At 37.4% G+C, this 72,089-nt stretch overlaps 1 protein-coding gene and 1 pseudogene across 2 annotated transcripts; one reads left to right on the top strand and one right to left on the bottom strand.

Moving 5' to 3' along the window:
* Positions 1-2,747: 2,747 nt before the first annotated feature.
* On the bottom strand, positions 2,748-27,146 carry LOC149161890 (transcription elongation factor TFIIS-like; annotated as a pseudogene).
* Positions 27,147-28,015: 869 nt separating this feature from the next.
* LOC149161891 (cinnamoyl-CoA reductase 1-like) lies at positions 28,016-31,684 on the top strand. 2 transcript variants are annotated; one of them, XM_089435579.1, is made up of 6 exons: positions 28,016-28,409; positions 28,513-28,670; positions 30,019-30,204; positions 30,304-30,466; positions 31,139-31,331; positions 31,441-31,684. In XM_089435579.1, the coding sequence occupies exons 1-6, from the start codon at positions 28,262-28,264 to the stop codon at positions 31,583-31,585; spliced, it is 993 nt and encodes a 330-aa protein (XP_089291705.1). In that variant the 5' UTR covers positions 28,016-28,261; the 3' UTR covers positions 31,586-31,684. The 2 variants fall into 2 exon arrangements, with proteins under 2 accessions (XP_089291705.1, XP_089291706.1); XM_089435580.1 differs by lacking the exon at positions 31,139-31,331 and having other exon boundaries at positions 31,441-31,678.
* Positions 31,685-72,089: the final 40,405 nt, after the last annotated feature.

The raw sequence follows: 72,089 nt of genomic DNA on the forward strand, positions 1-72,089 counted from the left end.
AAAAAATTAGCACTTATATTCCCATTTTGAATAAATCTTACTATCATAAACTTAGGAGAACAGCCACAAAAAATCCAAAAGGACTTAAGTTTTATGATAAGTTCGAACAAAATCGTTCTCTCAATAATAAAGCATCACATCGCAAAAAGTTAATGGATAACACCATATAAGCAAACTACTAAGATTTCGAAATCGCGATGTGAGATCGCACACTGAAGAAGCTCATCGCGTGTCGCAGTTTTCATATGCCTCAAGTATCACTTAAGGTAAAATACCTCAACCCGGCAATATGCGATAACACATCTCGCAAATCGCATCTCACATAAACATGTGGTGATAGATGATTGTTAAACACACCGGATTAGCGATATTGCAATCTACGATATTGCGAAGCAAATCGCAAAATCGCTTTATCACAGATCTGTAGGGCTCATCGTTCAAAAAGTTTTTTTCGTAATCCGATGCCAAGTTATGTACATTAATGTTAATTTAATGAGTTAGTTGATGATCATTAATGAGATAAGGTTTAGATTTGATCGAAAGGTCATTTCACATAGGGTGGTATATTTTATATGATTTCGGCATTAAAAGCTTTCCCATCACCTTATTTCTTATCATTACTCTTTCCTTATTTGTAAATTGCAGGAGCAGAAAGCAGAAAGGTATACGTAGCAGTGTTCAGAGTATAATGGGAAAGAAGGGAAAAGCTCTGATTTCTGAAGATAAATAAATGATGCCCTTATACACAAACACCACCGATAATAGAGATGTCGGCATAACTACTTGGGAAGGCATGTACAGTCTATTCGAAGAAGAAAATCCTAGAGTAATGGAGGTTAAAGAAACTGTAGACTCACACGGGTCATCTAAGGCGTCGATTACAGAACTTGCATGTTCATTCTTGCACCGGATAGTGGCGAGACCCAAGATTCTTCCATACACAGACATGGTCAAATGGGTACTGGATAGTTCTGACATAACGAACAGACAATTTAAGACTCAGAGCCAAGAACTCATTGGGTTGTTCGCTCCACAAAATTTAAGGTTTATATATCCTCTAACAAAAACACGCAAGAAGTGAAAACTATCACCAGGGAAGCCCGGATTGAGAAACAGAGGCAGTTTCCGATGTGCGATTAGCTAATTGCGCATCGCTGGGAAAAACCCCTTGAGAAGGAAAGCCTCTGATCACTCAGTTGCCTGTAAGCCTGGAAAATTGTAGGAAAAAGTGCTAAAGGCTAAAGGAAAAACCCGAGCTCTAAAAACCAGTGGTATTTATCAGGGATATCCTTAAGTGGTATGTAAATTTCTGATCATTTGATTTAGCATCTACAGACAAGCTGGAGACAAAAGGCTGAGGAAAGAGCAGAGTCCATCAAGAAGTTAACCAAGTTGAATTGGGATTCTTACTGGTAATACTTCGTTAAACCGCACAGTCAATGCATGACTCTCAAATGCCTTACTAACTCTACCGAGAAGATAGCGCCAACACTTGCCAATTCTATTTTCGCAGGGAAACTAAAATCGGAGGTCGGCCAACCAACTCTCCTCAAGCCGATGCTGAATGCTTGCGACCGTAGAGAACAGTTACATAGATAGTTAATTTCCAGATTCAAATTTAGTTTTAGTTTTGATTTATTTTTTCCTTAGATGAGGACGGTCATTTAAACCTCCTCCTATATTTTTGTAATAGACTGTTTTTAAGATTTAGCTAGTAGTATTTCAACCCCTCTCATGCATTTAGAGAAGGGTCCTGAAATTTGTCAAAAACGTTTCCTCAGAACATGCACTTCTACACCCTCGGAGGAGGTTTTCATGAATGAATGGAACAAGATTTATTGATATCTATGTTTAATGTCTGCTACTGAAATGCACTTTTGTACTCTTAGTAGATGTTGAATTAGGAAGAGATAAATCATTATTGCTAAAGATCATGAGTAGAACTTGTTATCAATGGTACTTTTATCTCTTAATGATTTCTGCTTATGTGTTAAGGTGATATTTATGTTCAGTTATTTAGATATGAATGCTTGAATGTTTGAGTTATCATTTGGAACTTATGTACAGTGATGACTATTCTATTTATGCTTAATGTATGAATGACTTATTATGCGATATGTTTCTCACAATTGTTTCGGCTAACTTTTTATACGAAACAGTTCATTTTTATTGAATTATTTTCTAATAGAAATTGAATGATCTTTATTACCAATTGCTATTAGGAATTATTTTAGATCACATAACTGAAAGGTTAAATCCCAGGTTAGTTTTAGAATTAGATATTTCTATTCATTAGAATACAATTGCATATTGTTAAATTAGATTTAGAATAAAAGCATTTTACTTAGGAATTATTAGAAAGGAAATATCAATTCTCATCACACACACACAAATTGGGAAACTAGTCCCATTATCCCAGTCGGACCCACCATCCCAAATGGAAAAGGCGCTGCTTTCAAGGTCCGGACCAGATGGGTATCCCCCTTGTTGTAGACTCGATTTTCGGGGCTTCAACACTTTCCTAAGAATCCGTTGTCTAACTTTAGAACATGATATGTAGTTAGTGAAAAGATCTTGACAAACCTACCCAATCATTTATACCTACTGTCAAGTAAATATGTAACAAATATGAATTTTCAATCAAGGGTGCCATTAAGAGTTTTAACCAACAAGGGGTAGGCAATGAATCTCTAGATCTCACTAACCTAATTTTTCTCTACCTACCAAGCTACCAGTCTGGCTTGAGATTAGCAGAACTTCCAATGGTTATTACAGTTTACACATGTGATAAATTTGGTCATAGGTTCATCTGCACTTCTTTTTTTCAACTGATAGTAAGTACACTTCCGTTCACCACATTTACCACACTTGAATTGGTCTATTGTAGCTTTAGTCTTTATCCCATGCTCACAGTAAAAAAGTTCCTTGTCTTTGATCTATTTGTTCTTGAGATTCCTTTGATCACTAGCCATTTATTCCACTATCATGAAAATAATTTTCTCTTGCTTAATTTCACCAAGAAGAACTCTCCTTCTCAAATCTGGATTGTTTACATCTTTCAAGTTGAACATGATGGACCTATATTTCAACTTTTGGGCTCTAGTAGACAGCCCTAACTTTTCAAACATCAGTGTCTCAACAGAAACTGCAACTCATACTAGATCACGTGCATTTACTCTCACCAAGTTGTTATTACACTTAATCATACTTGTCAACTTTGGAGGGCCATTTGAAGAGGACGATACCTTCTTATTGGTGATAGATTCTTCTTCTTCCTTGGGTTTCTTCTCAACCTTTACATACTCTTTCTTAACAGCATTGACCTCCACTTTAATAGTCTTGGATAGCTTATCTTCTGACTTTGTAGCTTTGTTTCCATTGTTAGCAAGATTTCTGTTGTCACAAACTTCTTCCAAGAATCAAGTAAGCCAGTGTCTAACAAAAATAATTTCTTGAGGATGCTTTGTGAGATGCAAGAGGTTTTTTCCAACCTGGTAATTGAAGTATCATAAGAAAATGAAGCTACTGGCACCCATAAGAAAACAATCCTATGAAAAAAGTTGCACACTCATGAACTAAACAGTTTACCTTGACTACTTTAAATCAGAGAAAAAGGTACCTTAAAAGGTTGATTAAACTTAGAGAGAGGAATTAAAAAAATCAGTGGACTTCAAAAGAGAATGAGACTAAACTTTCAAGATAGAGGTAAATTTTTAAGAGCACTATTCAAATATTAAGCAAAAGAGCAAAGAAAATGAAGGAAAAACTAAAATTATACAAATGATACCAATACGTTTCTTTCAGATATGTTCTCCACGCTACAAATCCTAATGAAGTACCCAGAGCAAAAGAAACTTTACATTATAGTTCACAACAACCATCTAGATAGGCATGTGCAGAATAGCCATATTCAAGAAGTAAATCTGGACTTACATTCTTCAATTTATGTCATAACATAAACGTATTACAGTGTAAGAAAAAGACTGAAAGAAAATGTCATGCACCACAAGTTAAATTTAAAATTCAAAACAATAAAAATGTGTGCCAACATAATACCTCTAAAAAAGCATGTTCTTGACTTGTACACCACAAAATGCAGCAATCAAATTAGATGTTTGCATAAGGGTACGAACAAAAAATCTAAAACTTACACATCGAAATTTGTTTATAACTTACAAGTTACAACTTTACTGATAACAGTCTCTACAATGTACCCACTACATGCACAAGATGATACCACTGTACTGGGGAATCTGATAACACAAATCTTAAATCATACATAAAATATTGTTAAAAATGTTGTAATGAGACATGATGAATATGGACTGGCTAGAACTAACCCTGGCAAAACAGAGCCAGAGAGGCCTTGTTATCACCTCAAAATTACAGAACTTCTAGTAAACACTAATAACACAATGAAAATGTTATCTAACTCTAGAATTAGTCATGGAAAAATGTTATGGGGATTACAAGCTCACCCTAGGATCATAGACAATGTTGTTAGTAGTAGCATATAGTCCATCATCATTAGGAAACTAAAGGCACTACTTGATGGGAAAACAATTCTTTTGACAGGATTGTATTCTCACCCACCGGGCATTTGTTTAAGGTGACTGGGATTTTTGCAAATAAGGGGGTTGATCTAGCTTCAAATTCATTGAAAGTAAAGACAACCTGATATGACTCCCCTCTTTATAAGCTTATATGGTAAGGCTTTGAAATCATTCAAATTGCAAAAAGTGGGTGTGTGGTTAGAGAGAGATCTCTTTGTCATTCATTTCCACCACTCAAATACTTTGCTGAGAGTAATGGTTGCAAAATAGGAGAGAACCCATTTGGTAATTATACCTGAGAAAGTCTTAGCTCTAAAAGAAAAGGTTTTTGTGCTAGAATATTGAATTTCAAACGCGAACATTAGGAGCATGAGTTTTAAGAAAACCTGTAAGTTCTGACTACAAACAAAAACTCAAAGATTGACTTGCATATTCAGGGTCTCAAGATTCAAAGGCATGAGTCTAAAGCTCATAACTTCGAAGAGAATAAAATATGAATGGGTATCAAAAGCCATAAAAGAGGAGGATGGATGTAGCACCTAGAAGATAACCAATTCAAGTAACCGGTTAATAAAGTTGATGATAATAATTTCTGCTGCCAATGCAGGTAGAGTGGAAGTACCGAAAACTGAAGATTAGATTCCTTCCATTTTTCCCCTGTATAACACCCACTTCATTATCAATATTCTCTGTAATTTTCCTTGATTTTCATGTATCAATTGGTGAATCTACAGTGGCAAGCCTAACAGAGAGTTTGAAAAATGGAATGACTTCAGCCCAAATACAAGAGCAATGTTGAATTGTCTCAGAGGGCTCATGCTCCAAATATTTCCAGAATGTATGCAAAAAGTAATGTCAGTCAAATAGAGAAATCTGAAAACCTGACAGTACAGTAGCCTCCACTAATGTGGAATAAAACCAGAAAAAACATGATCATAACATGGTCAAAATCCATACAAACAACAATACAGAAAAAGATTAACATAGACTCAAAGCCAATAGAAGGAACAAGAGAATCACTGCATCTATTAGATCTATTGCTCAGAAATACAAGGGGAAGCCCTCTATTTATAGCAACCTGGGAGGAGTCCAGCATTTAAGAAGGATACTTGGAAAGTATACAAGTATTTAATGATTTACCCAAGTTAACTTACAATTGTCTGTACACTAACAAACCCCTTAAGTGAAACTTAGGTGAGTATTAAAAGGGAGGCTAAATTCAAAAAATGGGTCTCGGCTACATGGCCATGATAGGTACTCATGTACAAAATGCTTATAACAGTTTTAAAAGAGAGGGAGGATCATTTTGCTGTGGACAGTAGAGCACTATATGTTGCAATTGAATACAATCAATGCATAATAGTCTTCAAATTTGAGGTTGACATATTCAATACCATTATCTCTCTAACTCTTTGCACACAATTGATAAACATTTCCAGATTGCTTCAAGAAAAGTGTCAAAAGCTTCACTTTTGTTCTTTAAAAAGTAGACCCAAGTTTGTTTGGAGTTGTCATCAATGGATGTAAGAAGATAATGGGCCCTTTGAAATGACAAGGTAGAAATAAGACCTGCAACATCATTGTGAACAAGTTGAAGACCTTTAGAGGCTCTCCAAGATTTGTCCTTAACAAAAGTACATTGAGGATGCTTGCCAAGAACATACCCAATACAAACACAATCAAAAAGAGAAATAAACATAATATTAGTGACCAAAGTTTACTTAGTTGATAATCATAGCAAGAGTTTAAGTGACCAAATGTCATGTCATAATTTAGTTAACTCATTTGAGTGACCAAGTAATAAATTGATAGGAGGCTCCACTACAAAATGAGAAAATAATTTCAAGTGTGCATGATGATCCACTTTCCCTATGCCAAATTTTTTTGAAGGGTCCTTAATTTCATGAAACAAAAATAAAGAGTAAACAAGATTGTTTTCCTTGAAACAAAATTTTTAATGTGATAAATTGAGAGAAAATCAGTTGAAAGATTAGAAACATATACAACATTGTTGATCTTGTCATCTACATCTCAATGGAACATTTCCCTTGAAGAGGTAAAGGTGAAAAGTTGCCCATAAAGATATGCTCTATATTGCATGAATTAATGGAAGAAAACAAATTTTTAGGTGCATCCATCTGATGGGTTGCTCCATAATCAATTATCCATTTAGGTAAGAAGAAACTTTCAATAACAGAGACCAGTTTAGAATTTCTTGTATAATTGCCAAAAGAAGATATATTGGCAATTAAATTGTGTTTCTTCATCTCTGAAGCGAAGGCAACCAATTTCTACAAACAAGATTTTGAATTACCTTTCCATAAAAATCACATTTAATAGGTCTATTCTTTCCTTTAAAAATTTTTTTGAGTGATGGATTTGAAAAGTTAACACTGTAAGTTGTCTCTCTTCACATTTCTTTTGAAATTTAATGTTAACTAGTTGATAAATTGCGTGTTGATTATAAATCGTTTGATTAATCTAATTAATTACGTATTGTTTTTTCAAGGCGGTTACAAACACTCCTTTGTACTTTGCATTTTTTTCCCTTAGATTCCTTTTGATGTTGTATCCTTGAATTTGAAGGTGATATAGCTATAAAAATTCCATAGCCAAGAGCACCCATTTCGATGAGTTTATCCTGCTCGCAAATAGTTGTTCAATAAAAGCATCAAAAGCAAGCAGACTCACAAAAGCTTGGCCCAAGGAATATTAAGTTCAATATAAATGTGGAAACAAACACTGAATAAAACTAGCCTAACTTAGAGAGCAATGAAAAAATTAGTTGTTCATCACTTTTCTCAATTTTACAATCTTTTAATTGAGGCTAGAGAGATAGAACTTGGAAATGAAATCTTAAGTAGTATCAAAATTACTAGGATTGAGAGTAATTAATTAATTTTCCAATTGATGACCACAAATTGCGTCCATTTTTCCATGATGCTTCTATCACTATGTTTGTCATTTAGAACCAAGATACAATACATTCATCTATTTGAAATCTGAGTGCCTTTAGAGCTAGAACTTTGTAGTAGTACTTGGAAAAGTATCGAACTTGAGGGCTTCCTCTAAAGACACGAAGAAAGAGGAGTGTTTATAGGGAAGTGCAGGACAGATGATACTTCCACACATTTTGAGGGCATGCCAATAGAAATTTTGTTGTTTTTGGATACACTAGTGTTGGTTAGTTTCAGAAAAGTTTTCTATCAAATATGTGGTTTTCATTAAGTAATGTTTCCAACCAAGAGGATAAATACTTGGCATGCCTAGGACATAGTGGTGTTATTTCTTGCAAGTATTTGTGATTTATAGTATCACCACTAATAGCTTCATTACGTAGTTGCTAGTTTAGTAATATATTAAAACAATGACTTGTTAAAGGAAAAAGATTTTGGTTCATTTGAATGCCATAAACTGGAAGGAAATTAGCTTTCAATTAGAAAAATGGAATATATTTTGAAAAATATGTTTTTTGATCAAATATTATATAGGCCCATTGCATGATCATTAAAAAAAATAGTCATGACAATAAGCAATGATTTTGGACACAATGAATTACGTAACTCTCCAGTTAAAAAACATGTTAGCATATTCAGTTTTGTCTGCATTAGAGAAAAATGAATGAGTAACATTAAGTTTTCTTTGAATATTTATAGAATCATTTCAGAGATTCTGAATGGAAATTGCATGTGCTAATCTTGCTCAATTAATTACAAGGAAAACAAGCTGCACACATAATTTGTTGGCTTCTGGGAATTGGATTCCTTTTCTCTCGGAACGGTACGCTGACAATTGAAGATTACTATGTTGAAGCTATATTCCTAGTTAGTATTGCAATTTACAAAGTTTTGTCTTATTATTTTGTAGTTTATTGTTGTAATCTTGTGTCAAGAATACTTTTCTCCACCCATTAGATTTCTACTAACTAGTTTTATTGTTGAAGTGTCACTACTTCTTAAAGATAACTAGAGGAAACAATACAACTACAAAAGTGAAGCATGAAATATTCTCAATAGAAATTGCTAGCTCCAATGTGTTTGATTATGTTGGATAAAATCAAAATTGGAATTTACCATAAGCATGGGAATTCAAAATATTGGGATAGAAATGTGTGCGTCTATTTGCATTTATTACTTTAGTGGAAGATAACATTTCATGAACAAATGTTGTACATTGAGAACATAGTAGGTACAAAATTTATTTTATGGTGACGTTTTATTTTCTTTGCTTATATAGGTCATATGGCCACATGTGGCCACTATTGCCCAACTAAAGAAAACTTATTCAAGTTTCTTGCTTTTATGGGTAAAAATGACATTAACAATATTGTTGATGTTGAGGTATATGTCGTATAAATCTTTTATAGTCTACTTTAGTTTATATTCCATTGTTCATCGACTTTCATGTCTTATACTTTGCATTGTATCTCTTTTTTCAGGAAAGGAACTTAGTATTGATCATAAGAAGCATGACTTGAAGAAAGAGGAGAACAATAACACTAGAGCGACAAAATGCAAATGAAAGAGAAAGAGAAGAGCATTGGTCTAGTGATACCCATAGAGCAAATATCCTGCATTAGACACACATAAAGGCTAATGGTCAAATCTTTAGAGTTGGTGAATTCACCTGCAATGCCTTGGCAACACAATGATAATGTTTTGAAGTGATGAAACAATAATTGATGTGTAAATTGCACTCCAACCAATATTAAGTTGGAAACTCAGATTGTAATACTTGACATTTTATATAATATAATCTATGTGGTTGGAATTATTTATAGTTGCACTTGATATTACATAGTATTGTAATTAACATATGTAACTTTGCATTTTCATATTATATGAACATGTACATTGTATGCCATTTTTTTTTTTTTATTTAGTTGCAAAATCATACTAATTAATTTATGTTGATTAATAATGAAAACATAAAATCAATCCAAAACGACTAAATTAGTAGTTTATTTTTATTAATGATAAACACATAAAATGATCCAGGTGGATATTGGTGGCCACCTACCAAGTCCACCTGGACCCCCACCATTGTCTTTCTCAGCATTTTCAGTTTCCTTAATTGTAGCACAACTTACTATTTTTAGCAGTTTTTCGGGTCCTGAACTTCCGGAGCCGTTTTGAGGCCCTAAACGACGTTTTTTGGGAAATCTACCCCAGCGATTTTTCTGATAAAAATCGTCTTTTTCGTCGTAGTCCTCGGAGAGATCTTTCCAACGGGCTATCATGCACGTCAAACGGAGATAGTATGACCAATTCGCGACCCCGGGAAGTTGATGTACCAACTTACCCAAAAACGGGGCCCACAATTTGGCGTTTCATCTTCTAGGGTTAGGTTTTGGAATGTGAAGGGTTTTCTATTGTTTCTCAACAATAAATAGGCCTCCGAGCCTCATTGTAAGACAGTTCAGAGGCATGTAGCCATCACATCTCTTCTCAGAGATAAGCTACCATCGCCCTAGCTAGTTTATTTCCATTTCCGTTGTAAGCATATTTGAGTATTTTCCATTAATGAAATGAAGTATTATTTCCGCTGCATCTTGGTGTATATGGTTATCTCTGTAATTTGTTGCGTTCCTATTTAAATCCGGATCAGTGGTATCAGAGCGGTCTGCTTTTTCTCTGTTTTTCTTTGCATGTCCCCAACAAGGTCGGGATATAAGGAGTTAGGGCTTGAACTGGTTGAACCTTTGCAAGACCAGCCTCGCAAATCCCGACGGCCTCCCATGGCGGACGAGAAGAAAGACGAGGGGGCAGGAGATCCCATCAAAATCTTGCTCGAAGAAGCCCTCGAGCGACAACGGAACGCGATGATGGACAGTTTTGCCCAGATCCTTCAGCGGCTACCGAGAAGCAACGCATCGGCTTCCAGCAGCTACTCTGGAAACGCCACACCCTTTAAGGTACAAGTTAATTTTGAAATTCCCATATTCGAAGGTCAGATAGACGCAGATGCCGTAGATAAATGGTTAAATCTGCTAGAGGGTTATTTTTCTGTTCATGAATTTTCGAGTCGGGAAAAGATTGTTTTTGCTCTCTCAAAGCAGCCCCCCACGTCAAGGACTGGTGGGAAACCTACTGCGAGCAGAAGGATGAAAGTACTGGCTCACTATTTTCAGCCGCACCCACCTGGGATTCGTTCCGAGATGCATCAAGGAGCAGTACTACCCTGTCGGGAGCTATGAGGATGAATACATAAAGTGGACCACGCTGCGGCAGGGAAGGGACCAAGACGTGCCGGAGTTCACCAATCTTTTCCATACCCTTCGCACAAAGTTGGGTATCAAGGATTCGGAGCAACATTTGATACTCAAATATCGTGGCTGCCTGCACAAGTACATCCAGGAAGAAATACAATTCCTAAACATCCCCTCGCTCGGCGCAGCATACCGGTATGCCGTCAAGGTCGAGCAGAAGTTTAAACAAAAGAAGCGAGACTTTGGATCTGCGAATCCAAAGCAGGGGAAAGGTGCCCCTAAACCACAGAACAAAGGACAAATCCAAGGCGGGACAGCCCAAGACAACCAGCCGAAGCTGCAAGCAAAGAACAGCGCCGCGAAGCCGAGAAAGGACACTGGAAAATGGTGCGAGTTCCATAAGAGCTCCACTCACAACACAAGTGAGTGTCGGGCCAAGCAGTCACTGGTGGCTGAGCTAAAGGTTTCAGAATCAGATGCATGTTCCGACTCAGAGTCAGAACCCGATAAGGGGTATGAAAAAGGGAAGCAGATCATTGATGCGGACCCCAGCGCCACTGTTGCTACCGCAAAGATCCAGAAAAATGAACCCGAAGATCCAGAGGAGGAGGAGCGTCTCTTCCACTCCCAGATGTGGGTAAAGGGCTCCCCGATACAGTTCATTGTTGATAGCGGGAGTCAAAAGAACCTCATTTCGGCAGAGGTCGTGAAGTGGTTGGGCTTACCGACCACATCACATCCACAACCATACACCATTGGGTGGCTTCACCAAGGACGAGATCTTCGCGTGAGCCAGCAGTGTCGCCTTCCATACAACATCAAGCCCTTCACGGATGAGGTATTGTGTGACATTGCTCCCCTTGAATTTGTGATGTATTACTAGGACAACCATACTTGTGGAAGCGACATGCTGTGTATGAATCGAGGCCCCGTGCAGTTATTATTACATTGGGAAATAAGTTGTTCAGGATACCAGAGGTAGCACCACCTGCCGCCCTCTCTTTGATTACTGCAAAACAATGCAGTAAGATCATTTCCAAAACCAGGAAATTTGTTTTCCTGATGATACGCCCTCAAGGAAAGAAGAAGACAGTGGCTGCGGCCTCCAAACGGGGCCCCTCTGCACGACAACTACAGATGGACAAGATTATGGAGGAGTACGAGGACATCTTCACCTCCCCGGCAGGGGTTCCTCTGCACTGTCAAGTCAAGCACTCCATCGATCTGACCCCAGGTGCACCGCTACCCAATGGACCAATTTATCGGCGCTCCGTTCTGGAGAACGATGAAATCAAGAGGCAGATTCAGGAGCTCCTGCAGAAAGGTCACATCCGTCCGAGTTCATCGCCCTGTGGGAGCCCGATCGTGTTGGTACAGAAGAAGGATGGGACGTGGAGACTCTGTATTGACTATCGGGCGCTGAACAAGATCACTGTCCGTAATAGGTACCCGATCCCACGGATTGATGACCTCCTAGACCAACTAAAGGGGGCCAAATATTTCAGCAAGATCGATCTGAAGTCAGGATATCACCAGGTACCAATTGAACCCTCAGATGTGTGGAAGACTGCCTTCAAATCCAAGGAGGGCCTCTTCGAATGGTTGGTCATGCCTTTCGGATTGACGAATGCTCCTGCAACCTTTATGAGGCTAATGGATGACATCTTGCGGCCATTCACCAACTCCTTTGTAGTAGTATACTTGGATGACATTCTGATCTTCAGCCAGAGTTGGGAAGAGCACCTCCACCACATCCGACAGGTTCTCCAAACACTGCGGCAACACAAGCTATGTGCCAATTTGGAGAAATGCACTTTTGGCATGACCGAGGTTCAGTATCTGGGATACATCATTGATGAACAGGGGGTGCATGTCGATCCAGCCAAGGTCCAAGTCATTCGGGATTGGCCCTCTCCAACCACTCTAACAGAGCTACGCATCTTTCTAGGTCTTGCCAACTTCTACCGCAGGTTTGTGTTGGGGTTTTCTCATATTTCTTGGCCCTTGAGTCAAGTCACCAAGGGCGGGGCGAAAGCAAAATTCTTTTGGTCTGAATCTCAACAGAAGGCATTCAGGGAGTTGAAGGATCGCCTCTGCACGGCACCAAAGCTCGCGTTACCAGATTTACAACAACCATTTGAGGTCGAGACAGATGCCTCTGACTATGCTATTGGGGCAGTCCTTACTCAACATGGACATCCAGTGGCATATCACAGTGAAACACTTTCAGACACAGTCCGGAAGTACCCCACTTATGATAAAGAGATGTATTCCATTGTACAGGCCTGCCGACAATGGAAGCATTACATTTTGGGGAAGGAAACGGTCATCCACACAGACCACCGACCTCTGCAGTTCATACAGACCCAAGGGAAATTGCAAAATGATCGCCATCAGAAGTGGTCTACATACCTGCAACAGTTTCACTTGAATATCAAGTACAAAAAGGGCAGCACCAATAATGTTGCAGATTGCCTCAGTCGACCACCGATCATGGCGCTAACCACCGTGCTCAACTCCTGCGGGCACGAGAATTCTGATTGGCCACTTCTCTACAAAAGCGACCCAGAATTCGGCCACACATACCAGACACTCTTGGAGGGTCGGCAGGTTGTATATTTTCACCTCCAGGATGCCCTATTATGCCACCTCGGTCACCTTTGTGTTCCTTCAAGCGAGCGTGCCAAGATGATTTGGGAAGCACACTACAGTCGGGCTGCTGGGCATTTCGGGGTCAAGAAAACAGTGGCAGTACTACAAAATTATTTCTATTGGCCGAATCTTCGACAGGATGTTGGGAAGTACATCCGATCATGTACTGCCTGTGCCATTGCCAAACCGACCATTAAGAAGCAAGGCCTCTATACCCCGTTGCCTACCCCTAGTCGACCTTGGGAATCCATCTCCATGGATTACATGTCAGGCCTTCCTTCCACTAAGCATGGAAATGACTGTGTTTTTGTGGTTGTCGACAGGTTCTCAAAGATGGCCATTATGATGGCCTGCAAGAAGAATATCACAGCAGAAGCCACTGCTAAACTCTTCTTTGAACGAGTGTGGGTGCACTTTGGGATCCCACAGTCTATCATCTCAGATCGGGACAGTCGGTTTCTCAGCACATTTTGGTCCAGTCTCTGGTCAATGATGGACACCAAACTCACGAAGTCCACAGCCTTCCATCCTCAAACTGATGGCCAGACAGAGGTTGTCAATAGGATGATTGTGCACATTCTGCGCATGTATAACTCAAAGCATCCACGCACATGGGACGAGAGCCTCCCCTATGTTCAGCATAGCTACAACCGAGCTCTTCACAGCTCCACTGGCCATAGCCCTTTTCAGGTGGGTTTGGGATTCCAGCCACTATGCCCCATTGATGTGGCCATGCCACTTGCAGCTACTCACATGAATTCAGCTCATGTCCAGTCCGAAACAGATAAGGCCACCAGCTTCATTGAGCGCATCCAACATATTCGCCAGCAGGTCCATGAAATTCTTGAGAAATCAAATGCCAAGTACAAGCAGCGACATGATCAACATCGGGTGCCACACAAGTTTCAGGTGGGCGACAAAGTCTGGTTGCATTTGCAAAAGGAACGCCTTACTGGAGCCTATCGGAAATTGAGACCACTCCGATATGGTCCTTACACCATTACTAAGGCTATGGGAGACAATGCATTTGAGCTCAGCATTCCCCCATTCCTTGGCCTGCACCCAGTGTTCAATGTGGACCGCCTTCGGCCATACTTTCCACCATTGCTAGACACATCCGACATTGCAGAACAGCTCAAACCCACAGAATTAAATCCAGATTGCATGGAACAAGCTGCAACTGATCGGATCATGGACACACAGATCAAGAACACTCGCCAACAGAATATCCAACTGTATCGAGTTGTCAAAGCAGGCCAACTCCTTCAGCAGGGCAAGTGGCTCACCAGGGAACAAGTTCAGCAGAAGTTTCCTCATCTCATGGAGGATCTCAACGCAATGGGGACCATTTCTTCCTAAGGGGGGGAGGAATGATCCAGGTGGATATTGGTGCCCACCTGCCAAGTCCACCTGGACCCCCACCATTGTCTTTCTCAGCATTTTCAGTTTCCTTAATTGTAGCACAACTTACTATTTTTAGCAGTTTTTCGGGTCCTGAACTTCCGGAGCCGTTTTGAGGCCCTAAACGACGTTTTTTGGGAAATCTACCGCCAATGATTTTTTTGATAAAAATCGTCTTTTCCATCGTAGTCCTCGGAGAGATCTTTCCAACGGGCTATCATGCACGTCAAACGGAGATAGTATGACCAATTCGCGACCCCGGGAAGTTGATGTACCAACTTACCCAAAAACGGGGCCCACAATTTGGCGTTTCATCTTCTAGGGTTAGGTTTTGGAATGTGAAGGGTTTTCTATTGTTTCTCAACAATAAATAGGCCTCCGAGCCTCATTGTAAGACAGTTCAGAGGCATGAAGCCATCACATCTCTTCTCAGAGATAAGCTACCATCGCCCTAGCTAGTTTATTTCCATTTCTGTTGTAAGCATATTTGAGTATTTTCCATTAATGAAATGAAGTATTATTTCCACTGCATCTTGGTGTATATGGTTATCTCTGTAATTTGTTGCGTTCCTATTTAAATCCGGATCATAAAATTAAGATACGAATAAATGACTAAAATGAATATGATACTACCAAAAAATATAAATGACTAATGCAAATGATAAATTTATGATTACAAATGATGACTAAATTTTGCATATATACCACTATTAGTAGCTAATTTACAGTATCTTATAACATGACTAAAATTTAATCATATATCTTTGGTCATTAATTGGTTTCAAACGGTGACTAAAATTTGCATATATATGACTATTAGTATCTAATTTACAGTATCTTATAACACAACCAATAGTTTGGTAATATTTATTTGGTCATTAATTGGTTTTCTCAGGTGATCTTTTAGTAATATATTTGTCGTATATTTGATCATTAATTATGACAATTAATGACCAAATCAATGACTAAAATAATTACCAAATTAATCACTATATTAATGTCTAAATTAACGACTAAATATACTACTAGACAATAAAATTGAGACAACCAATTAATGATTAAGCTAAAAATGACTAAAAGTTGGTCCCTTTATAATATAGTGTAAACTAGCTACTATTGTTCACCAACCAAAAAATAGTCGTTTATATACAAATTTTAGTCATTTTTTTAGTAATTAATTAGTCATTTTCTACTAGTGAAGCCACTGGCCTAGTAACCTCTGAACCAAACTATGGGTTGTGGTAAAGCTAGATTGTGTGCCTTGATGGGTCTAGGAATCCTTTCTGGTGAATGGCGAGATATACAGTAAAGCCAAGAGGTACATTTTCTCTCCGTTGGGCCTAGTAATTCCGGGATGGAATGCAACGGTAAAGCCTAGAGAGTATGTCTCGGTGTAGGGCCTAATAATCCCTGGATCAAACTGTGGATGCATGGTAAAGCTTCAGAGACTAGAAGGCACTCAAATTCCTCACAGTGTAGGCAGAGAACTCCGGTGGCGTCCACATTGATTGGTGTTTTTGATGTGTTCTATGAGTCTCACATTCATGCTTGGAATATGGTACGGGGGTGATTGGCTAAAGAGAGACTTGGCTTGGTCAATCTTTGGTCCGGTGGAACGTGGTAGCCCCATCACTGGTTGGTTCATTGCATTTATTAATGAAAAATTCATTCCCTTGATTTTCATGTGCAAATGTACTGATGTATATATATGGATTTTGATGGCTGATATGTTTATTGTATTTATGTTCCTATTATGTTTTTTTATATGCACATTTATCCCGGAGCGTGTTACAGATTGGACCAGATATGTTGGTAGACATGGAACAGGAAATGCAGGTAATCAAGAAGAATCTAAAGGCAACACAGGATAGGTAGAAGTGATATGCAGATCGGAACAAATTGTTCAAGGATTTCCAGATTGGTGAACAGGTGTACTTGTGCATCAAACAGAAGAAGAGCTCCTTGTGGATTGGATCATGTGCCAAGCTCGCACCACAGTTTTGTGGACCCTTTAGTATCATTGAGAGGATTGGGCTAGTAGCTATCAACTTGCACTGCCTCCGACAGTGAAAGTCCATGATGTTTTCCATGTATCATTTCTTAAGAAGTATGTTAAAGATGTTGATCATGTGATTTACTAGTTTGTATTGCAGGTGGAAGTAGATGGAGAATTCTAGCCAGAGCCTCAATGTATATTGCAGAAAAAGGTACTCATGCTCCAGAACCGAGCAATTGAGCAAGTTAAAGTGCAATGGAAGCACTTTGTGCCTGAAGAAGCTACATGGGAGATGGCGGATCAGATGCGGGCTATGTATCCTTCCTTGTTTGCCGATTAAGGCAAAGCAACTTTGATATGGTGCTATGGTATATGATTTATGGTGATTTGGTATATGCTTTGATATGGTTTTTTGGTATATGATATACGATGCTTTGATATATGCTTAGATATGATGTTTAGTATATGTTTTGATATAGACTTTGGTATATGATTTGGTATATGTTTTTGGTATATATTTTTGGTGATGTTGCTATATGTACACATGTATATGGATGTAAATAACACCATGAGCTATGTTATAAATCTCCACTATGTGGTATAGGTGTCATGTAATTATGATTATGTTGTCGTGTTACTAGGCTATCATGTGGTTATGTTATCATGTTATTATGATGTCATGGGGTTGGCATTCAATAGGATGATCATTGTAAATATTGTAATGAGCTATGTTATAAAGCTCCAATATGTGGTATGTTGTCATGATGTTTTTCTTTTGAGAAGGTCCTTCATTGTAAATATTGCATCGAGCTACGTTATAAGGCTCCATGAGTAGTATGTATTCTTTTAGTGGGTTGCTAAGGTATATGTGTGATTGAACACTGAGGACGGTGTCCCCAAAGGGGGAGGGTTCTGTAACATCCATGGTAAAAATTCCATGTAATAAAAGTTAAAAACAATAACCATGGTCAATGGGACACTTATTCCAAGTTGAATGTTGGGAAAGACATCCTAGGGGGTATTCATTTGGTTGTTTATGGCTAAGGAAATTGGAAAAAGCAAAGGGAAAGGCTTTGGAAAGGAAAAATGGCATTTTTGGCACGATTATTTATGAAAATAATGGAAATTATGATACAAAGGAGGTGAAAGGACATAAGTTGCATGTGAGGAGAAAAATGAAGGAAAATAATGGAAAATGAAGAAAATAGAGGCCTCATCCATAAAAAGGATTTTTAGGATCAATTGGTAACCTTTTGTTAATTTAGGTTTGGAGCTCTCTCATTATTCTCTTTCTCTCTAATAATCTTGGAACCTTAGAGTTTCTTGGAACATTTGGGCATTGGAGCAAGAAAGGAAAAGAAGGCAAGAAGAAGCAAAGATCAAGCAAGGAAAGGAAGGATCAATCAACTACAACATGCTTCATTGCAGGTATCGACTTGCATGTGTATTTTCCTTGCCATATTTGGCATGCATGGGATTGCATGTGTTTCTTTTCTACTACGACATGGGTTTTGCTAGGTCTAAAAATATTGTCAACATAGCCTTGCCATTTCCTAATAGCTTTGATGAGATGGGTTCTCTCATATGGTTTATGTGGGATGGCCATATTGGATTCGAAGCTGAGTGGGGGGGATCTCTGAATTGAAAAACACATGGCCTAGTGGTCCCTGAACCAGACTGTGGATCACAAAGCCACTAACCTAGTAACCACTAAACCAGACTGTGGGTTGCGATAAAGCAAGATTGTGTACCTCGATGGGCCTAGGAATCCTTGCCGATGAATGGAAGGATATATGGTAAAGCCAAGAGGTGGATTTTATCTCTGTTGGTCCTAGTGATCCCGAGATGGGATGCATGGTAAAGCCTAGAGAGTATGTCTTGGTGTAGGGACTAGTGATCCCTGGATCGGACTATGGATGCATGGTAAAGCCTGAGAGACTAAGAGGCACTCAAATTCCTCACAGTGGAGGTGGAGAACTCTAGTGGCATCCATGTTGATTGGTGTTTTGATGTGTTACATGAGTCCCACATTCATGTTTGGAATATGGCATGGGGGTGATTGACTGAAGAGAGACTTGGCTCAGCCAATCTATGGTCGGGAAGAATGTGGTAGTCCCATCTCTGGTTGGTTTATTGCATTAGTTAATTGGAAATTAATTCGCTTGATTTTCATGTGTAAATTTATTGATGTATATGTGGATTTCGATGGCTGATATGTTTATGGTATTTATGTTCCTATTATGTTGGTTATATCTATATTTTATGACAACAACTATGTATGGATCTTAACATGTTTTTACATGTATATGAATGGATAATGTGTCTATGACCTAATAGATGGTAATGCAACAAATAAAATAAGGAAACAATGGTTCTTAATGATTCTCAAATAAGTATAAGATCCCTAGACTTAATTTTGTTTTTTACACCTGTAGGTTACATGTTGATGATATGTTTGACGAAATGCTTCTCATGACTAGTAGGGGTCTAGTTATGGTCTTGTTTAGATTATTCATTTTGAATCATTGTTTCCCTGTATCTCTACTCATTTCAAGCTATCATTCCATTTTGGGCAGTGACCTGGGCTTTGGGCCTGAAAAAGTGGCTTAAATCCTAGGGTTCCTGGTACAAAACTAGAAACTTTGGTCTCTCGTTGCTAGCAGGCAAGCCTGTGAGAGTGACTTTGGGTTTATGGTCGCTTGTTTGCCCATAGCATGACAACGACCGTGGCCTAAGATATCCAAAACAACAGTGGGACCCAGGGACAAGCTATCTGAGTGGTTGACTTGTCTCGTGAGGGTTTTGTTGATGATGTTGGATGACTAGCTGTCATGTTTCATCAATTCCACTTTCTTAAGGTCATGTAGGAGGTCGAATCTGATCATAGTAGCCTCTTGTCTCATGTTTACCCCAGTTGGCATGGTTACTTGGGTGAATGTGGGAGGAGGGTGTTAAACATGTTCCTGGTCCTTTTTTTTCTTATTTGAATTTATAACATAGCTAGCTCTATTAAAACCACTCATTCAGCCCATGATTGATATTTAAAATAACCATTCCTCAAACAATATCCCTCCTCAAGCAATGGAATCTGTGTCCTTCTTAGCCATTTTTTTAATTTATTGTTACATAGTTACAAGGAAAAATGTTAACAAGGGGAATTAACCCATAGGGGATGTCACACAGTTCCCCCAATGTTGTGAGGTAACTTTTGATGCCTACTATGGCCACTTGGGAAACACTTATACTAATTACAATAGAGGGTGTTGTGTACATGATATAGGAATATATAAATTATAAGCTACATTATTAAAGTCAACTTCAAGATGAAGTTCCTTGAAGAGGGGAGTATATAATGTATCATATTACTGAATTAATACATACTAATGAAAATGAAAATGAAATAAGTAATTAAAAAAAAATGAAAATCATAATAATTAAATAAAACAAACACTTTTAATAATAAAACCAGAAGAATAAAAATGGAGAAATCTAAATTGATCCCAAAAGAAAAAAAAAAAAAAAAAAAAAAAAAAAAAAACCATTAACTTAAGAAAAGCTTAAGATACAAATTAAAAAATATGAAAGATGATAAGTGGATTATGTGCACTAATTTTTTCCTTCCATTTTTGAAACAAAGGAATTCTAATTAATGGACAAAGAGAATGATATGGGACATTATTTCTGGAAAGAATTATTGGGAAAAAACAAGTGTTTGTCATTATTGGTGCAATTGAGCTTACCTTTGGTGGAGATTCATCTACCACACACTCGTTGTGGTCACCTAGATTAGGTAGTGCAACAATTCTGAAATCACAATATTATAACTAATTTGTTTTCTTCATCGCACAAGTAATATTTTCACCGCCCATTGGTCGATGGATTATGTAATTATCAATGATTTACATTTATCAAGTAATGGTCTTAAATTTCGTTTATGTAATTTACGTCTATTTAATATTCAATTCCTTGGCATTATACTTTAGGAATCCATGGGAATTCACTTACTGTGTTCATTGCTTCTTTTGGCAACATTTGTTTTGCTACTACTTGATAAAGCATCAAAGCCTCCTTCAATAATCAAATTTTTGAATATCCTACGATCATAATAGTCTATGATACAACATCTCAGTGATGTGTTATATCAAACACTTTGTGTGCATCCTCCAAATTGTTGAACTTGGAAGATATATCCACAAAGGCACTCTTTAGCTTCCTATGCTTATTCACAACAACATTTAAATCCACAAGCTATAATGTATCCATGATTAGTTCTTACTGTAGCCCATAACCCTGGCTTTGATACGAGTGGTTAAGAATGAAAATGAGACTAATTAAAAACTATAACAAAGAAACAACAACACAATTTTATTGTAGGAAACCTATTAGTATCAATAAATCTATTAATGTCTTTTATATGATCTGGATATGATGGCTAAATGATCCTTCACTATTCATCTTTAGGCACATTACAATGGAATATATCAATCCTTTTGAAGGTTTATTTGCATGTAATTCATGGGCACAATGCAAAAATCTAACAAAACCATGGGCCTAAAGACCACTTCTATTGACATAAAATAGATCTCACTCATTGGCATTTTTACCAAATCAATTTTACTGTAATGTTCTCACCTTTTCACTGGAGTTGGGGTAATTATCCATGACTTACCCGCTTCAACGTTTATAATAAAAGTATTTTGGAATCTACCATTGTCGTCCCTGCCACCTAGGTCTATGCTTAGACTTTACCAAGAGTACACATGCTTAACAAGGTCCTACAGTGGACACCTAGGTCTATGTTTAGACTTTACCAAGAATACATATGCTTAACAAGGTTCTACAGTCATATATTCATTTTCATGTAATTTAAAAAAAATCAATTTCATTCAATTCTTTTATTTATTTATTTGAGCTATTTCTATTACCCTTAGGATTGCATGGGAATGCAGTCACCATATCCATTGCTTCTTTTACTATCAATTGTCTCACCACCACTTGATAAAGCCTCCTAACCTCCTCTAACAAACCTATTATGTGAATAATTCCTAGGAATAAAAATGTGGCTTTAATGCTAGTAGTTAGGAACAAAAATGTGAAAGAAACCATAGCAACAAAAACATAAAACTTTCCTTGGAAAATATAAACTAAGAAAAATCAACATCAACAAATCTATATTAATATACTTGATCAAATCTTGTAAAGTCAACCAATCACCTTTAGATTCATTACAATAGAATATCTCAAACCAATTAAATTTTTATATTATAGCTAAATATATAACTACAAAACCATGGGTCACTAAAACTATTAAAATAACATTATGAATCATTTACTCAGTTAGTAATTAAAAATTAACCTAATATTAATATAACAATAAAAATATGATGCACTATCGATAATTTTTCTAGAGAGCACCACTCTTTTTTAGAATTATAGATTAAGATTAATTTTCATACCAACAAAGTAATTTGTAATAGATTATATGTAATTACTATGTAATACATTATATATTTAATTACCTAGAAAAAATAGAAATGAATTTCACAAAGTGTTTAAGAGATTGTAATGACTATAAAAATCTATTAAATGAATCTAATAAATATAAATAAAATTATATTAATTATTTAAAAAAATAGATTATAGTTATTTTTAATTTTTAATTTATATTTTAATGAATTAAAAATTAAAATATATTTGTGTTAATATTATTTTTTAAATATATTTTATATATAATAATATTTATAATATTTTTTTTTTTTTGTAATGTTTAGTAGGACAATCTATTTTCTATTATATATTGTCAGGCCACTATACTACTAGTGTAACCCCTTATTGTTATTAGTACAATCCACTTATTATATTGATGTACCCATGTAGTGCCCATATTGTTACTATTGTGCCCCATAGAAGCCCACTATTGTTATTATTGTGCCTTTACATTATTATTGTTATGGCGGCTTTGATTATGTTAGGACCCCTTAGACTCCTATATATAGAAAAGAGGTCTTTTCATTTGTATCATCGAAGAATTGTTCATTTATGTAATGTAAAGGAGGTTGCCCCCTCGAAGAGGCTGAATTCTAAGGTGTTGATCTATCTTTTCTATCTTTTCATGAGCTGGTTTCACAACATTTGGTATCAGAGCTTTGGATTCTAGGGTTTCGCTGCTCCAAATAAGTCATCGTGGCATTTTCGCTATAAATTTTTTTTTGCGATGTTTCAGAAGCTAAAAAAAAAACCCATTTGAGAAGACATCGTGCTGAATCTCGGTTCCAAATTTCCGATCTTTTCGCGCTATATTTATGGAGATATGATCTGAGGAAGTTGGTCTTTTTGCAAACTCCTGAATTACATTCCAAATAGGTGACCTGGAGAAAATTGTCATAACTTTCTCTCTGAGCATCAGATTGAAATTTCGTAAGAAGGTATAGAAAGAGAACAGATTGTAGTTTCTTGTATATCTTTTCAGAGCCAAAGGTCGAAACAGGGACACGCGACACATCATACAAGTTCGTTCTACTGAACTAGTCTATAATCAAGTTAGTGTGGGAGATTTTGCATAACTCTTTCTTGGAGAATCCAATTTGGATCAGACTAGTGGCATTGGAAAGAGGACACAGAGGGCTACTACAAGTCACAATTTCAGAACTTAAAGATCTGAAAGTACAGAGTTACAGTCATTTCAATATCGAGCTCCTAAAATCAAGAAAAAGCAAGATGGGGAAGTTTGATGGCAAGGATCTGGTAAATTGGATACTTCAGATGGAGCAATATTTTGATCTACATGGTGTACCACTATTACAAAAGGTATGTATTGCATCTTCATATTTAGAACCGGATCACTTTTTATGGTATGAAGGGCTTTGTTCTCGTAAACAACTTGTTACGTGGTCAATTTTCATGGAGGAAATGATAGCACATTATGAGGATACAAAGAGCAACACCTTCTTTAGAGCAACACCACAACAATTGGAAAGAGTAACAGGGATTTGTGACTTAGTGGAAAGAAAAATTATGGAAATCAGGAAGCATACCCCTCACAACTATAAATATGGAAGTGTTGTTTCTCCTAGCCTTCCACAACCTACAAGGGTTACACCACAACAATTGGAAGAAAAAAGAGAAAAAGGGCTTTGTTATAATTGTGATAGCAAATGCACTAAAGGTCATAAGTGTGCTGAGAAGAAATTATTTTACATAGAATATGAAGAGGAGGAGGAAAAGGATCAAGAAACATCAAAGGAAGAAGATATACGCTAGGACCCCACCCCAGAGAAAGAAGAAATGAATCAGACCATATCTTGTAAAGCATTGGCAAGAATTACCACTCCTCAAACTCTCAAGATAGAAGGACATATGAAGAAGAAAAAGGTGAAAGAAGTGAAAGATCACATTGAGAAAGAAGAAAGGAATCCAACCATATCTTGTAATTCATTTGTCGAAATTACCACTCCTCAAACTATCAAGATAGAAGGACATATCACGAAGAAAAATGTTCAAGAAGTGAAAGATCACATCGAGCATCAAGAAATGAATCCGACCATATCTTGTAAAGGATTGGAAGAAATTACCACTCCTCAAACTCTAGAGATAGAAGGACATATCAAGAAGAAAAAGGTTCAAGCAGTGAAAGATCACATCGAGCATCAACAACAAGTTCTCCAACTTTTAAAGGATAACGCCACTTCGGTGCAAAATCAAACGAAACCACAGGTAGATAAACATCATAGTGAAAAATGTTTTGATGTAGGTGATTGGGTATTTTTACTCCTACATCTCAAGCAAGATATTTATGCGAAGAAAATGTTGGCAGTACTACATGCACTTAAAAAATGGCAACCTTACCGAATGGGAAGACTCTTCAAGGATGAGGATGTGGAAGCATTGTTTTGTGTTATTTCTATTATCCAACCAGATTGGATAAACAAAGCAAGGGATGAATAGAAGAAGGACGAAGAAGTATGGCCACTTATTCAAAAGTTGCAAAAGATCCCAATTCAAACAATATTGCCAGAAATTGAAGAGGAAGGAAAAATCATATTGGAACCTGGAGCAGTCACAGAAACAAGAACCCGACAGCTATGAAATCGATCAATTTCAGAGTATCTCATCAAGTGGAAGAACTTACCCGCTGAAGATTCCACATGGGAGGACAAGAATTTTATACAGAAGAATCAAGAACTACTCAATCGTTGAGGACAACGCTTTTTGAAGGAGAGGGGCATGTTAGGCCCCTATACTACTAGTGTAACCCCTTATTGTTATTAGTACAACCCACTTATTATATTGATGTACCCATGTAGTGTCCATATTGTTACTATTGTGCCCCATAGAAGCCCACTATTGTTATTATTGTGCCCTTACATTATTATTGTTATGGCGGCTTTGATTATGTTAGGACCCCTTAGACTCCTATATATAGAAAAGAGGGCTTTTCATTTGTATCATTGAAGAATTGTTCATTTATGTAATGTAAAGGAGGTTGCCCCCTCGAAGAGGCTGAATTCTAAGGCGTTGATCTATCTTTTCTATCTTTTCTTGAGCTGGTTTCATAACATATATATAAGACAAATTTATACCACACAGTTTTACTCGGTGGCCTCAACTCTCCCCAAAGGGAAATTGAGTCTATTGGCCATCGGTCGACATTATACGCCATCCAAAAACATAACTTCTTTAGTCTTTCTAGCAAGGCTAGGTAAGTTTCAGTCTCATGACCACAAACTGTATAACTATGACAACTGACATAAACAACTAGAAATTTAAATGCTATCCGCATAAACAAAAACTAAGTATAGGAAGACTAATCTTTCTTGACATTCTACTCCTCAGAGTCTGAGGCTACTGGGGCAGGATCATCAGCAGTTGCTTCTGGCATTCCAAAGAGCTCCACAATGCAAGGGATGTGACGGTCAATCCGGTCCATCCTAATGTCCTGTTTGTGCAGCTGAAACAAGATCTTCTCGATTTCTTTTTTGTAATTGGGAAGGACTTGCATTGTAACTGCCATCCCCACAGAAATTTGCTCTAATGCTTTGCCTAATAGAATTTTCATCAGGAAATACAGGTACAGGGTGTGCTTGAATTGTGTAATTTTCCCTCTTGTGGTTCCTGGGTCAGGCACCATTGATCTCCAGACTTCTATTTCATCGTCTGGTTCCAGTTCATTCTTTACCTGGTCTTCCCAATCGTCTATCAGCTTTTGGATGCCCTCGTCGGTTTCCTCCTTGTATGTTGCAGTTGCCTCAGCTATGAAGTGCTCGGCGGGCTTACGACCCTGTGGCCTTCTGCCCTGCTTGGTCGCTTGGTTGCCCAGGGTTTCGGGCCCTTGTTGCCGCGGCCTCGACCACGTCTTGCTGGAGCCATACCCTGTCGAATTGTAACCTGTATACATTCCCACATTGTTAGTTGCACTAAATCATTCATTTCAACACAACACAACTGCATTAACCATACTTCATTGTCGTTCCTGGCCTGCGACAGGCAAAGGTATCCCTGTGCCCACAGGTGGCCAGTGGAAGTGGGATGGGAGTAGGATTCCCCTGGTTTATTTCCATGCCTCTCGCCCTTGCCACTGTTCAGAGATTGGTCACCCCCATGCGGCCATAACCTAGCTCTCAGACCCATCTGGAGCCAGGTATTTCTAATGCTATCATACCCGCAAACCCTTGCCTCTGCCGACGATGTCCTGTCCACTTTCTGCTCGCCTCTCTGCCTCTCAGGCCACCCAGGGTCCCTGACTACTCCCGTATGGTTATGCATTGCCATTTGCTTGGGTTCGCTCAGCCCATTTCCCACCCTGCTTGCGTCCCAACCCCCTGCCTGCGACACTCCCTTGCCACGCTCAGCTATGCACAGTCGCCCAAGCGAGGCTTGCCCATTAATCCCTATGCCCTTGGGCTGGTCGTTTGGGTTTCTATGCTCTGTTCCCTATCCATCATGCCATAGCCCCAGCTTTTGCTTGAAAGAAAAATTAAAATAGCGCAGAGGCAAGCCATAGCTCCCCCTTGCCTTCCCTGGTTCCTCCCTGACTGGGTTAAGCTTCGTTGGGGTGGCCTCACATCTCTACCTCCTCCCCAGCGAGTCACCCACCACCTCATGTAATTTCCCCCAGAACTTGACCATAACTTATGAATTGAACAAGGCCAGGACCAGTCTACATACCCAAGAGTCGACGCTTGCCCACAGACTTGTTTGCTTCGCCTCCCTCCCGCTCTGTAGTTCCTGCCTTCACCGCTATACCATTCACCTCCACTACACATCGAATAACTCTTCCCACTCCGCCACCTTCCCTTAAGTCCCCCTCTGCCACCTTGCCAACCCACCTCCCATGCATTCAAGGCAGAGGACACTGCACTCCCTGCCTTGAGCATGTGGATGCGGCTACAATGAATTTTATTGTACTAACCATGTCAACTCAGGCCTGGCACCTCTGACACCGCCCTCATCCCAATAAAAAAAAATACTTTAAAATAATTTAAAAAAAAAATAAACAATAAATAAAATTAAGTTATCCGGAAATGATAAAGTTTATTAGAAAAGATTTTATTAAAAGCATTGAAATGATAAAATTTTATTAGATAAGATTTTATTAAAAGCATTTGGAAAACTATTATCTTTGGAAAACCATAAAACTATTTAATAGTTCAATAAAGATGAAGTAGTTAATATTTAATAGTTTAATAAAAAATAAGTAGTTTAACAGCTACGTATATGTTTTTGGGTATGTTTTAAGGATGGTTTGGAATTACAAATTTAAATTGTGAATTTTTTTTCACAGAATAACAATTCTATATATACCATAAAACTTATTTTTAAAAAAACACCTCATTTTAAGAAACACCAAAAACAAAGCTATGCAACTCTTCCATTTAATTCTGGATAAAATAATAAGCAGCTCTCTGTTTTCAGAACTACGCAACGTTACTATTTGAAAAAGTTTCCCAATCTCTAAGCAACCATAAAGCTCAACTACTCTGTCTGTCCTGTACCCCAACGTGTACCAGACGATTAGGTATGCACTGCAGTTCTCCGTCTGTCATGCTACCAGACAGTTAGGTAACCACTAATGTTTTAGGTGGTGATTGATATTGATGTTTTTTCTGCAAACATGTGAATCAATGATTATCGCTGGAATATGACACTGTGGATCACTGGATATAAATAGAGATCTGCTCTGTCCATTTTTAACAGATTCATCTCAACTTTCTTGTTCCAATGTCAACATTTTCTCAACTGCTCTGCCCCATCTTTATTAAAAGGGAAGACCTCCCCTGCATTTCCACACTCCAATCACTCTTCCCCTCTCTTGAAGCTTTACATGCTGTTTGCTCTTCAGCTTCTTTCTACTTGGATTAAAAAATTAAGCTTTACACACTTGTCTACTGTTCACTGCTTGTTTTTGTTAACCTGTTGCTCTGAGAGTTACATTCTGTAGTTTGAAAAAAAAACATGGGATCAGATCAAATGAAGGAGGAGAAGAAAACAGAAAAAATAGTTTGTGTGACAGGAGCAGGAGGATTCATTGGTTCATGGCTTGTCAAGCAGCTCCTTGCCAAAGGTTATACTGTAAGAGGAGCAGTTCACAGCAACCCAGCTGGTATAATTCTTGTTACATGAATTTAATTTTGTTGGGTACACGAATTTAATTTAGGTAGGTGTTTCTGCATTGAATGATTAGTCTAATTACATCATGATTTCAGATGATGGGCGTAAGTATGAGCATTTAAGAGAGCTGGAAGGAGCAAAAGAGAGGCTTGAGATTGTTAAAGCTGATATTCTCGATTACCAGGCTTTGGTCACAGTTATCCGAGGCTGTCACGGTGTTTTCCACACAGCTTGTCTTATAAGTAATGACCCTGTAAGTAATTATGGCTACCTATGAACTATTGTAGTGTTGAATTTTGGAATTCTTACGTTTAAGTTGTTTAATAGGTAAAAATTTTAATATTTTGGAATTTTTTTAAGTGTCTAATATATATAAAATGTATGTGAGATAACAAAAAATCATAATATTATTGAAAAATCTCACCAAAAAAATCATTTCATTTATTAATTAGTTAAATTTTTTATATGAAAAATAGCAAAATCAATTATTTCAAATTTAAAATATTCTTTACAAGGCCACAATTTTGGGGGAAAACAATAGGAATTCCATCAAGATTTTGAGAAAATCTTGTAGAATCTTTTAAAGTTTCAGATTACAGCTGTCAAGCCTGATTTTGGATATCCCTAAGTTTTTTGATGGTACTGAATCTATTTCTGCCATGAAAAAGGATTTAACCACTCTCACAATCAGATTTTCCAAAGAAAAAAAATCAATAGATTCCAACCAGAAACTTGCCATTTGGGTGAAATTGTAGCTTCAAGTAGACAACCTCTATTCTTTAATAGAAACAAAGTAAATTATTTGACTTTCTTTCTGCTTATAAATATTGTAGTTGTAGAATTAGCAATCAAACAGCAACAAATCTTAGTATCTAAGATTTCAAGGATAAAATATTTTTGTAATCTGAAATCACTTGTAAAGTAGTTTAAAGAGGCTACTTTTTTTCAAAAAAAATATGGAAAATCCACTACGAATTAGATGAAATCTGATAGAAATTTTTGGAAATCCTGGTTACAACTGTCAAGCCAGAGTTTTGGGTGGGCAAGAAGTTTTCATGGGGCTTTTAATGAGACTAAATCCATTTACTAGTCAAACACTTGCATGATCACATTTCTTTTAAACCAGCATAGATCCATTTTAAATACGAATCTAACATGAACCTAGAAAGATCCAATTTTTTTAGGTATAATTTTTGTTTTTACTAGCACATATTATTTAAATATTTTATTTAATTATTTAATTATTTATATTTTAAAAATTTTCATAATTTTTATTTTAACTGACATTGCAAAATTTCAATTTAATTTTGATCACAGACGATTAGACCATCCCTTTCAGTAAAATTTCAATTTAATTTTAATGACAGACGGTTAGACCATCCCTTTCAGCAAAATTTCAATTTAATTTTGATGGCAGACTGTTAGACCATCCCTTTCAGTAAAACCACCCTAAAAATGGTTGGATTCAAAATTCATGCGGCTTTACTGTTTCTGGTTGATGACTGTCGCTGTTACTGTTTAACATGGCATCGATTAAATTTTTATCAGTCTGCATCAAAAGGGTGAGTTATCTTCATAATAAGCTCTATTTAACGACGCAGGAGCGAGTTATAGAGCCAGCAGTGAGCGGAACCAGGAACGTTCTGGAGGCGTGTGCAGAAATGGGAGTGAAGCGCGTGGTAGTTACATCTTCTATCGGTGCGGTTTACATGGATCCTCACAGAGACCCACTCGCCATAGTCGATGATGAATGTTGGAGCGATTTGGACTACTGCAAAGAAACTAAGGTATTAAGTTGATCAGATATATGTAGATTATAGGTGAATAAACATTGTGGGTAATTTCATGGACTAATTTTATTAATTGATCCCACTCCTGCATTACAGAATTGGTATTGTTATGCAAAGATCTTGGCAGAGAAGCTAGCATGGGAGATTGCGGAGAAAAGGAATTTGGACATTGCAGTGGTTATTCCGTGCCTGGTTTTAGGTCCTATGTTGCAGCCCACCATGAACATGAGCAATTTTCATATTATGAAATACCTGAAAGGTGGGTAATTAAGGCTATCCTTACCTGTATTGTAAACCTCTGAAATAAGTCTTTTGGAATTTAAATAAGAACATATCACCCAATAGATTTTGTTCTTGCTGGTCAGATTTTAAAATACATGCTTATACAAAAGTTTAAATTTTATCCTGAATTTTAAGTTATTTTTAATTTTAAAATATCTGGGAAATTTTGTAATTTTTAAAAAGATATGTATATTTTTGTATTGACAACAAATTTTATCGACCTTGTTTAAATATGTTATGTTTTGCAATTTTTATATGGAATCAAGCTAATTTTTTTAAGTCAAATCTTATTTTTGTTATTTAAAATAAATTTTTGACTACAAATAAATTAAACCATCTAAGAAAACCAATAACATTAAAATTGTGGAAAGTTTCCAACTTATTCTTGGGATTCCAATAAATATCTGCCAAATTTTAAGCTAGTAATTAGACTGAAATTAACCTTAAAAAACCCCTTCAAAAAGTAGCATATATAGACTATGGCGATGAGGAAAAGAATTTATGCATGTATTTGAAATGTTTTCATCTGGTTAGTATAAATATCCATGGTGAGGATTTAAGATTCAAAAATGGATACGAATTTTCAAAATAAAACCATAAAATTCATATTGAGTGAGTGAATTAGTAATTGAATTGCAACGGATTGCAGGGTCAACCAAGACGTATAAAAATTTAACTCAGGCATATGTGGATGTGAGGGACGTAGCAGAGGCTCATATTTTGGTGTATGAAACGCCTTCTGCCAGTGGCCAGAGATATCTGTGTGCAGAATCGAACCTCCACAGAGGAGACCTGACTCACATGTTGGCTGAATTGTTCCCACACTATCCAATTCCTACAAAGTATCCAACCACTCATATATATATTTTTTATATAAATCTTCTGAAATTCCATCTGCGATCTAAATCTAAATTGATGAATTAATTTCATTGCCATGAATGCATGTTGCAGGTGTTCAGACGAAGAAAACCCAAGAAAGCAGCCATACAAGTTTTCCAATCAGAAGCTCAGAGATTTGGGCCTGTCCTTCACCCCCATGAAGAAGTGTTTGGCCGATACAGTGGCCTGCTTACAGCAGAAGGGCTTTATTCAATAGATTCTACAAGCTTTAATCCTCTGAAATATGCGATATACAACATTTAGTTGTTAAGTACTGATAGTAACATGGTTTACCATCTTATGGTGAGCAAACATATTTTCAATTTATTTTCTTACATTGAAATTTATATAATTTTTCATTATATTTCGAACCAGTATTATTATTAAAAAAATGTTTACCCCTTTTCTTGGGTTTGGTTTTGATGTTGTCATTCAAATTTAAGCATGGATGTACGTTGCAAATAGAGGCAGACATGTAACTCAGTTGGCAGCGTTTTTGTTTTAAAAATCGAATCAACATCTAATCAAAATGCTTTTTTGGTTTTTTTCCTTCAATTTCATAAAGTTAAATTTATCTATAGTTATTATTTTCATTCATTATCAGGAAGATGAAGATTCACAGTTTGAAGAATTATATCAGAGATAAAAACCAACACCATAGAAATCTCAACTTTTTTTAATTATTTATTAAAATTAAAATACATATAAGTTATTTAATATTGAATTTAAATAAATATATTATTCTTTATTGAAATTAAAGTAAACAAAAATAGCATTTTAATTTATTTAAAGCTAATTTATTTTATATTTTATTTTATAAAAAAATTATATTTAAATATAATATTTATATTTAATAAATTTACAAATATAACTAATGATTTGGATTAGATTTTGTATTATTTTTTTATGTAGTTTAATGATTTAAGAGTGGAAGTAAAGGAAGGAATTTTTTTGGTAAGGTCATTCTAACTTATAACATGTTTTAGTTTGGAAAATTAAGGTTAGTTTAACTAATAGGTTAAAGTTTGAAACCATTCTGAGATATCAAATGACATTGTTTGGGGTCAATATTTTCATAATTTTATTAAGATTCCTTTGTACTAATCTACATTCACTGACCTTACCAATACTCCAATAATAACATCAATTGAAGCTCTTAAGAAAAATTTATGTCTTTAGCACATTGACCTACCTTGTTGACCATAATGGTATCAGAGGATGCCATGTTGACCTATTACTCATGCAAAAGCACACTTATCCATGTGCCTACTCTCAATAAGATTCTAGAAGGTCCGTAAATATAGTTACATAAGTCAAACTTTATCTCTATATCTAACTATGTTACATATGGAGAGACTTTATCTCTATATCTAACTATGTTACATATGGAGAGACTTTATCTTTATATCTAACTATGTTACATATGGAGAGATTAGGAGTAATGAAAAGAGTAATGTGGGTTTTATTATATGTCATTATATTTGTTTCATAATTGAGAAAAGCATCTCCGAGGAGTAAGAAGTCAGAGGAAGGAAAATCCAGATAAAATTTTGCAAGACTTACAAGTTATAACCTTACAAATTATAGGTCAAAAACCTTTTTATTTGTCTTTACATATTTCCATATTTGAGAAAAGTCACTAAAACTGCATTACTTTTTAAATGGGTTACATATGTTATGTTTATTTGTGAATAACATGTGTTTTTTAATTTTTAATTTTCTAAATTTTATAAGTATTTCCTACATAAAATTTAAAATTTAAAATACATTAATTATTAAAGTAAACTATTATAAATTGTTACAACTAAATATTTATATCAATATTTAATAAAATATATAATTTTTTATTAATCTTTATAAATTATAATATAAAATATTGATTTAAAATATTATAAATTATAATATAAAATATTGTTTTCAGAAAAATAAGATAAGATAATTATGTTTATGTCCAATTAATGACCACAAAGTAGGTCAAAGGGACTGTTGAGTACATTGATGTATATACAAAGCAGGAAAACAAAACAGTCTCCTATAAAAGATACACTGCATGAAGTAAATCAACATCTAGCCCTAGCAGAGAAGATCCAGGAGCTAATACGTCTCACAATTAGACCCATCTCTCCTAACATCTAAATTTGAATGAATAACGCTGAAGAAACTCAACAAAGTTTGTTGGCCCAATGAAGAGTTGATGGCAAGTGCAGACTATCCACTAAGTCGTATCCTGAGGGGGTTCACATGGTACTGAATGCTGGAGGACCTAGTCTGTCTCCCAAGAACAAATTTGAGAGAGAACTGTTGTTGAGCTCTTGTGTGGTAGGGTGAGGTCCCACAGATCCTCACTGATCTAGAGTCTGGATATGTACTGGTATCAATCGATCTCTTGTTGCCCCTGTCTGAAGTTAGTACCCTGAAAAATGTCGTGATCCTCTATGTGGGGTTTGGTCTGATGGGAGGCTGCAGAATATGCGCTTGGAACCTAAGAGCCTCCTGCATATATAAGGCCAAACATCTCGGATTGGGGTACCTAAAAAAGTCATCGAGGATCTGAGAATCTCTGAACAAATAATGAAACCTTCCTCTAATCTCGTAGTAGATAGCTCAACCAAGGATGAAGTGCACCTTGGTCTCCACTTCCTGTAAATTGCATGCCTGGCAGAGTCTGTCTAGTCTATCCACCTGGTGGTCTGCCTCTACCCAAAGTCTATGAGAAGCAACTCTGAACTGGCCTAGAGGAATGCGAAGAGCATGCATCCAGTGGTGAAACCTATACTAGGGTCAAACAATGAGCCCATCTCTCAACTCCAAGAAGTGCTCAATGTAGAAAGCCATCTTTGGGCGCAACCCTCCTAGAGGATTGACCCAGGTGACCTGGACGAACTACATGTAGATGTCCTCCCTGATGATCTTTTTCAGCTCCTATCTAGTAGGTAAAAGGTGACCAGGAGAATCTAAGGAATATCGGAAAGGAGGGAGACAATCCAATTGAATTCTTGCTGATTCTAAGAGGTTTGAAACTCCTGTAAATCAACATCTGGCTTGGCCTGAGGGAGTAGAACGGGCAATATTCCCAAAAGGGAAATATGCCAAGTAAGGATAACGATGCCTACTCTTTGTCGAGTTTGCAAAGCCCTAGACGCAATACAAGAATGAAACCAATCTGAAGGTCGTCTCAAGCCGAAAGGTCTAAGCTCCAAACTCTGCAAGGATGATGTGTTGCAACACTGTCAGTTTGCACCTAATGATGCGATGGAGAAGAAGAATCTGGAGTCTCTCAGCTGAATCCCACTCTGACGCAAGTAAAGATGGTCCCCAAATCTCTAAGCCATATAGAACAGTGGGATGAATCAAGATTTCCATGAGGCTCATCTTAGACGAGATGTCCTAGAAGTGATGTCAAAATCACTGTCTCTCAAGAAGGGCTAAGGATCCATATCCTTTGTTGATCTGAGGCTAAAATGATGGTCGTAAAACGAAGCGGGGACTTGATAATTGCACCCCCAAGTAAGTATACATGCTGGTGATCTCAATCTCCTTCCCTTTGAATAGAAAGTGAAGCTATGATGCTTTCTTCACCCCATTGAAGATCATAACCTTAGTTTTACCCAAGTTGATCATCAACTGTCGATGGTCACAAAACAGAGCTAAGGCATCGAGTTGCCTCTGTAATCCTTCTGGGGATGAGGAGAGGAGGACCATGTCGTCAACAAAGAGTAGAATAGATATCAGAACCTGGTGAAGGAGGAAGCCATCGGTGTCCTGGATATGCTCATGTAAAAATGCTTCCAACTCATCAATATAGATCCCAAACAGGGTAGGGGACAGTGGACAACCCTGTTTAACCCCAACAATGCTTCAAATGAAATTAGACATCCCATGGGCTGTGTGAAGACAACCAAGAATGGAATCATATAGGCACATAATAGTGGTCAATAGGGTTGTAGAGATGCCAGTATCTCTGAGTCTTTGGAGCAAGTCCTCCCTTGGAATAGAGTCAAAATCTTTCCGAAAATCTACGAAACAACAATATACTTTCGAAGAGCGATGTCGCGCCTCCTCAATCATGGCGCGAAAGGTGAAGATGTGGTCAATGGTCTAATGATCCGGTCGAAAACATGACTATCCCCTAGCTCTGAATTGTCTCTGCTCAAGGTCACTGGAGAGCTTCCTATGTAGAACATTAGCATACAACTTCGAGAACGTGTGACCCACCATGTTCATTTTGTTGTTATTGGGATTTGAGCTGAAACCTGATTTGTGGATCGGATGGATGATGTTGTGTGCCCATGTCAGTGGAAAACCTTCATGGACTACATGGTTGAAGAGATCAGCCAAGTAGCTAACCAAAGCATGGAAACTGTGATTAAAGAAATCTGCTTGGTAGCCTTCCTCATCTGCTGCTTTGCTACTATTCGTCACCCAAATGGCCTCTCTAATATCTCTGTCTGAGAATAGATAACAGGAAGAGGGTGGGGAGGTAACATGAATTTGGGCCTGCTCGGGAATATCATAAAGGTTGGAAGTGTGAGAGAACATGGATGTAGGGTCGAGGTTAGGTGGAAGAGGGGAGCGTCAGGGAAGGATGGTACGCCATAATTGTTTAGGGGAGTGAGCAAAGAGAGCAGAAAGTTCTCGTCTTCTATGGGAGACAAGGAGTCGTTTCTTGTGATGAAGGAGATGACGATAAGAAGCTTTGAGGTTGGAGTAGAAGGGTTGAGAGTGGGTGAAAGAATATCTAAGTTCTCGATGTAGATTCTTGCATTCATCATCATACCATTTGTTCATGGGGAAAGATCCGACTTTAGGGGAGATGGAAGTGGAACGAGTGTAATGGGGGAAAGATTTGAGTGCTACTTCCCAAATGGCAGCTGAAAGATAGGTTTATTTAGTGGAAGTAGAATCAAGCAAGGAGAACTAGGTTTTCGAAGGGTGCATTTTGCGTAGGGTAGAGGAGAAAATATTAGGGTCTCCTTCATCAAATCGGAAAGTAGTTCGGGGTGGGCCCCGAGGGGAGGGATGGGGTGGAAGGGGAGGGTCAAACTGGAGAGAGAAAGAAAGAAGTGCATGATCAAAAAGGGGGGTGGTGGAGACTGAGAGATGGCAAATAAAAGGAAGCAAGTTATGGTTAGCAAGTACATAATCAACTACACTCGCACCCCCGCCATATGGACGGCAAGTGAAAAAGTGAGAGTCTTGGAAATAGGGGAGACCATTTAGAATCAATAACTCTTGAGATTCCCCCAACTGCAATAGATGTTTACCATAAGTTGTAATGGGCCCTAAAGCATCATCTGGCATTCGGTGAAGCCCTATTGAATCTGCATCTATCCCCTAGGTACAAAGTACATCCTTTTATAGGTCGTGGAGAGGGATTTGGAGATCTCTAGTGTGAGCATTGAAGTCACCAAGGAGGATGACTTCCCCAACAACACAATACTAGGTGATGTTGGTGTACAAGTCTATAAAGGGATCCCCATTTGAGCCATTATGGACAGCAAATGGTGAAGAGGCTGGGGAGAAGTAACAAACCACAATGTAGATGTCCCTCGGAGGAGAGACTCTGATGCTAATTTGAATCCACATAAACCTGGAAAACTCATCTTTGGCTACCAAAGATACCTTGTTCCAGAGTGAGTCACTAGCCAAACAAGAAACTCCACTTGATCCTCTGACCCCTCCTGAGCTCCTAGTCTCCTGCCTGCAAACTGAGATCCAATTGTAACCCGCAATATCTAGGAGGGGTCGAACAGGGCTTGCATGAGTATCTATCACAAAGAGGATGTTAGTTGATTCGAGAGCATCATACAAGAGTCTCGACGATGACCAAAAAGATCCATTTCCATTCCAACAATGGATAGAAATGTCTGTAGCCTGTCGCCTCCCCAAGCGGGCCCGTCATTTGGAACCTCCAGTTCGGGGTTTCCACCCAAGTGGGAAGGAGTCCCGAATGACTACCCGAAGATTCCTGATAACTGCCCATTTCCCTGCTTATTGTGTTGCCATAACTTGTTCTCTGGATTGTTTAAGTTCCACAACCTGTGCTCGAGTGAGGGCCTCATCCAAGAAAACCCTGTTGGGAAGAGAAAACAACTTCCACTTAGCCTTGAGGGTGTAGAGTCATTCAGATGCAGTCCTAAACCTAAGGAAGAGAGTGGAGTTGTAGCCCAGCCAGGCTCTGTCCAAAGCTATAGCGGGGAGGCGAAGGGTGTCCCGAATGAACCTAGCCCGCACTTTCATAGGATCCAAAGAGGGTGGGGTAAGGGGAGACCTCTCACATTGAGATTCAATTCTCTTGCCCATCTGTTACGTTCTTCCCCAAGTTTTGCTTGCACCACCTCCTCAACTGCTACAAGAGGGGTAGGAGTTTTATCCTTCCCTCGAACCACCTGTACTCAAGAATTGATGCGTGTCTCAATTTCTTGTTTGAAGGTTGCTTGTTGGGATCACATGTCTTCTTTCTTGCTTTTAAGGTCAAGAATTTCTGCATGTAGTGAACCATTTGGAGGATGGAGAATTTCCTGCTCTTTAGTTTCATGTAACATATTCTTAAGGGATAAATTATCCCCCTCCACTTCTGAAACTCTAACAAAGAGGGTGTGTATTTCTGAACAGAGCTGCTTCCTTTTTTGGTTTCGAGAAATTCCATTTTCCACAACATTTGTTTTACCAAGGCTGTCCAGAATGAGAAATCGGACTCCGGGCTGACTACCACTTGCACTTGCTGGTTTTCAACAGCTGATAATTCAACGAGGCTAAACATGTCATCTTCGCACAATTCATCATGTTGCACGAATCCAATCCCTAGATTTGGAACCCATTCTTTTGTCTCTATTTGTTCCTCAACGATAAGATTCATCAAAGGATTTAGAGAAAACCTATCTACCGTCATCTTGGTGTTAGAGTCACTGCCAAATTTAATGGGCAGATTCCATCAAAAACTTGACGTGCATCCTCGGGTTGCCTATTCTATTTCAGTAATTTGTCTGTTGTGTTTCAGTAATCCTCACTGCTGCTCTGCTATTGCTATCCGCTGCCTGTCGTTGTCTGCCTCCTATTTGTTGTATCTGTCTTTTCCAACACTATGGCTAATAGGATGCTGCCTTAGAAGAAAACTCGTCATGGAAAATGAAAATGACGTCTGTTACATATTACACTGAAATGAACTTGGCTCGATGCTAGCGCGGAAACCTGGAATCCATTTCGTTAACGCCACTTCTAGACTCGTTACCAGGGAGTAAGAATAAAAAATTATAATTTACAAAATGAAATCTGCCACTAGTTCTTAATTTTGCTATTAAACTCACCCCTTTCATGGCATACCATTTCCTTAAATATGTTGTCATGTAATCTTATAAACTAAGACCTTACGTTGTATAGGGCTTGCAAGCCTAACCTGGGTCTTTAAACCATTCTTCGAAAGGTTTTTTTATGCATTGATTTCCATTATATCAATTTATTAACCTAAGGTAGTCATGGTATAGTACAATTGCTACTAAATTAGAAGAATCAAGGTTGTAAATCAGTGTGAAAACGAATTTATGCAAAGGTTTTATAAGAGTTATCCATTCATTTCATGGTTTTAAGTACGGGAGTGTGATTAAAAAATGGATAGGTATTTTGTTTTCCATTATTTTTTTTGGTTTTCTTACTTTTCTACGTTATAAGTTTTAATATTTATTTTTTTATTAAAATTATTAGAATTATGAATAATAATGTTTTTTGGATTAATCACATTATCAATATTTAGTTGATTTTTATTGTGAGGATGAATAACATTAGTTGGTTCGAAACTATTAGTATTTGGCCAAACTTTATTATAAGGATGAACCACATTAGTTGATTCAAAACGTGGATCAAATCTTAATGGTGTAATTAACCCAAAAAAACATTATTATTCACAATAATCCTAATAATGTGATTAATCCAAATGACATTATTATTCCCAATATAGATCGCAAAAATATAAAATCTAAAATTATTCTAAATTTTTATAATAATTTTTTTTTTTTTGTAAGCTGAAGTATGATTCTATATTTTTATAATAATTATATTTAAGAAAGATTAAGCCAATTTTTTAAAAATAGAAAAAAAAATTAATTATTTTTAAATGTAGAAATATATTATTTCGAGTAACTTGGGTCATATATCATGATGGTTAGATTGTAGTACCATCATAGCATAAATAGAAAAGAGGGAGTGGATTCTCCATCTATATTTTGTGATTAGAACTCTAGGAGAGGAACATGAGGAACGTGAAAAGATAAGTGATAAACAAAAGCCATTACATTGATCAAATTATCAAGAAATACATGTTAATTAGGTTAATTCAATCCATTTATTCCAACAAATAGGAGAGAATAACTAATCACCAATCACACTTTTATTTACAAACCAATAAAAAAACATACCTATATTTATAAATAACATTTTCTAAAGATTATTTTTTTTCAAGTACCATCTCTTTGAGAACTCGTTTGTAATTTAATCTTTTGTTAAAATCTTTAAAATACAATTTTCCATCTATTTTCTTAAAATGGAACCATGTTCATAAGTTTTAACATTTCTATTTTCTTAAAATGGAACCATGTTCATAAGTTTTAACATTTCTATTTACTTTTCTTCATTACTAGTGTTTCAAGTTTATGCTTATCTTCTATATTATAACATTTAAGTATAACTCATTATCAACCGCAAATAAATTATATCAAAATAACTTATTCAAAATACCAGGTGAATAAAACAGATAGAAAACAAAAAAAAACTTCATAAATCCTGGATGAAAAAATAATCAGTTATTCAAATCACATATTGCAAATGATACATATGATATAAATTATATCAAAACATATAACCTTATAATATATATATATATATAGATATATATATAAAAAAGAATAAGATTATCTCTATATCACATGATTTCCATCTCTTTTCAATGTATTCACCTTCCGTATATTTCTATGTTAGTGTTAATTAACATGATAAAAAACTTTCCAAGTTAGTTACAAAACATAAACATTAAGAAAAAGTGTTTTCCATTAAGAGCCAAAAATAGTGTAAGTGTTGTAGTTTGCCCTCAACACGGAAAAAGAGATTGTCATTATCTTGGGCATAGAAACACGCCATGTTCTAGGAAAAACCCCTCCACAGAATGTTTCAATAACTATTATAAAGTCACTACCAATTTATGACAGAGTGGAGTTATCAGTTCCTTCTGATCCTATGAGACTTCAGCCAGATTCCAAAGGCTATTAGAGTGGGATGTTTGTAGATTAATATAAATTGTATTGACGCCTTCAATGGGAACCAATCATAAGGTCTTACTAAAATATATATTGTATATTTTTGCATTAAGATGTCATTTAGCATCTAAATGACAAAATTTGTTGCCACAAATTTGCACAATGGTACATAAGAGTCAATTCTCACGCACTTATTTTTTTGTTGTTGCATATTTTAATATTTTTTCAGAAATTAAATTCAACAACGTCATGAATTATGAGGGGAAGCATTAGAACTAGGTTTTAGGATTTCAACATCAATTTTTACTTTTTCCTTTTTTAAATGTGTAGGTTTTGATCTAATCCTTTCCACCATATAATTTGTTTTCTAACTAGAACCAGAAATAAAAGCTTAAGCTATAAATAAAAGATTTTTGTGCTTTTTAAGTATGATATATGTATAAATACAATTCATTAAAAAAACAGAAAGAAACATTTTTTTTATGCGTGTGAGGAATATAGCTTTATATATGTGAAGTTTCATTGTAAATGAATATATGGATTATATTTAAAAATTTGGTTGGTCACAAAAATAAGAATAAGGAGATTGAAAAATAAATGTGTTATGTTTATGTAATCATAACTACTAAATTTATCGGCCCTGAGGAATGTGTTTTGTTGGTTAGCGAGCGTGTTGTTAAGGTGTTTGTGTTGCGAGCGTACTGTTAAGGTGTTCGTGTTGTTGTGCAGGTCACATGTTCAAACCTTGACTTACCCATGAGTTGCTGCTTGGGGGCAATGCAGTTGCACCTGGAGGTTATAGTGGTAGTCATCGGGGATCAAACCCATATCATGCAAGTATGAGAGTCAGCGCATTTCTGATTCCGCCAATCACAAAAAAAAATAATTTCCAAATTTATTAATTTCAATCTAAAATCAATTGAATCATGCATCATGTAGAGAAAGAGACAAATTTTCCTTTTTTATTTAATTTTCAAGAGCATCCACATGTTTTTTTAACATAAAATGAAAAACAAGTATTTAAATCCTCGTTTTGACATGTTTCAAAAGATAGTCCACGGGGTCTTGGATAGATGGTGATGAGGTGCTTTGTTAAGGCACTTGTTGATGTGAAGTCAACGGTTCAATTTCTTGCCCCGATCGAGGTGATATATTAGACATGATGAAGATGTAGTCCTGCCAAGCTTACAAAAGAATATATATATATAATCTTTATCAATAAAACCTTGTTTTTAGGGTAGAGGAACTATTCATATCTCCTGAGTATAGTGAAGGAACACAAACCCATCGCAATAGTGTAAAATACCTAATGGTGCCTAGGATACCAATTGAGGGTCAAATAACTCGCAAAGATGCCATGTGTCCTAGTTGGAGATATTATTCATGATGATTGAGATTTAGAAGGTTCATTTTCTTATGTATAACTGTTGTTTCATTTTGAACCATGGTCTACACATGCACATCCTCACTACCACCCAAAACCAATTAATGGTATCCATAGCCCATATAAAGGAAAAATATCCCATAGAAAGGTCATATCTAGTGTTTCAATGCACCTTTCACTACAATCTAGCCTAACATTCTTTATTAAATGACGGGGGCCCTCGCTATACATTCCTTACTATTGTCAAGATGCAAAGAGTCTGTAATGTTATGAAAAACATCACAATGCCCCAAGTAAACCACTGATATGGAAAAATGCTCAAGAAAGTGAATATTTTGTGGATTGTACGTTTTTCATGGTTATTTAAATCAAGAAGCATTATTTAGGGAACAATGTCCTTATTTTCATCTTGTGACTTTGATTACACCTCTAAGCCCATTCTTAGTACATAATTAACCTAGTCATGGCACTCATAGCATCCTTGGAGGAAATTGATAACCAATAGAAATTGAATGTCATGGTTCAAGGAATTTACTAAAGCACTTGAGCCTAATAATAAAGGTCTAGGGACAGATGATATTTTTTGTGTCTCTTGACTATGGTAGTATATTTGAGACCCATCCATAATACCTAATACCTAACAATGACACCCATATTCAATTTGGATGTCAAAGACTCCTTAGAGAGGGATGGCATGATTCATGTCTTTAGATGTTGTTTATCATGGTGGAGCTCAACAAGGCTCAATAAGTAACCAAGGCCATTAGATTATGTCTAACCATGTTTATTCTTGGAGACATATTTCTACTGTACAAAACCTACTCATGGTACAAATACACCACTTAAATACCAATGACACCATACAAAGTTTCTTTATGCTAGTTTGATTACTTGTTCAAGGTTCCTAAGTCCAAAAAGCTTCAATAAGGTCTTAAGGAACTTATTTATATTTGTTGATGATAGTTAAGTCCTTGCAACTCAGCCATGGTCCTATGTGGTTGTTAGATGACACATTGATGGTGCTCAAGCCTAAGAAGCTATATTCATGGCTTCAGTTTGTTGTTCCTTCCCTCCATCGTAATCATGGTCAATGACCTAAGACTATTGTTTCCCTACCATGACAGTGGTCAAGACCCTAAGACACATATGTAGTGTGTAAAACACCTTAATGACACCCATATCCAACTTCTAGGCCAGAGACTCCCTAGTAAGGGTTCTTGCCACTATATCTAGGTTTTGTTTATGACATTTCAATTTGAAAAAGTTCAATTAGGTCTTAACATCCTTACTTTCCATTTGATTATGTTTAGGTGTCAAGTTTCATTTCCAATGCGAGTAATGAATCTTAGATAATTATCAATTTCTTACTCTCGTGAATTACAAAATTAGTAATGGAAAGATATTACTATGAGAAATTGCTAAATACAATTTTTGAATGTCATGTTGTGATTATTTAACCTTTCAAATATGTATGAAACCTTTCTATTTATAAAAAAAAAAATAATATTATATTGTCATTATTATTAAAAAAAATTAATTATATATAAAAATAATTTTTTTTTTAATTTATTTTTGAAATAAAAAATTATTTATAATTCTACATTTTATTGGTTTTGATTTTATATTATGTGAGAAATTTTTTATCTTCGCATTACCTCTTTCTATTCCAATAAAATTTGGACCAGGACTAAAATCCACAAAAACCAACTAATCTACTTTATATGAGTAACTGTACTTTACACATGCTATTCATTCAAAAGCGCCACATTAGTGACAATGCCCATACTGTCAAATATTTTAGAAATATATTACAAAATTCACTAAGAAATATCAAAAAGTTTTGTGAAAAATATACGTGTAGTCTAACGAGGCGGAGGAGTTGCCCAGAAAATTATGGAAATTCTGATCATATTTAGAGAAAATCCAGCAAGGATTTTTGTAAATCCAAGTTATAATTGTTAAACTTCAAAATTTTAGGTGTCCTTGACATTTCTGATGATGCTGAATCCATTTCCACCATCAAAAACATGATTCAAACACTGCCTCTACAAGATTTTTTGAAATTGTTTTGCCTAGATTCCCGCCACTTCTGACCATCCGGGCAATTCCTCCGCCATGATACTTCCTTTTGTTTTGATATTTTCCTTTTCGAAATCTAAAATAAAACTTGATATAATTTTTCCAGTTTTCTTATTAACCAACTTTTAGTTAAAAAACAGTGCCATGTAAATTTAGAAGGCTAATGAAGTGTCAAAATTGCAACTTGGTTTTGAAATTCATAAAATAGAGAGTGGTTTTTTCTTTTTGGAATTTGTTTATATAATTTTGTTAAAAGGATGAATTTTAAATTTTAAAATGTTTTTTTAATATACAAATAAATTCCATATATTAAGATGTCAGAATTTTATAAATTATAGAACTGAAATTAATGATTTTAGAAAGTAAATATGACACAGTTAATTTCATTATTGGTTAAATAAAAGATGTAATATTTTTTTTAGAGTGAGACAATTTCAAGCAGTTGTTTAAAATATTTTTTGAATATATAAATGTATTTAACATTTTGGAATACTCTAATTAAATAATAATTAAAACAATTTGACTAATTTAAACTCAAATTTTTAAAAATCTTTGAGAAATTTTGATTAAAATTAACCAGAAAAATATAGTAAAGAACATTCTATTTATAAATTAACCAAAAAAACTGTTGTAAAAAAAACCAAAACAAATTAATATCAGCTCTTATTTTTTCAGTCCCATCCAACCAACTCAATCCCACGAAAACCTTATCTAACCGCAATAAGAAAGAGATACATGCTTATCCTCCATTAATTTCAATGATCTTACGTGGAATCTTATGCTCCAATAGTCTTCTTTGGCTTTAAACTTGTGATAATATGATAATGCTCTCCATTTCGAAGATCGATCGTCACTGTTACTCCAGCTTTCTGTCATCTTCAAAACAAACGCTGCAGTTATAGAATTCCGTATAAAGGAGCAAACCACTTCCAATTTTCTGATGTTAACATGACTATTTGCCAACACTACCTACTACAACAAGGTCAAGTCTTATGTCATAATTTAAAATATAGTCTGCTGCTTAAATATGTTACCCAACAACTGGCAGCAACTGTAGTGTAACCATCTTAAGAAGCAAAGAGATTAAGTCCTAACAAAACTGATCTTACTAACAACTAGTGTTGACAGAGAGAGGCCTCACCATTGCATGGCTTCGTTTTAAACTTTTTATATATAAAAAAGGTTTAATACGGGCCCTGTTTGGATGCCATCTGTTGTCAATCTGCGTTGCTTTCATTTTGGTTAAAATACCGACCTTGAAGACATGTTACCATATGTGCTGACGATATGCGTTAATGTTTGGTCACACAAAGTATTATGATCGAGATATCTACCAATGTAACAACTTTCCTAGAATTTTAACAATTATGTAATTGTGTGGGGAGGTGCATTTTATAGTATGTTTTTTTTAGAATTTTAATAATTATGTAATGGTGTGAAGAGGTTCATTCTATAGTTTATGAGATTTTTGTGAACCAATAACCTCATGTGTACACTTGGTTTGTTGTTTAATATGAAAAAGATGTGTACATTTGGTTTGTTGTCTAATATGAAAAAGATGTTTTTTCTTGTAATTATAAATAAAATATTTTAATGTATATAAACAATATAATTTTATATTAACTTTATAAAATTAAAGTAAGTAGAAGTTAAAAAAATAAAATCTTATAAATATTTTAATATAAAATTTAAATAAATTGTTAATTTATTTCAATATAATTTAAAATTGTAATTTATTCAATTTTTCATATAAATATTAATAACAATACTAATAAAATATTTAAAAATATAAAACAATGAAAAATTACACATTTTTAGGGGTTTCACCCTTCTCTTTATATAGAGAGATATAGAGAGAATCACTATAGATCCATCTTAACCACATATTTATCAAGCACTAAGATTAAATCACTTAAAGTGTAAACTTTCTTTCAAGATTTACATATCAAGATATTTAATCCCTCAAAATGCTTAGTAAATTAATACATAGCAATGTTTAATGAAAAACATAAAAATTCTCAACTTTTTTAAAACCTAAAAACTTGCTTCACTATATTAGTATTTTAGTAAACCCAAATGTATATATATAAACAATAATACTCATAAAATTTAATTCACTTGAGCCTTCCATTGACTTAAGCCTTCCATTGGAAGCCCTTTACCAATCTCCCTTACTCAAATTTAAAACTATGTTTTTGAGCAAGTTTAATTCAACATAACAAGCAATTATTTGTTACTTATATTGTACTAGAATCCCCATAGTTGAGGCAAATTGAGGGGCTGCCTAATGTTCATTCTCATGGATCTTCCAAGTCTCTTAAAGAAAATATGAAATCTTTGTTATATTAAATTAAAATACATCTGACTTCATAAGCTATATATAATTCATCAAGATTTTGCAAAGGCCAAGATTTTTGTGAATCAATAATCTCATGTTTAGTGTATATATTTGGTTTGTTGTCTAATATGAAAAAGATGTTTGCTCGTGTAATTATAAATAAAATATTTCAGTGTGTATAAATGATATAATTTTATATCAACTTTATAAAGGTAAAGTAAGTAGAAGTTAAAAAAAATAAAATCTTATAAATATTTTAATATAAAACTTAAATAAATTGTTAATATATCTCAGTATAATCTAAAATTGTAATTCATTCAATTTTTCATATAAATATTAATAATAAAATATTAAAAAATATAAACGAATGATAAATTATACACTTTTAGGGGTTTCACCCTTCTCTTTATATATAGAGATAGAGAGAATCACTATAGATCCATCTTAACCACATATTAATCAATCACTAAGATTAAATCACTTAAACTGTAAACTTTCTTTCAAGATTTACATGTCAAGATATTTAATCCCTCAAAATGCTTAGTAAATTAAATGTAATAATACATAGCAATGTTTAACAAAAAAACATGAAAGTTCTCAACATTTTTAAAACCTAAAAACTTGCTTCACTATATTAGTATTTTAGTAAACCCAAATGTATATATATAAAAAATAATACTCGCAAAATTTAATTCACTTAAGCCTTCTTTTCACTTAAGCCTTCCATTGCAAGCCCTTTACCAATCTCCCTTACTCAAATCTAAAACTATGTTTTTCAGCAAGTTTCATTCAACTAAAAAAACAATTATTTGTTACTTATATTGAACTAGAATCCCCATAATTGAGGCAAATTGGGTGGCTCCCTAATGTTCATTCTCATGGATCTTCCAAGTCTCTTAAAAAAAATGAAATCTTTGTTATATTAAGTTAAAATACATTTGATTTCATGAGCTATATATAATTCATCAAGATTATGCAAAGGCCAATACACTCAGCCAATACCAAATTCACACTGCAGTCTAGAACCCATATTCCTTTTCGCATATTGGATTCATGAATTTCTGAAAGTTTCCTCTTTAAGCATTGAAATACCCCTACACTAAATCGACAAGAAAGCCTTCAATGACCCAACACAAAATTAGATAGGAGGTTCTCCAAGCATGTTTAGGAGGCCCTTTGTGCTAGTATGTCTCAAAGAGAATAGCCAATCTGGGTTTCTACAGTGACTAATTGTTCAAGTAAGATACAATTACTACGGTAGAAGTTGGCAGTAAAATTAAAAAATTAGCGGTTGTATGGTATTTTCTATCCCAGAAATAACTCTGAAAGAAACTGGCATAACGCCAAACACATTGAACAACAAACAGGCTATTTGGGATTCCATGTGATTTCCATACCAAATATATGCAAAAGCAAAAGTTCTTACTCTATAAAGACATTTTATGGGATTTCTCCTTACATATGGAGAGGCTTGATGCGGTTGATATGTGTCAATCACCAATTTTTCATACTTATAAGCGGTCAACAATTTTGGAAATTAAAGTCAGGATCTAATTGTAACAATGGCTATTGGCAGCAGTAGTCCATGCCGGGTTTGAAATGAAAACTCTGTGCCCGGTCTGAATTGAAGAGTCAAGGTAATGAAAACTCTATGCCGAAGTGTGAAATAAAAAATCAAGGTAATTTCAACACTAGATAGTTGTAAAGCTACAAGTCTATAAAGATTTACAACATTAATCCAGCAAAGAAGCTTCATAATCGACATAAGCATCAAAACTTTAGACGCGGAACGCTATAGTCAAATGTTCCTAAAAGTTCCAGTATCAAGAATAGCAGCACAACCTCCCGTGCGGAACAAAAGTTACGTAACCTACAATAACATGAAAAATTCCGACCAATTCCGACCCAGAATGCTATAACGTAACCTACAATAACATGAAAAATTCCGACCAATTCCGACCCAGAATGCTATAGTGAGATGTTCCTAAAAGTTCCAGAATCAAGAATAGCAACACAACCTCTGTGCAGAACCTGTAGTTAAATGTTCATATATGTTATGAATATTTTTGTTATAAGGAAAAGGAGAGAGAATTTAGATGTTGAAATCTGTTTCCCTACATACTCTTCTTCCCTTGATGCACATACACAAAATAAGATTAATGTCTAGTAATCTCAACCAAAGATATTAGCATATATCCCTTTCCTGCCATTATCGTTGAGAACTTTGGAATTAACCTTCAGAGTATTAAATAAACAGATATATATAGATATAATTAGTGTTACGTATGTTGCTGGCACTTTATTATTTAAAGGTTAGAAATGTGAAAGGAATTATACGTTTTATTATAAATAAACTTACATTTTAGGTTGAATTATATGTTTTATCTTAGATTATTATAAATAAACTTAGATATGTTGGGTATGGAATCTCTCAAGGCATGTTTTGGGGATAAAAGTCTAAGTTTTGAGTTGATATTGTTGTAAAGTTCCACAAATTGCGGACACGAAATGTATATTAGAGTCATAGGGCTGTCCACCCTAATTTTGAATGTCATGTTGGCCTACCCACGGTCTACAGACCATGGGATTGTATAAATAGAGCGAGGTTCTCAGTGGTAAAGAGACATCGACCAAATGGAAGAAAGCATGAGATAACGAAGTAGAAGAAAAGAGTTTAAAGGTGTATTGGGTCATAGAGTAGGAAAATGCTCTACAGCTGAGTGCACAAAGGCTTAGTAGAGTCCGCAGTTGAGTGCGTGGACCCCTGCAGGTGACTGCGCAGGGCGACGTAGAGTCTGTAACCGAAGAAATAGAATAATAAAGAGAAGTTTTATCTTAGTTCTGTGTGTCTGTTATTGGGCTATTATCTGTTGGATATGAATTGCAATTATACTGTTTATTTACTGCACGCACTTGTATGAATTGTAAATGTTGTTAAGTATAACTGAAAACATACAAATAAGCTAAGTTAATCGACTAATATTGGATTATTAGTAAGGACTTGGGCAATAACAGTGTTCGACCCCCGAGTAGGGTTGTGCGAAGGCAACGTTTCAGCTTGCGAGGTCTGGGTAAGTGCGCGTAGTGACATGTGCGCAGGTCGAACCACGAATCACTTGAACTCATTAGGCATCTCCAAGGTGCGGACTCCTGGTTCTAACACTCTCCCATACTACCTCGGGTGAGACCTCAGTGTGCACTCCGTGGACTATTGCTGAAAGGGCCAGTAGTACTGGGATTTGTTTGGCTAAATCACCTTTGAACCTGGGTCAGGCCACAACAAGCCAACAAATGGTTCCATTGCCAAGACCGGGATTTGCATAAGGGATGTTTGATGTCGTGTCATTGGAATCAGACAAAGAAAGAAATTGAAAAGTGGTTGGATAGAAAGATTCACGAGCTCGTGGCGCAGGAAAATAGCAATCCGCAAGTATTAAAGGAACAGTGGTTAGAGCGCTACGTGTATACGGAAATCCATAAAATGTTCTTTGCATCCTTCCCCTCTAAGTTGCAGGAGTGGATCGAGAAGCTAGCAAACAGTCAGGGAAGGTGTAGGCTCGATAGACCAATTGTGTGGACTCCAGAGTTGGTGCACAGATTAGAAGCATCGAATGATAAAATCGCGCGTGCTATGGACCATTGGCTCGATCAAATTATAAGAGGGTTTATCACTGAGTTTGCGGTAGAAACGTCAGTTAGTTAGAGTGAGGCGGAATGAATTTGTTATGAAACCAGCTCACAAAAAGATAGAAAAGAGAGATCAACACCTTAGAATTCAGCCTCTTCGAGGGGGCAACCTCCTTCACATTACACAAATGAGAAATTCTTGGATGATTCAAATGACAAAACCTCCTTTCTATATATAGAAGTCTAAGGAGTCACAATATAACCGAGTCGACCTAACAATAATAATATAAAGCCACACAATAGCAATAGAGGGATTCTTGGGGCATAGTAATAACAATATGGGGACAATAGGGGCACAACAATATTAATAAGGGATACAACTACAATAGTAATGGGGTAATCACTAGTATTATAGGGACCCAACATGTCCCTCTCCTTCAAAAAAGTGGTGTCCTTAATGCTTGGGTAGTTATAGATGCTTCTATATAAAATTCTCATCCTCCCATGTGGAATCTTCAGTAGATATGTTCTTCCACTTGAAAAGATACTCCGAAATTGATCGATTTTGTAACTGTCGAGTTCTTATTTCTGTGACTGCTTCTGGTTCCAATATAATTTTTCCTTCCTCGTCAAGTTCTGGCAATATTGTTTGAACTGGGAGCTTGTCGCTTATAACCTTCTTTAAACATGAAACATGGAAAACTGGGTGCAATCCAGAAGCTATAGGAAGCTCCAATTTGTATGCCATAGTACCAATCTTTTGCAACACCTTGTACGGACCATAATACTTTGGTGATAATTTATTATCCTTTTTAGCTTGCTTAAGGGACATTTACTTATATGGTTGTAGTCGTAGGAATACCCAATCACCTACATCAAAACTTCTTTCGTTGCAATGTTGATCTTCCTGTTGTTTCATTCTATTCTGTGCCAACACGAGGTTATCCTTTAAGAGTTGGAGGACTTGTTGTTGATGTTTGATGTGATGTTCTACTGCTTGAACCTTAGAATTGTCTGTTAAATATGATGTGATGGATGGTGGCCGATATCCATAAAGTGCCATAAATGGGGTCATTTTTGTTGCTGTATGGAAGGAAGTGTTATACCACCATTTAGCTAGAGGCAGCCATTTGACCCATTGTGTCTGTTTATCAGATACAAAGCAACGAAGATATCCTTCCAAACATTTGTTTACTATCTCAGTTTGCCCATTCGATTGAGGATGATAAGATGAGCTATGAGCTAACTGAGTAGCAAGACAAGAAAATAACTCTGTCCAAAAATTTCCAGTGAAAATGGGATCTCTGTCACTTACAATAATCTTTGGGTTTCCATGTAGCTTTTGAATTGTTTCCATAAATGCAGTAGAAACTGTACTGGCTATAAATGGATGTGATAATGCACAAAAGTGTGCATACTTGGTAAGTCTGTCAACTACCACCATGATGACACTCTTTCCCTCAGACTTGGGTAAACCTGTGATAAAATCCATTGAAACCTCCTCCCAATGTTGGCTTGGAATGGATAAAGGTTGTAATAGGCCCAGTGTCTTAATTGTTTCAACTTTATTTTGTTGGCAAACCAAACATTCCACCACAAACTTTTGAATATCTGATTTAAGGCTCTACCAAAAAAATTCCTTCTTAACCCTGTGGTAAGTTTTCAAAAATCCTGAGTGCCATCCTAAGGGAGGAGTGTGCAATTCCTTAAGAACCTTTTGTTTTAGCTGGGAATTCTTACAGAGGTATAAGCTATCTTTGTACCATAACGAATAATTTTGCCAACTAAATGTATTAGAGGTATTGGAGTCTTGTTGTAACTTTTGAATAAGTGCCCATACTTCTTCGTCATTCTCCCATTCCTCCCTTGCTTCGTTTATCCAATCTGGTTGGATAATAGAAATGACGCACAACAATGCTTCCACATCCTCATCCTTTCTTGAGAGTGCATCTGCCACCACATTTTGCTTCCCTTTTTTGTAGATGATTTCAAAGTCATGACCCAACATCTTTGTGACCCACTTTTGTTGCTCTTCAGAGGATAATCTTTGTTCTAAAAATTATTTAAGGCTATCATGATCCGTTTTTACCTTGAAGTGTCTTCCCATTAGGGAGGGTCGCCATTTCTTAAGTGCATGGAGTATTGCCAACATTTCCTTCTCATAAATAGTTTTGTGTAAACACTTTCCCTTGATTGGAAGACTTTCAAAAGTAATGGGTCTTTCATCTTGCATTAAAACAACACCAATTCCATTTCCTGAAGCATCACATTCCATAATAAAGGTTTTTGTGAAGTCTGGTGTAGCTAAGACCGGTGCTTGGCACATTGCCTCTTTAAGATGATCGAAGGACTTTGTTGCTTCTGGAGTCCATGAAAATGCATTTTTCTTCAATAATGTTGTTAGAGGTGCTGCTATTTTCCCATAATTCTTAACAAACTTGCAATAATACTCTGCCAACTCGAGAAATCCTCGCAGATGCTTTATGGATGTGGGGATTTTCCATTCCTTAAGGGCTTTAATTTTTCTAGGGTCTACCTTAACTCCTTCATGAGATACAATATGACTTAGATATTCCACCTCTTGTACTCCAAAGAAACATTTGGATCTTTTTGCATATAATTGTTTCTCCTCCAATAGTTGTAGCACCCTGTCAACATGTTTAACATGATCCTTCCAAGACTTGCTGTAGATTAGTATATCATCAAAAAATACTAACACAAATTTTCTAAGGAATGGTTTGAAAATGGAATTCATCAAACCTTGAAATGTTGAAGGTGCATTGGTAAGGCCAAAAGGCATGACCAAAAATTCATAATGACCCTCATGAGTTCTAAATGCCATTTTTGGAATGTCTTCAGTCTTCATTCTGATTTGATGATATCCTAAACGAAGATTAAACTTGGTGAAGTAAATTGATCCATGCAATTCATCCAGTAATTCATCAATGACAGGAATGGGAAACTTATCTTTAATAGTGAGCTTGTTGAGCTCCTTATAATCCGAACACATGCACCATGATCCATCCTTCTTGTGTGCCAATACTATTGGAGCAAAGAAAGAACTTTGACTCGGTTGAATTATACTAGCCTCTAGCATTTCTGCAACCATACGTTCAATTTCACTCTTTTGGGCATAGGGATATCTGTACGGCCTGATGTTTAGAGGAACACTTCCTGGAATCAGATGAATAGCATGATCATGATCACGAATAGGTGGGAGACCTTTGGGAGTCTCAAATACCTTGGAATGATTGTCCAAGACCTTTTGGAGATCTGGAAAAATAGATGATTCCAATGTGGAAACATCTAGCGAACATAATTGTGCAATTACACGTCTTTGTTCCTTTTTTAGAAGCTTTGTCATACCGTTAGAGCTGATTATCTTTCCTGGTTTCCTTGCAATACCCCTTAATTCAACTTTCTTTCCTTCCACAGAAAATTTCATGAAAAGTTCTTAAAAATTAAAAGCTATTGTACCCAAGGATTGTAGCCATTGGACTCCAAGTACAACATCAGCACCTCCCATTGGAATGGAAAGCATTGGGCTAGTCAATACATATTCTCCCATGGATAGCTCGATATTATGGCACTTTCCAGAGCAATTTATTGTTCCTCCATCTGCAACCATTACTTGACACTCTGGTGCTAGATATAAGAAGCAATTCAATTCTTTTGCTACCTTACAATGAATAAAATTGTGGGTACTTCCTGAATCAATCAACACTATTACCTTTTTCTTCTCTATTTGTCCTTCTATCTTGATGGTTTGAGGAGTGGTAATTCCAGCCAATGCATTACAAGATATGGTCGGATTCATTTCTTCTTGATCTAGGCTTTGTTCTTGGAGTATATCCTCTTCTTTTGACCTTTCTTGCTCCTTTTCTTCTTTCTCTTCACAATCTATGTAGAATAATTTCTTCTCAGCACACTTATGACCTTTAGTGTATTTGCTATCACAACTGTAACAAAGCCCTTTTGCTCCTTTTTCTTCCAATTGTTGTGGTGTCGACCTTATAGGTTGTGGAAGACTAGGGGCAACAACACTTCCATCTTTATAGTTGTGAGTGGTATGCTTCCTGGTTGCCATAATTTTGCTTTCCATTTTTCTTGCTAACCTGAATGCCTTCTCTAATGAATCAAGTTCCCAAAGGCGAACATCATTTTGGATATTATCTTTTAAATTCCCTATGAACACATCAATCCTATGCTCCTCTGGAATATTTTTTTACCCTTATGTTCAATTTTTGGAACTCCTCAATGTGCTCCATTATTGAACCCTTTTATTTGAGACTTATCAATTGGCTAAAAAAAGTGTTTCTTTTTGTATCCTCATAATGTGCTGTCAATTCTTCCGTAAAAATTGCTCAAGTGATAATTTGTTTACGAGAGCAAAGCCATTGATACCATACAAATTGATTTGGTTCCAAATATAAAGTTGCAATACGTACGTTTTGGGTGTTTTGCACATTATTGAGATCGAAAAATTGCTCCATCTGTAATATCCATGTTGCGGGATCCTTGCCATCAAACTTTCTCATATCGATTTTCAGAATATGGTGGGTCTTCGATCCAACATTAGAGTCTATGGAATCATGATTAACATTTATTTTGTTCTCATCATAAGTTTCCTTTACTATCCTTTCACCATTAGTGACCATTTCTTGTAGCAACGTATTCATATTTATCTTCAATTCTCCCATTTTATCATCCATGCCATCAATTTTAGCATCCATGTCTTTCATCTTAGCTTCCATGCCATCCATCTTAGCTTCCATGCCATCCATCTTAGCTTCTACGCATTTCTTTAAACAATTCATCTTAGCTTCTACACCTTCTTTAAACCATCCATCTTAGCTTCTACATCTTTCCTTAAACCATCCATCTTAGATTATGTTGCTTTTTGTGCAAGTGACACTTGTTGCACTTGGTCTCGTAATTTTGATATATCATGTTGCATTTCTTCCTCTTCTTCATGAGTCATGCTAGAGCTTTCAGGTTTCTTACTAGGTGTTTGCATTTTCTTTCCTCGGGGCATCAATTATTAATTCAAACTAATTTTTCAAACCAAGCTTATGGAATTTTTTTTTTTAAACTACACACCTTTTTTCACTTTGTAGAAGCTTGATATTGAATCTGATGTATCTCTGCAATTTCAGATCACCCAGTTCTAAAATTGTGACCTGTAGTAGCCCTCTGTGTCATCTTTCCAATGCCACCAATCTGATCGAAATTGGATTCTCGAAGGAAGAGTTATGCATAATCTCCCAAGATGACCTGATTATAGACTAGTTTAGTAGAGTGAACTTGTACGATGTGCCACGAGTCATTGTTTCGACCTTTGACCCTAAAAAATATACACAAGAAACTGTAGTTCGTCCCCTTTATGTACCTTCTTACAAAATTTCAATCCGATGCTTAGAGAGAAAGTTATGACGATTTTCCCCAGGTCACCTGTTTGGAATGTAATTCAGGAGTCTGCAAAAAGACCAACTTCCTCAGATCATATCTCCGCAAATATAGTGCGAAAAGCTCTGAAATTTGGACCTGAGATTCAATGCAATTTCTTCTCAAATGGTTTTTTTTAGCTTCTGACACATCGCAGAAAAAAAGTTATAGTGAAAATACCACGATGACTTGTTTGGAGTAGCGAAACCCTAGAATCCAAAGCTCTGATACCAAATGTTATGAAACCAGCTCACAAAAAGGTAGAAAAGAGAGATCAACGCCTTAGAATTCAGCCTCTTCGAGGGGGCAACCTCCTTTAAATTACACAAATGAGCAATTCTTGGATGATTCAAATGACAAAACCTCTTTTCTATATATAGGAGTCTAAGGAGTCACAATATAACCTAGCCGACCGAACAATAATAATATAAAGCCACAAAAATAACAATAGAGGGATTCTATGGGGCACAGTAATAACAATATGGGGACAATAGGGGCAAAACAAAATTAATAAGGGACACAACTACAATAGTAACGGGGTAATCACTAGTATTATAGAGACCCAATAGACGTTTCCTCAAAGGACCGCGAGGTAAGTACATTAAATCTTTGAACACTTGGATTAAAATGCTATTGTGTGAAAAGCACGTTATGCAAATAAATTAATGTTTGGGGCCACACGAAGTGGGAGGGTCTATAGAAATGAAGGTAGCACAGAGATAGAAACTAGCCCCTTGATTTTGCCTCGTGAGGAAGCAAGGAAGAGCTCACGAATGTTTCGCCAAGAAGTACAATCAGTCTAATAAGGTAGCGAATTTTGCGCATACCACCTCCACCTACACCACCACCCATTTCACCATCTTCATCTCCATCTCCGCCCACACCACATCCGCCACCACAGTTCGGTATGGCGAGTGCAATAAAGTTGTCGGTATTCAAAGGAGTAGGGAACGAAGACCCAGACCAATTTTGGTTCGTGGTGAAGGCTGTATGGGAAGCGCAAGGAGTCATGGATGAAAATAAATAAGGAAAAACTTGTAAGCGCATTGCAGGATCATGCACTAACATGGTACATTAAGCACTCTAATGACAATCCAAACAAGGGGATTGCCGATGTCCAAGCTACACTGAACAGGGAATTTAGCAAGCCAAAATCATAGATAGTCGATTATTGGGTTTAAGGAAATCGCGATGCTTCCAGGCGAGATGCCCTGGGAGCTAGATCAGAGACTAAAGGGTATGATTCACAAAACCAACATGACCTTGATAGATGGGTAGCAACGCGCATGGTTTGTAGTGTCACTAACATGGCATCTAAGGATGGCCCTGTCGTAGCAAAAGTTATCCACCTAGGCTGAAGCTTTGGAGATTGCAATGAGACTATATGAAACCCCAATACAAGATCTTGCCCTGGGAGTCCAACAAATCCATGCGCAACTGAAAAATTTGTGTCTGGAAATGTAGAGTTTGAAACAGGAAAGAAAAACTCACCTAGAGGCACGCGAGGAGGTATGGTGCATAAAGTGCAAGGGACAGGGACATGACAAGGACCATTGTCTAGTATTTGCTAATTACTTGGTGAGAGGAGGGTCGATGCCATTGAGACCAGAGATAGAAGAAGGACCGAGCACGACGCTTGCATTATGGTGTGTGATTTGTCAGATAGGAGGAAAACATGCTATGGATAATTGTCATCTATTAAAGAAGTATACGCTGACGTCCGAACAATTGTTCTGTAATTTTTACAGGTCAGTAGGCCATTATGAGAACATCTATAGAAGTTATGAACTGATGATGGATCGGACCCCTACCTACAGGGTGCATACCAAAATGCGAGCCCTCGATCAAAATGTAGGGATGACACGCACTGGATTTCAGGGGCGCGAACAAGGTTGAGGTGGAATGGGACCAGGAAGGGGTCACGGACAATTGATTTGTTACAATTGCGGAGGGCCAGGGCATTATGCCTGCGATTGTACAAATCCGATGAGAGCATCGTGTTTATCTTGTACTCAGTTTGATCATGAGACAAAGGACTGCCCTACACTAATAGCGAGGTTGCATGATAAGGGAATACTCCAGCCTCCTCTGACTCAGAACCTACAAATGATGAGGTTTGAGCTGCATGAAGAGGATCCAAATGTAAACATTGTGCTCCGAAGCGATATCACGATAGGAGACGACAAGGGCTAGTAGCCTGAAGAAAGTGCGTGGGTTCGCAAGGCTCCCACAAAGGAACCTGAATTTGATTTGGAGCATGCAAAGGAGGCATTCATGGTAGCTAAGAAGATCTTCACAAAGGCCTCCACTTCAGGTAGTCAGGATCAACTAGAACTGGAGATGGATCCTTCAATGCTCTCTACCTTTCTGGAGACATGCATGAATCTATTGCACGACAGCAAGGCTATGAAAGGACTACAGGAACTTATCACTAGGTGAGCTGGGTCAGGAGAACCATGCGTAGTCTGGAATCTCGGAAAGCACACATCACGAACATCAAGGGAAATGAGATTGACTGCGCAAATTAGAGAGTAGGAAATGGATCAAGTAATTCTAGATCTAGGATCGAACGTGAATGAAATGTAAAAAAAGACATGGGAGCACATGGGCAGGCCCACGTTACAATGATCTCCTCTTCAATTGTGAATGGCGAACCAGCAAAATATCCTACCCATGGGAAGATTGCAGAGAGTGACGATGGATATTGAAAGTGCAAGCGCGCTTGTAGACTTCGAAGTGATAGAGATTGTTGATGACAACAATCCCTACCCTGCATTACTGGGAATAGATTGGGCCAATTATATGAATGGAGTAATAAATCTAAAGAAGTGCACAATGATTTTTTAGAAAAAGTCACTATGCGTAGTGGTACTGCTAGACCCTGCGGAAGGATCACGCTACACAGATCCGGTGCACGACGATGATAGTGATGACGATCTCAACTATATCTACAAAACAACTGCGTGGGTGTAGGATTGGGTGAATCCAACAATGGATGACAGGATCTCGTCAGAGCACAAAAGCTCCTACACTTCAGATTCAGACGAAGAAATAGAACAATGACAGAAACGGTTACACGAGGTAACCATGCTGAATTGCAACATGATGATAAGGTCACTACACTGTGTAGAAACAGAGGCAAGGGATCTTCCTATGTATGACGGGTTGACAGCGGTAGATGATTTCCTAAACAAATTTGAAAGCGAAGTACCAGAACAACAGCGGTTCAATGCTTTGAAATGGGCACTGCGTGCTACGGTCACAAGCTAGTGGGGTACGCATCAGCAACAGTTTAAGGATTGACGCGAATGCAGAAGGGTGATGGTTATATGGTTTGGAAAAGCTCAGCTGCAGATGGAAGCTGGGTATGATGGACGAAACAACCTGCACACCCACCTCTGCAGATGGGTACAGGTGTATGATACACGACCTGCATGAACGCCCATCGTCCTCACGATAGGAAACATGAAAAACAAGTAGGAGTGGGCAAGAAATGGCGCGAACGATGAAGTATGATAAGACCAAGTGTGCCAAATATCATACACGGGGAAGCCTTTGACAAGGCATGCGAAGTGCTCAACACGGTCCACCATGTGAGATGCACTGACTGGGACATGTATGTGCCAGTGGTTCTATGTTCCTATAGGACCATGTGCAAAATCGTGATCACGAGAGAACTTTCGAAGTTGAAGTATGAAGCAGGGGCTGTAATCCCTGTGGAGCATGTGACACCGAGTCCGTGCATAATAGCACTCGTAGATAAACTGGTTCGCAAAGCTCGGAATGAAGGAATCACATAGCCGCAAGAAACAAAACACATAAGACTCGAGGAAGAAATCCGATGGGGAAACTTTAGACTCTACGAACTTGAAAAATATTGGGTACGGCTAAGGGAGAAAAGCTCTTTGATGGACGTAAAGGTCAAGAAGCTGGAAGGCGATATAAAGGAAGCATTTCTCGTCAAAAAACTAAGGATGGTAAGGTAAGGTGTGTACAATCATACTAACAAGCTGGAGGACTATCACCATGAACTCATTAGTCTGTTGCCTTGGGTTGGACTACATATTGCCAAACATAGTGACCAGGGTAGTACGTTGCAAGTAGTAAAGTGCGCGATGCTGATCACAACAATGGAAGGTAGGGATTATCTGCGAACCATGGTGGAGGACGGGATGGAGCCCCACATGGATGGTGCAACCACCTGACTAGCCATTGGAAGAACAATCTTAGTGCTCTAGGAAGTTGAAAGGGAGTGCAGGACTATAAAATAGTTTTCATGGGAGTTGTGCAATATGGGAGATGCACGCAGAAACAGAACGTCACAAGGTTCACGACCACGTACGGAGGGCTGCGCTACCATGCGGGTTGGCCAGGAAGTGACCGCTAAGGTCACTATTCACGATGGGATGTGTGACTTGAGGCCAAATGGAGCGGGCGGCAGGAATTTAATACGTGATTTATGGGAAAGATTTGGGAAAATCTTCTACCAAGAAAGCATTAATGGCCCAAAATTGGGGGAACGGTCGAATTCAAATTCGAAAGGCGCTATAAAACACAAGGGTTGGCCAGCAAACAACACTTGGTCATTTAAGAGTTGAGAGTTTGAGCAGAGCAGTGAGAATTAAGAGTTGAGCGATAATTGAACCCCTAAGTTCGCGAGTGGCAGAATACAGCCTAGATACGATGACAGCCACTAAGGATGGTTTGGGAATTGAAGAGGTAACCGCTGGCGAGGCTATGTAGACCCAAATGGTGGAGGATGTTCCAGAAGGCACCGGGGTTGTGACAGAAATCCCCAAATCACCGCGAACGTCGAGGCCCAAGAAGGATAAATAGGCAATGGGTCCAGTACGCGTGTCCCCTAGCAACACGATGCGCAACAAACTATCCATGGCAGAGAAGGGGAAAGTTGTCACAGTAGAAGCGGATGAGGAAGAAGAAGACTTGTAGGCCCTGATCACCACAGAGGAAGAAGAAGAAAACATGGAGGAGCATATCCAACCTATACGCTCTACAACAAAACTTCATGCATATGTCCCTCCGCGGAAAGGAAAGAATAGAGTGCCGAAGGAGCTGGACGAAACCAAGAGTCTGCTCCAGACCTCGCACCTGGGCTGCGTGCCAACCATGAAGTTCAATGATTCGGACCTCTCTGACTGCAAGAAGTTCCCTCATCTGGAGACTGGGAATCTAATGAAGCAGAACACTATAGGGGTGGTGACAATGCTAGAGCTGTGGAAGTGGTTGCGCGGTGTGGCAAATGCTGGGTTGCTTAACTTACTTTGGGTACTACATTTCCACCACGCGAAAATCACCATTTTCATCACAGGAAGCTACTCTACCTAGTGCATGATGGGTATTTGTGGCTGGATGAGCCTATCCCCATCACAGCATACCTAATTCACTGCATCTCTTGGCTCCCCTGTAAAGGAAAGGACCCTGCGACCATAGCCGAAGGAAAGGATAGTGATTTGACCCTTGCAGAAGCCATGAAGGCAAAATATAATCTAGAGAAGAAGAAGAGGGGTTGCGCCATCTCTAGTATCAAGGACAAAGGGGTTTGCATAGCAACACAAATCTTGAACGAAAAAGTTATGAGGAAGTGTTAAGTTGATGAGGTACCAGCACCGGTGATAGCACTGGTCGAGCAATGCGCGGAGGGCGTCAACTTCAACTGGTACAAATTCTTCTGCGAAGAATTTTTGAAGAACTGTCACAAAGCCCAGGAGCAGGGTAAAACCTTCCACTATTCATGGTTGCTATTATCCATATTGCTCGTAGCTGGAGAACTGATGGAGGACAGTCAATTCCCCAACATTGAAAAAGAATTACCGGAGGCTGCAAAGTACGCCTCATTATGCGCCACCAAGGACGCAAAATGGATATGTGACACCAACATATTTTGGGTACTCATGGACATGAACATCCATATGTAGATCACCCAGAAGTTGTGCCTATCGCCCACGGTGTACAATAGTTTGCAGAGTTTTGCAGACTTCAAAGTTGATATGCACAACATTTATATCAAGGCGCGAAAGGATCTGGGGAAGTAGTGAATGAAGCTACCTTTTGTAGCCACTGACGATGCAATTTTTACTTTCTTGGAGACATGGCCTCCCGAATGGCGCACCCTAGATCTGACAGAACTAGAGAAGGTGGCAACACAGAAGAAAAAGGATGATGCTAATCTGCACATCACTCAATTGGAAGAGAAAAGACAGAAGGAAACAATAGTAGCTAAGGAAAGGGCAGCGTAGAAAGCAACATAGAAAGTCGTGCAACAGAAAAAGGCTGCAAATGCAGCAGCAACAACACAGGTAGCAGAAGATGCAACAACGAAGGCGGATGAGAACCAATCAAAATCCTCACAGGGGCAAGAGGCAGAAGAAACATAACCAACAAAGGGGAGCATGGACCTAGGGGCCGCATCCACACAGTTTAAGCACCCATGCATCGCAGAGAGAGTAGGACCAAGGAAGAAGGTCAATGGATCAAAGTTGGCCATTGACTCAATCACCTTAACTGAAGGTGATCTCCATGACATCAGTGAGATGGTTCGCGATGTCACAAATGAAGTGCTTCAAGAGTTTATGTAGGAGCACCAGACTGTATTGGGGGCCCTCAGAGCGCAGTTGCAGGAGTTAAAAGTGCGGCCCCCTCAAGTGGGTACTCTTTCTACCCACCTCAAAGTAGGATCCTCCACAACAGAGACGGATGGAAAACACGATAGTGTTTCCAGAAGGGGCCCTAGTCGCAACAAATGTGACCGATAGATTTTCAGTTAACATGTTGAAAGGCCTTGGCCTTAATTTGGCTGCCCTTCTGTGAGAGACGCTGTATCAGATACAGGATGGGATAACGACATAGCTGCGTGTTAGGGAGAGCTGCACAATCCAAGTTCTCAGTGAGAAAAAGATAAACATGGAGCAGCTCAGCTTGCAGCACGACGAATTGGTGTCACAAAATCAACATTTGGCACAGGTGGTAGATGATGCTTTCCAATGCGTCCCAGATCTAGCCATCCCAGTAGATCTACCGATAGATGTGCGAATCCATAGCTTGGAAACATGAGTCCGCAAGGCCAGGGAAGAAATGACAAAGGGTCAGCTGGAGCTGAATCTTCAGATCATCAAGCTGCGGTTGAAGGTGCAGCCTTCCACTCCCTTGAAAGTTAGAGAACAACGCGCTAGCGTTATCATAGTGTTGGCTAGTTGAATTGTTTATTGATTAAACAATCAAGTACCACATTAATTGTCAACCTGGGAAAGTCTTTTTATTCCAAAGGCTACCGCGTACTGTATGTACTTAATTCTAAAAGCATTAAAAAGTTGTAGTATACGTGATTCTTACGCTAAGTTATCACAGTACAAATAATTAATTAAAATTACAAATCTGAAAAGCAAAGTGATGGATGCTCTGTTGGCAGAGGATCAGGACCCTATCCTCCAGGTGAGGACGTTCAGCACCTGCCCCTGTAACCAGATTGCTAACACACACTGCACTCTAATTCACCGGTGAAATATCCTTGCACAACTTCAAGCAGTTAATGAAACAGAGTACTAGCAAAACGGAAATACCAGAGGTAATGCTACAGAATCCAAACAGAGTACCAGCAGAAAGAAACTATCACACACTTACACACTTAACAGAAAAGTAAATGGGTGAATCTTGTGAGGAAGGTGGGCCCAGTCCCTCTCACAAGATTCCCCAGACACAAAGGCTAGATTAAGTGCTCAGAACAATCTTCTATTCATCTGCCAAAAGATTCAAGTACAATAAAGTTCAGACTTGCTGATGTCTTTCAAAATCTCACTTACAGATCACACATTAACCCCCCTTCTAATGTAGATGTCTCCTCTTTATAGAGGAGACATCTATTACAATAGATTATTACAGTTCATTCAGTTAACCCATTCTATCAAAAATAAGAATTACAGAACGTTGTTACAACAGTATAATAATATATTCTTTCTTAGGTTCTGGCTGTTACACAGCTGATAACCGACTTCGACCGTCTTCTTGGGATCCTCGCATTCCTTTATCGTTTCCCCATGCTGTTCCTGATTTAGGCAATGGTAACTGTGTTCTACCCGCTTTAGACAGCTGCGTGATCATGCCGCGTCAGCGTTCTTCAGATAGTTGCCGTTTGTTATTCCCAGTTGTTGCAAAATAGCCTGCTTTAGATGGTTGTTGTTGCTGACTGTAGCAACTGCGTAGTTGCTGCTTCTGGTGTTGCAGCAACTACATAGTTGTTGTTTCTGGTGTTGCCGCAACTGCGTAGTTGCTGTTTCTGGTGTTACAGCAACTATTAATTATAATTCCTGCAGGCTTAAGACAATTACTTGGAAACTTAGTTAGCTTTTCAAAGATAAATATAAAGATACTCACGAATATGCAATGAACAATTAAACATATAGATATGCGGAAAGTTACTTCGTACCTTGGGGTGATTAAGTCATTATGTAATCAAAGCTTACAACTTATGACTGAAAAGGATAATATTATGGCAAAAATATAAGGTCAAAATTGGTCAATTCTGAGTCCTAACACACAGCGGGGTTGGAAGCAATTGGGGGTGCACTGCAAGACTACAATGGCATGTTGGAACAAGCACTGGAGGTCCTCATGACTTTGCAGGAGGACCCCAACATCCAGTGCCTAGAGACAGAGGTGCGAGAACTCCAGCAAAAATATGACAGCATCTGAGGAACTATGCAGACAGTCGTCCTCACTCAGTAAATTCTGAGGATGCAACAATCTAAGGCACTAAAAGAGCAGGTGGACACCGCGCGGCACAAGGAGACAATTCTTAAAGCGCGCATTCAACCATGGATTGATGAGGCCTTCACAATCACGACGAATATCGAAGGAAAGCTTGCGCACATATAGGGGATGCATGCGCAGATGCAGAGAAGCATGCCAGACACAGAGGTATTAGAAGAACGGATGCAATAGATTCAGCAAGCAGCAACTCATTATGCTGCACACATCAGTACCGTTTGAGAACAATTGGAGGGAATCTACGCCAAGATCATCGTGCCAATAGAGTGACTCGAGGGCGAGTCATGATGTATGTGTTAGGGGCCTGTTGGGAATGGAATCCCCTCGAGGCATGTTTTGGGGCTAAAAGCCCAAGATTTGAGTTGATATTGTTGTAAAGCTCCGCGAATTGCAGATGCAAAATATATGTTAGAGTCATAGGGCTGTCTGCCCTAGTTTTGAATGTAATGTATGCCTACACATGGTTCGCGGACCATGGGATTGTATAAATGGAGCGAGGATCTAAGTGGGAAAGAGACATCGATCGAATGGAAGAAAGCATGAGATAGCGAGGTAGAAGAAAAGAGTCTAAGGGTGTCTTGGGTCATAGAGTAAGAAAAGCCTTTGCAATTGAATGCGCAGAGGCCTAGTAGAGTCCGCAGCTGAGTGCGCGGACCCCTATAGCTGAGTGTGTAGGGTGGAGTCGAGTCTGTAACTGAAGGAAGAGAATAATAAAGATAATTTTTATCTTAATTCCATGTGTCTTCTCTAGGGTTATTATATGTTGCATATGAATTGCAATTATACTATTTATTTACTACGTGCACTTGTATGAATTGTGAATGTTGTTAAGTATAACTAAAAGAATATAAATAAGCTAAGTTAATCAACTAATATTGGATTACTATTAAGGACTTGGGTAATAACAATGTTCGCCCCCCTGAGTAGGGCTGCGTGAAGACAACATCTCAGGCTGCGAGGTACAGGTAAGTGCGCATAGCGACGTGCGCGCAGGGTCAAACCACAGACCACTTGAATTCACCAGACATCTCTAGGGTGCGGAAACCTAGTTCTAGCACCCTCCCATATTGCTTTGGGTGAGACCTCAATCCATAGTTCGCGTACAGTTTCCGAAAGGGCCAGTAGTACTGGGATTTGTTTGGCTAAATCACCTCCCAACCTGGGTCAGGCCCCAACAAGCCAACAAAATGTGAAAGGAATTATATGTGTTATTTTAGATTTTTATAAATAAACTTAGATATGAGGACATAATTTACTCTTAGAGTTCTCTAATTTTATTAGAAATATAATTTGTGCCGCACATGTCTTCTTATCATTTCCTGGATTTTGTTATTTAAATATGTCAAAAATATTATATATTTTCTTCAAGATTATTATCATCATGGACTTTGTATCTAAATATGACAAAAATATTATATATTTTCTTCTATATTATTATCATCATAAACTTAGATCTGACGGCATAATTTATTGTTTGACTACAAAACTCTCATACCAACGGAGGAGTAATAGTGAACCTGCCTGCCACGAGAATATACATTTTAGGGTCCATGTCAGAATCTTCAACAGAATAGCTAGGGGACTACGGTAGATCCATGCTCTTGTGTGGCCTCCAGAATGATAGTGTTCAATACATTTTAGGGTCCATGTCATAATCTTCAACAGAATAGCTAGGGGCTGCGGTATATCCATGCTCTTGTGTGGCCTCCGGAATGATAGTGTTCAATACATTTTAGGCTCCATGTCGGAATCTTCAACATAATAGCTAGGGGGCTGCAGTAGATCCATGCTCTTATGTGGCCTCTGAAATGGTAGTGTTTTGTCCTTTAGAACCTTATTCACAGAATAGAACTTGAAGTTATGAGGTTACCCTTCAATGGAACTAGACATAAGTAATCCTACTATAAGAACACTGGATTCCTAAAGGTCATCGGCTAAAGATATTTTTAAATTTATCATTACTAAAATAAGTACGAAATATTAATTAAGTGGACATGATTTTAAATTTATCATTACTAAAATGAGTAAGTAGGAAATATTAAGAAGACATGAAACTGAAATTAGAATCTCTTTTTTCGGAAATAGAAAAAATGTATCACCTCATATGTAGTGTTATATGTTATTTGGTAGGCTACTATAATAGAGAGAAGCATCCATTGAAATTAAAACGAAGGTGAAATCACCGTAAAATAAGATGGAAGGAAAATAAAGTGGAATCAATGTTAAATAAGATGGAAGGAAAATAAGGTGGAATCACCATTAAATAAGATGCAAGGAAAATAAGGAGGAATCACTGTTAAATAAGATGGAAGGAAAGTAACTATATGGCAGAATTGTAAAGCCAAATGCACAACGGGACATCAAAGTATATAAGGGGATTGCAAATGCCAATATTCTTTATATTCATTAGACAAGAAAATGATATAAAAGACCAAAAAAAACATTATCTTTGCATATGTGTCAAAAAGAATTATCTCCTCAAGCAAAAACAAATGTACATGTACGGAACATTCAATTCCATTTTGTTATAAGATGACATCAAGGGAGTTGTTTCTCTTTTAAAAGAAATAGAATCACTACAACCATCTCTTATAAAGATAAATGTAGGCCATCTGGATGAGTTGGCCTATAAAAATATAGCCCAATATGTGCATGTGTTACTCATAGCCATAATCAAATAACATGTAATTTTATGCTCATAAGCTTTCTTGGTGACTAGAGTAATATAAAATGATATGTGCATGTGTTACACGTAGCGGTAATATAAAGCTGCAAATTTTATCTACCCTAAACCACTTGAAATTTCATCATTAGTTATTTCTGTGACGTTAATGGCCTCTGGCCTCTTGGATTAGAATTTTAGCGAGCAAGCTTGCAGTGGGCTTCCACCATATGTTTGAAGATGGCATTCGAGATGAAGGAATATTTTAGAAGGTTCATGGAACCATTTATTCAGAAGGTTCATGGCACTGTTTCTTCTATTCGGTACATAGACCCCATGATTTAGCCCAAACAAATCCCTTCTCCAGGTTAATGTTAACCTCTTTGTAAACTTTTGTATTTTTTCTTTTCAGAACACCGTTTATTTTAGATAGCTTAGTGTTTTCTCAGAAATCTTAAAGAGACACTTTGTGTTCCTGAATGTAATATAACTCTCACCGACATAATTTGGGGGTTTCCAAAAGGTTTCCATAGAATTTATGGTTGAAAATTTGGTGAAAATATGGGCTTTCTACTCCGCGCCAATTTCTATTTGCAATATTATGAATGACTGTATTATTGAGGACAATATTGTAGTACACTCAATTTAAGAGGGAAAAAAAAGGTGAAAGGATTTGGGGACCTGTGATTGTTCCTTTAGTCTCTCAATTTCTGAGTTTTTCTCACTGATTTTTTTGCTAGTATTCTTCTTCTTTTGATCCTCTTTAGCCTCTACAGGCAATGAGTTAGAGACTATTTTTAATGAGTCAGAGACTATTCACCAGCAAAATTTATGTGATTAATGCCATCGCCAGATATTATTGCAATCTACGAGTATACCACATAGATGAGGAATATGACTACCCATGTGGGAAAATGAACTGAAGAAATGAATTTCCGCAAGAACAATGGGTATTGTACAAACTTTCATCCTCCTTATTGGCTCCCCTTCAAAATATTTTCTCATCTTTGGAGGTTAGTGTTCAGCGTTGCATAACCGAACCATAGGGTTAGCATTCCATAACCGAACCAGAGGATTTGGATAGCATGGCACAGATGAAAACATTGTACATGTTGATGTTGATAGAAATCATATGTTTGGGAAAGACATCAATTTTTCCATCATGGAAGATCATGGCAGTGGTGAATGCTAGTCTTTCCTTGCCACCTTCTTTTCCTGCCTTGTTATTGCCTACAACAATATTATAGTTATAAATATATTTAACAGTGTCAGTCATATACAAAACTCCTATTCACTCAATAGCAATATTATAGTTATAAATATATTTAACACGGTCAGTCATATACAAAACTCCTATTCACTCAATAATAATTAATTCCAATATATAACAATATCCAGAGCCCAAGCCCATAAGCTGTGTAAGTTTATTCAAAACTTTCTTTGGAAATGTTTGTCTAGTTCTTTAACCTATCATGTTGAACATAGCAGCGAAACTAAACAAAACAATTGGAAACTTGCCCAAAAAATTGAAACAAGTGGAACTCACAGTATGCATGTCGAGTGTTAAAAATCGAAGAAAATTTTAGCGGAGATAATTTTCGTGGAGGGGAAGAGGGTTACTCTTCCTTGTTTCTGGATTCCAAAGCTTATAATCTTTTATACCATCCATATACCCAATAAAGATGCACCTTTCATATTTACTATCAAACTTGGTTCTTTTCTCCTTTGGAACTTGTAAATATTCATCACAGTCAAATACCCTCAAATGTGAAAGCGAGGGGCTTTTATTAGTCCGTACCTCATGTGGAGTCATATCCTCCAATGCTGATGAAGGTGACCTATTAACCAGGTAACATGTAGTTTGACCCGCCTCTTCCCAGAATTCTGGTCCTAACCTGGCCTTACTAAGCATGCTTCTTGCCTTTTCCATCAACATCATGTTCATTCTTTTTACAACTCCATATTATGAGGTGGTTATGGACTAGTCTTATGTCGTGCTATACCACACTTCTTACATAACTCTTCAAAGTCCTTCTTGCAAAACTCTCCACCATTATCTGTCCTCAATTTCTTTGTTTGGTTTTCCACCAGAGCCTTAAATTATTTAAATTTATCAAATACTTTAGATTTCTTCATGAGGAAATATATCCATGTATTCCTTGAGAATTCTTCTATAAATGATACATAGTACACGATCCTACCCAATGATGGAACTGACATAGGTCTAAACATATCACTCTGCATAATCTCTAATATCCCTTTCACCCTCTTAGGACTAGAGGGGAAACTCACCCGATTCTGCTTCCCATATACACAATGTTCATAGAAATCAAAATCCATAGAGCAATTAGACATACCTTCTACCATACCATTACCATGAAGTATGTGAAGGCCCTTCTCTCCAATATGTCCAAGCCTTTGATGCCATAACATGGTCTTTTCCCTAGAGACCACTAGAATTTCTACTCCACTTTAAAGAACCACAGAACTATTGCACCCATTAATAACAATGTTACCTAGAAGCTTGTAAATAGTTCCAATCCGAAGTCCCCACATCAAAACCAGTGCTCCCAGAACCATCTTGTAGGTATCTTTCTCGAATATTGCTTTTATTCCTGCATCATACATCTTGCTTACAGAAATCAGATTTCTAGCTAATGCAGGGATATGTAGAAAACCCGGAAGTTTTCTAATCCTTCCACCTTTCAACTTCAACTTTACTTTTCCACGTCTAGAGATTCTAGCCTTCCTATCATGCCCTAATAAGAAATCATCACCATAATATTTCTCACACTTGTAGAACCACTCCATAACAGGAGTGAAGTGAAAGGATGCACATGATTCAATCAATCATGCCTCATAATCTACATGTGTACTTGAAGAAGAAACGAAGTACACATCCCCACCTTCATCTGAGGTAGTTTTCACCTCTGTAGAAGGAGCATCATCAAATCCCTTTCCTTTCTCAGGAGCTTTAGATCTACAGTCCTTTTTGAAGTTCCCTTCCTTTTTCGCATTTCCAGCACACCTTTACAGGTTTTCCCCGGAGATTTAGATCTCCCACTCGAGGAATTATTTTTGCTTTTGTTCTGGGACTATCCTCATACATAAAAGGCATCTTTATTCTATCCCTCCATATTTTTCCATTTCATATCCTCTGGTAGCAAGGATGAGACTATTTCATCAAACTTCAAGGTAGTTGTATTGCTACCTATTGCAACAACTAGACTATCCCATGAATCTGGTAGATAACATATCAAACTAATTCACTTAGCTTCATCTGAATTTTAAATATCACAGATAAAAATTGGCTTACCACAATATTAAAGGAGCTCAGATGCTCTGTCATCAAGTCTCCATCCTTCATCCTTAGTTTATACAACTTTTTCCATAGCAATATTTTGTTCACAAGAGATTTAGACTGGTACAAAGTCCCTAACTTGTCCCACAAAGCCTTTGTCATAGCTTCCCTTGATACATTCAACAATACTAAACCTAAGATACACAACCATATTGTGCTCTTTGATTTCCGATCCAACTTCTTCTGGTCTTCATCTGTCATTGTTGTTGGTTTAGTACCTAGATCTACCATGATCCACTGATCTTTATCCACCAATGCATCCTCCATATTGAGTGTCCACAATTCAAAACTCTGACCATTAACTTTTTTGATCTCTATCTTTCCATTGCTCACCATCTTATTTCACCGTAAGAATCAATCCCGCAGATCTCCCACTAAATAGGGTATACCACAAGCCCAAGAAAAACCCCTCAGTAGCAAAGTAGTCCCCTTGAAGCTGAAACAACTCTCATACCAAATGTAGGTCTTAATCCTGTACATAAATTACCTGCAAATGGATTTTAAAAATAGAAAATAAGCAATGGTGAGAACATAAAACATATATACACAAGAGATTTTCCCCTAGATCCAAAAATCAGGACTACCAAATTGATTTTTCATTATGTTCCTTTCAATGTTACAATACATATATATACATGTCGAAGCATTCATAAACCCCATCCATTAAGCATGGATTAGAACATAACCTTAGTTCCCTTGACTAGATCTATAAATTACCATGGGAAGAAAATCGTTATCCCCAAAACCATGCGAAAAAACCATGCACAAAACCATAGGTAGGTATGACCACCTAATATAAGTTCCAAAAAACAATTCCGAGGGCGCTGCCCTAGACCTCGTGCAAAAGGGATACCACCCCCTAGAACCCCCAGACTAAGGGGGTTGCTCCGCCCCCGTGACCCCCCTACTGTGCCTGACTCATTGAACAGGGGGGGTTATCGCCCCCCTTGAAATCCCCTTGCACGTGTGACTAGTTGTGGAAAGAATATAACACACAACTAACAAAACCTTCTATGATTTCCCTAGTATAGGCCAAGCTCTTGTAGGTATCTTTTGGAGGGCCAAAAAGGTGGAACAATGAGTTGAAACATGGCCAGTGAAGGAAGGCACTTGTAGAGGAAGGCTAGTCGTAGTCATTTTGAGGAGATTTTAGGACAAGTGTGGGGTTGTAACAATAGTTATAGTCATCCCTAATAGCAGGTTGAAAATCGTAGAAATGTGCATAGAGGCTGAGGTCAAGAAGAGCAGAATTATTTTGAGGAACAAGGTATGTTTACCCTTTTTGAATTGATGTTTTGCTAGTGGATAGAGTCCAGGTTGGACAAAGATTGGTTGGGAATCTTGTGGATGTTAGGAGGGAAACAAGTAGATGTCCAAAGAGGCCTTAAGTGCAGACTTAAGAAGGACATTAGGTCTTCTAGGAGAGGGAAAATTGTGTGATGCTCAAGGATAGACCTTTGAAGGATAAAACCAAAGTTTGCTTAAGAGAAGGACATCTTACAGTGATAGAGGGAAGCCCTCCATGCCCTAAGTTTTCCTCATTAGAGCAGCACAAGAAGGAAATAGAGTGAATAAGTCCCTAAGAGTTGAAGAGAAGTTATGGGCAGTTAAGGATTTGTGAACAACTCACAAGAAGACCCTATGTGTTGATTCATTAATGAACTAATGATCAACTAGAGGGAAGTTTGGAGAGTCATGTTCAATGACCTAAAGGAGCACAATCCATTGATAGAGGTAGAGCTACAGATTGGGAGCAGAAGGACCAACATATGTATTCAAGGTATGACTAAGCGGAGTTG

This window comes from Pinus tabuliformis, chromosome 5_2, assembly GCF_031772625.1.
Source record: "Pinus tabuliformis cultivar Carrire ecotype Pingquan chromosome 5_2, CPIR1, whole genome shotgun sequence".
Taxonomy (NCBI): Eukaryota; Viridiplantae; Streptophyta; class Pinopsida; order Pinales; family Pinaceae; genus Pinus; species Pinus tabuliformis.

What these genes read in the sequence shown, in the direction of transcription:
- LOC149161891 (XM_089435579.1), top strand. Translation starts at nt 28,262, where the DNA reads ATGGGATCAGATCAAATGAAGGAGGAGAAGAAAACAGAAAAAATAGTT. An exon ending in AGTTCACAGCAACCCAGCTG is followed by an intron (nt 28,410 to 28,512) that starts GTATAATTCTTG and finishes TCATGATTTCAG; the next exon opens with ATGATGGGCGTAAGTATGAG. An exon ending in TATTATGAAATACCTGAAAG is followed by an intron (nt 30,467 to 31,138) that starts GTGGGTAATTAA and finishes AACGGATTGCAG; the next exon opens with GGTCAACCAAGACGTATAAA.